The 56,308-nt window shown below is 43.7% G+C and overlaps 3 protein-coding genes and 1 pseudogene across 5 annotated transcripts; 2 read left to right on the top strand and 2 right to left on the bottom strand.

Moving 5' to 3' along the window:
* The first annotated feature begins 12,095 nt into the window (after nt 1-12,095).
* On the top strand, nt 12,096-22,091 carry LOC125527477 (nuclear pore complex protein NUP155). Its single transcript, XM_048691984.1, is given in 15 exon segments — nt 12,096-12,350; nt 13,919-14,088; nt 14,654-14,780; nt 15,855-16,117; nt 16,203-17,446; nt 17,554-17,912; nt 17,985-18,197; nt 18,313-18,560; nt 18,678-18,739; nt 18,742-19,070; nt 19,831-20,015; nt 20,099-20,444; nt 21,122-21,340; nt 21,435-21,763; nt 21,893-22,091. Coding segments are annotated over 15 exon segments (4,362 nt in total). The 5' UTR covers nt 12,096-12,185; the 3' UTR covers nt 21,996-22,091.
* A 550-nt stretch (nt 22,092-22,641) lies between these two features.
* LOC125527474 (kinesin light chain 3-like) lies at nt 22,642-40,388 on the bottom strand. 3 transcript variants are annotated; one of them, XM_048691979.1, is made up of 19 exons: nt 40,193-40,388; nt 39,513-39,599; nt 37,258-37,451; nt 36,490-36,594; nt 34,842-34,942; nt 34,364-34,442; nt 33,556-33,567; nt 32,894-32,959; nt 31,340-31,408; nt 31,211-31,267; nt 27,080-27,157; nt 25,635-25,732; nt 25,511-25,556; nt 24,954-25,081; nt 24,698-24,800; nt 24,036-24,104; nt 23,778-23,945; nt 23,239-23,294; nt 22,642-23,084 (listed from the first exon to the last, which is right to left on the bottom strand). In XM_048691979.1, the coding sequence occupies exons 1-19, from the start codon at nt 40,335-40,337 to the stop codon at nt 23,066-23,068; spliced, it is 1,680 nt and encodes a 559-aa protein (XP_048547936.1). In that variant the 5' UTR covers nt 40,338-40,388; the 3' UTR covers nt 22,642-23,065. The 3 variants fall into 3 exon arrangements, with proteins under 3 accessions (XP_048547936.1, XP_048547939.1, XP_048547937.1); XM_048691982.1 differs by lacking the exon at nt 23,778-23,945; XM_048691980.1 differs by lacking the exons at nt 31,211-31,267; nt 31,340-31,408.
* On the bottom strand, nt 27,125-31,203 carry LOC125527475 (predicted GPI-anchored protein 58). The gene is made up of 3 exons (XM_048691983.1): nt 30,233-31,203; nt 29,689-30,142; nt 27,125-29,608 (listed from the first exon to the last, which is right to left on the bottom strand). The coding sequence occupies exons 1-3, from the start codon at nt 30,634-30,636 to the stop codon at nt 29,555-29,557; spliced, it is 912 nt and encodes a 303-aa protein (XP_048547940.1). The 5' UTR covers nt 30,637-31,203; the 3' UTR covers nt 27,125-29,554.
* Nucleotides 40,389-40,511: 123 nt separating the features above from the next.
* Nucleotides 40,512-46,909, top strand: LOC125527476 (annotated as a pseudogene).
* The last annotated feature ends 9,399 nt before the right edge of the window (nt 46,910-56,308 follow it).

Below are 56,308 nucleotides of genomic sequence, written 5' to 3'. Positions count from 1 at the left end.
ATCTTCGGGGCTCCATGATCATCATCGTCACCGGCATGACACCATGATCTCCATCATCATGATCTCCATCATCGTGTCTTCTTGAAGTTGTCGTCATCTATTACTTCTACTACTATGGCTAACGCTTTAGCAATAAAGTAAAGTAATTACATGACGTTTATGTTGACACGCAGGTCATAAATAAATTAAGACAACTCCTATGGCTCCTGCCGGTTGTCATACTCATCGACATGCAAGTCGTGATTCCTATTACAAGAACATGATCAATCTCATACATCACATATATCATTCATCACATCCTTTTGGCCATATCACATCACATAGCATACCCTGCAAAAACAAGTTAGACGTCCTCTAATTGTTGTTTGCATGTTTTACGTGGCTGCTATGGGTTTCTAGCAAGAACGTTTCTTACCTATGCAAAAACCAAAAGGTGATATGCCAATTGCTATTTACCCTTCATAAGGACCCTTTTCATCGAATCCTATCCGACTAAAGTGGGGGAGACACACACCCGCTAGCCACCTTATGCAACTAGTGCATGTCAGTCGGTGGAACCAGTCTCACGTAAGAGTACGTGTAAGGTCGGTCTGGGCCGCTTCATCCCACGATGCCGCCGAATCAAGATAAGACTAGTAATGGCAAGATAATTGACAATATCGACGCCCACAACTACTTTGTGTTCTACTCGTGCATAGTAACTACGCATAGACCTAGCTCATGATGCCACTGTTGGGGAACGTAGCATAAATTCAAAATTTTCCTACGTGTCACCAAGATCTATCTATGGAGTCATCTAGCAACGAGGGAGGAGTGGATCTACATACCCTTGTAGATCGCGCGCGGAAGCGTTCAAGAGAACGGGGTTGATGGAGTCGTACTCGTCGTGATCCAAATCACCGATGATCCTAGCGCCGAACGGACGGCACCTCCGCGTTCAACACACGTACGGAGCAGCGACGTCTCCTCCTTCTTGATCCAGCAAGGGGGGAGGAGAGGTTGATGGAGATCCAGCAGCACGACGGCGTGGTGGTGGAAGTAGCGGGATTCCAACAGGGCTTCGCCAAGCGCTTGCGGGAGGAGGGAGATGTGTCATGGGAGGGAGAGGGAGGCGCCAGGGCTTAGGTATGGTTTGCCCTCCCTTCCCCCCACTATATATAGGGCCAAGGGAGAGGGGGGCGCAGCCTTGGCCCTTCCTCCAAGGAAGGGTGCGGCCAGGGAGGAGTCCATCCTCCCCAAGGCACCTAGGAGGTGCCTTCCCCCTTTAGGACTCTTTCCTTTCCCTTATCTCTTGGCGCATGGGCCTCTTGGGGCTGGTGCCCTTGGCCCATATAGGCCAAGGCGCACACCCCTACAGCCCATGTGGCCCCCCGGGGTAGGTGGCCCCACCCGGTGGACCCCCGGGACCCTTCCGGTGGTCCCGGTACAATACCGGTGACCCCGAAACTTGTCCCGATGGCCGAAATAGCACTTCCTATATATAATTCTTTACCTCCGGACCATTCCGGAACTCCTCGTGACGTCCGGGATCTCATCCGGGACTCCGAACAACTTTCGGGTTACCGCATACTAATATCTCTATAACCCTAGCGTCACCGAACCTTAAGTGTGTAGACCCTACGGGTTCGGGAGACATGCAGACATGACCGAGATCGCTTCTCCGGTCAATAACCAACAGCGGGATCTGGATACCCATGTTGGCTCCCACATGTTCCACGATGATCTCATCGGATGAACCACGATGTCAAGGACTTAATCAATCCCGTATACAATTCCCTTTGTCTAGCGGTACGATACTTGCCCGAGATTCGATCGTCGGTATCTCGATACCTTGTTCAATCTCGTTACCGGCAAGTCTCTTTACTCGTTCCGTAACACATCATCCCGTGATCAACTCCTTGATCACATTGTGCACATTATGATGATGTCCTACCGAGTGGGCCCAGAGATACCTCTCCGTTTACACGGAGTGACAAATCCCAGTCTCGATTCGTGCCAACCCAAATTATTTTTGATTATTTTTAGATACCTGTTTAGTTACCTTTATAGCCACCCAGTTACGTTGTGACGTTTGACACACCCAAAGCACTCCTACGGTATCCGGGAGTTGCACAATCTCATGGTCTAAGGAAATGATACTTGACATTAGAAAAGCTTTAGCATACGAACTACATGATCTTGTGCTAGGCTTAGGATTGGGTCTTTGTCCATCACATCATTCTCCTAACGATGTGATCCCGTTATCAGTGACATCCAATGTCCATGGTTAGGAAACCGTAACCATCTATTGATTAACGAGCTAGTCAACTAGAGGCTTACTAGGGACATGGTGTTGTCTATGTATCCACACATGTATCCTGAGTTTCCTATCAATACAATTCTAGCATGGATAATAAACGATTATCATGAATAAGGAAATAATAATAACTAATTTTATTATTGCCTCTAGGGCATATTTCCAACATATTCATGTATTGTGTGAAGCGGCGATTGTAAGCCAACTATGTATCTTTGTCCCTTTTGTATTACATGGGTTGTTTGCGAAGATTACCTCACTTGCGACATTGCTTTCAATGCGGTTATGCCTCTAAGTCATGCTTCGACACGTGTGAGATATAGCCGCATCGAGGGCGTTACACATTGTCCCTTCTCTCTTTTTCTTTTTTTATTTGGGTATTTTCTCTATTTTTTATGGCCTCTTTTCTTTCTATTTTTTTCATCCGGAGTCTCATCCCGACTTGTGGGGGAATCATAGTCTCCATCATCCTTTCCTCACTGGGACAATGCTCTAATAATGATGATCATCACACTTTTATTTTCTTACAACTCAACAATTACAACTCGATACTTAGAACAAAATATGACTCTATATGAATGCCTCCGGCGGTGTACCGGGATATGCAATGAATCAAGAGTGACATGTATGAAAGAATTATGAATGGTGGCTTTGCCACAAATACGATGTCAACTACATGATCATGCTAAGCAATATGACAATGATGGAGTGTGTCATAATAAACGGAACGGTGGAAAGTTGCATGGCAATATATCTCGGAATGGCTATGGAAATGCCATAATAGGTAGGTATGGTGGCTGTTTTGAGGAAGGTATATGGTGGGTGTATGATACCGGCGAAAGGTGCGCGGTATTAGAGAGGCTAGCAAAGGTGGAAGGGTGAGAGTGCGTATAATCCATGGACTCAACATTAGTCATAAAGAACTCATATACTTATTGCAAAAATCTACAAGTTATCAAAGCAAAGTATTACGCGCATGCTCCTAGGGGGATAGATTGGTAGGAAAAGACCATCGCTCGTCCCCGACCGCCACTCATAAGGAAGACGAGAGATAAATAAATCATGCTCCGACTTCATCACATAACGGTTCACCATACGTGCATGCTACGGGAATCACAAACTTTAACACAAGTATTTCTCAAATTCACAACTACTCAACTAGCACAACTTTAATATCACCATCTTTATATCTCAAAACAATTATCAAGCATCAAACTTCTCATAGTATTCAACACACTCATAAGAAAGTTTTATTATTAATCTTGTATACCAAGCATATTAGGATTTTAAACAAATTACCATGCTATTTAAGACTCTCAAAATAATCTAAGTGAAGCATGAGAGATCAATAGTTTCTATAAAACAAATCCACCACCGTGCTCTAAAAGATATAAGTGAAGTACTAGAGCAAAACTATATAACTCAAAAGATATAAGCGAAGCACATAGAGTATTCTAACAAATTCCAAATCATGTATGGCTCTCTCAAAAGGTGTGTATAGCAAGGATGATTGTGGTAAACTAAAAAAAGACTCAAATCATACAAGACGCTCCAAGCAAAACACATATCATGTGGTGAATAAAAATATAGCTCCAAGTAAAGTTACCGATAGAAGTAGACGAAAGAGGGGATGCCTTCCGGGGCATCCCCAAGCTTTGGCTTTTAGGTGTCCTTAGATTATCTTGGGGGTGCCATGGGCATCCCCAAGCTTAGGCTCTTGCCACTCCTTGTTCCATAATCCATCAAATCTTTACCCAAAACTTGAAAACTTCACAACACAAAACTTAAAGTAGAAAATCTCGTGAGCTCCGTTAGCGAAAGAAAATAAAAGACCACTTCAAGGTACTGTAATGAACTCATTCTTTATTTATATTGGTGTTAACCTACTGTATTCCAACTTCTCTATGGTTTATAAACTATTTTACTAGCCATAGATTCATCAAAATAAGCAAACATACACGAAAAGAGAATCTGTCAAAAACAGAACAGTCTGTAGTAATCTGTAGCTAGCGCAAGACCTGGAACCCCAAAAATTCTAAAATAAATTTCTGGACGTGAGCAATTTATCTATTAATCATCTGCAAAAAGAATTAACTAAATATCACTCTCCAAATAAAAATGGCAGCAGTTCTCGTGAGCGCTGAAGTTTCTGTTTTTTTTACAGCAAGTGTAATAAGACTTTCCTCAAGTCTTCCCAACGGTTCTACTTGGCACAAACACTAATTAAACACAAAAAACACAACCAAAACAGAGGCTAGGTATAAATTATTTATTACTAAACAGGAGCAAAAATCAAGGAATAAAAATAAAATTGGGTTGCCTCCCAACAAGCGCTATCGTTTAACGCCCCTAGCTAGGCATAAAAGCAAGGATAGATCTAGGTATTGCCATCTTTGGTTGGCAATTCTTCAATGAGGCATCTACCATCTTTAGGAATTTTCCTTTTTATTGATTATCAAATTTTTAGGCACAAGATCGAAAAAATCATTTGTAACAAATGGTTCCTTAATGATAGCAAAAAGATTGGGATGAATACTTATAGATTTGAGATCCAGTTTCCTTACTAGAGGATTCACCCTTATTTTTAGGAACATACATAAGCTTGGCAATTTTAGTGGGAGGACTTGGAGTATTCTTTACGGAAGAAAAAGCGGTTCCCAAGTTGGTAATAATATCCTCAAGTTTATCGATCCTAGTGGAATCGTGATTTATTTTCTCATTAACTATGGGTTCCTTTCTTTAATATTTTTCAAAGTAACCTACTTTAGATCCATATTGAGAGATTCGGCTGTGGATCTTTTTATCCAAATTTTCAATTAACTCTACGGTAGCAACCTTATTTTCAATAATTTCAAGCCTTTGCATTACATGCTCCAAAGTTAATCAGTTCCATTAACCAAAAGAGGGGGTGAGCCAAATAAATCTATCATAGCATTATAAGAATCAAAAGTATGGCTACCCAAGAAGTTCCCTCCGGTAATAGTATCAAGAACATATCTGTGCCAAGGAGTAATGCCTACATAAAAATTGCGAAGAAGAACGGAAGTAGATTGCTTCCTAGTAGATCTATTTTGAGCATTGCAAATTCTATACCAAGCATCTTTTAGATTTTCTCCCTCCCTTTGCTTAAAATTTAGAATTTCACTCTCGGGAGACAACGGAGAAGATAAGGGACTAGCCATAACGACAAGCAAACAAACTAACACACAAGCAAACAAAAAGCAAGCGGACAAAAAGAGGCAAATAGAGAAAGAGAGGGAGGATAGAGAGAGAGAGGGCGAATAAAACGACAAGGGTGAAGTGGGGGAGAGGAAAACGAGAGGCAAATGGCAAATAATGTAATGCGGGAGATAAGGGTATGTGATGGGTACTTGGTATGTTGACTTTTGCGTAGACCTCCCCGGCAACGGCGCCAGAAATCCTTCTTGCTACCTCTTGAGCACTGCGTTGGTTTTCCCCGAAGAGGAAGGGATGATGCAGCAAAGTAGCGTAAGTATTTCCCTCAGTTTTTGAGAACCAAGGTATCAATCCAGTAGGAGGCTACGCGCGAGTCCCTCGTACCTGCACAAAACAAATAAATCCTCGCAACCAACGCGAATAGGGGTTGTCAATCCCTAAACGGCCACTTACGAGAGTGAGATCTGATAGATATGATAAGATAATATTTTTGGTATTTTGTGATAAAGATGCAAAGTAAAATAAAGGCAAAGTAAAGCAAAGGAAATAACTAAGTAGTAGGAGATTAATATGATGAAGATAGACCCGGGGGCCATAGGTTTCACTAGTGGCTTCTCTCGAGAGCATAAGTATTCTACGGTGGGTGAACAAATTACATTGAGCAATTGACAGAATTGAGCATAGTTATGAGAATATCTAGGTATGATCATGTATATAGGTCACGTCCGAGACAAGTAGACCGACTCCTGCCTGCATCTACTACTATTACTCCACTCATCGACCGCTATCCAGCATGCATCTAGAGTATTAAGTTAAACAGAGTAACGCCTTAAGCAAGATGACATGATGTAGAGGGATAGACTCATGCAATATGATGAAAACCCCATCTTGTTATCCTCGATGGCAACAATACAATACGTGCCTTGCTGCCCCTACTGTCACTGGGAAAGGACACAAGATTGAACCCAAAGCTAAGCACTTCTCCCATTGCAAGAAAGATCAATCTAGTAGGCCAAACCAAACTGATAATTCGAAGAGACTTGCAAAGATAACCAATCATACATAAAAGAATTCAGAGAAGATTCAAATATTGTTCATAGATAGACTTGATCATAAACCCACAATTCATCGGTCTCAACAAACACACCGCAAAAAGAAGATTACATCGAATAGTTCTCCACAAGAGAGGGGGAGAACATTGTATTGAGATCCAAAAAGAGAGAAGAAGCCATCTAGCTAATAACTATGGACCCGTAGGTCTGAGGTAAACTACTCACACTTCATCGGAGGGGCTATGGTGTTGATGTAGAAGCCCTCCGTGATCGATGCCCCCTCCGGCGGAGCTCCGGAACAGGCCCCAAGATGGGATCTCGTGGATACAGAAAGTTGTGGCGGTGGAATTAGGGTTTTGGCTCCGTATCTGATCGTTTGGGGGTACGTAGGTATATATAGGAGGAAGGAGTATCGGTGGAGCAATAGGGGGCCCACGAGGGTGGAGGGCGCGCCTGGGGGGGTAGGCGCGCCCCCTACCTCGTGGCCTCCTCTTTTTGTCTTGACGCAGGGTCCAAGTCTCCTGGGTCTTGTTTTGAGAAAATCACGTTCCCGAAGGTTTCATTCCATTGGACTCTGTTTGATATTCCTTTTCTTCGAAACCCTAAAATAGGCAAAAACAACAATTCTGGGTTGGGCCTCCGATTAATAGGTTAGTCCCAAAAATAATATAAACGTGGATAATAAAGCCCAATAATGTCCACAACAGTAGATAATATAGCATGGAGCTATCAAAAATTACAGATACGTTGGAGACGTATCATCACTTCGGGGTTAACGGATCATAACACATAATAGGTGACTATAGACTTGCAAGGTAGGATCAAGAACTCACATATATTCATGAAAACATAATAGGTTCAGATCTGAAATCATGGCACTCGGGCCCTAGTGACAAGCATTAAGCATAGCAAAGTCATAGCAACATCAATCTCAGAACATAGTGGATACTAGGGATCAAACCCTAACAAAACTAACTCGATTACATGATAAATCTCATCCAACCCATCACCGTCCAGCAAGCCTATGATGGAATTACTCACGCACGGCGGTGAGCATCATGAAATTGGTGATGGAGGAAGGTTGATGATGACGATGAGACATATTCCCCTCTCCGGAGCCCCGAACGGACTCCAGATCAGCCCTCCCGAGAGAGTTTAGGGCTTGGCGGGCGGCTCCGTATCGTAAAACGCGATAATCCTTTTCTCTGATTTTTTCTCCCCGAACACGAATATATGGAGTTGGAGTTGAGGTCGGTGGAGCGTCAGGGGGCCCGGGGCAGGGGGCGCCAGGGGGGTAGGCGCGCCCCCACCCTCGTGGACAGGGTGTGGGCCCCTGACGTGGATTCTTCTTCCAGTATTTTTTATATATTCCAAAAATAATCTCCGTTGATTTTCAGGTCATTCCGAGAACTTTTATTTCTGCACAAAAATAACACCATGGCAATTCTGCTGAAAACAACGTCAGTCCGGGTTAGTTCCATTCAAATCATGCAAGTTAGAGTCTAAAATAAGGGCAAAAGTGTTTGGAAAAGTAGATACGACAAAGACGTATCACTGAGCCAGTTTTGAAGCACCCTCCCCCTTGCTCCGCATCCTCCTTTGTGAGATGTTGATGTGTTGATATTCCTAGGTCTCGGTTGGAGACAAGAGACCGGAATATCCTGATATCTGCACTAAGTTTATATCCAAAGCCACATAGGTTGATTTCTGCGTTGAGATCTCTTGTTTGTTGACGACTTCGTTTCCTCACAAGTTATTTCTTGTAGTCTAACATGTGAATATTCTTTCCCCACTGATGAAAACAATAATGTCAATCGTCAATTGATCAACTTGCTATCGGCCCCTGCATAAGTACTATCTTTGATTTTTCTGACTTCTGAATTTTCAAGGAAGATATGAGAAAAAACTTCTAGGGACACAATCATGTTTCCTTCTTTTCTCACGTGCAACTGTGCATTTTATATTACTTATTAGCATATAGTACATTTTTAATAACCGTATGTATTTCTTAGTTGCCAAAAAATGTCTTTTCCTTGTTTCCGACAATTTGTTTGACAATAACATATAGACTATGAGGAAATGATTTGGAAATTTTCCTGAATCCATTATACCACATTGGGTGCAAACACATAAACCTACATGGCAGGTTGATTAACAAGGTTAGTGGATAAACACGCTCTCCTTAAAAGTAAAAAGATTATTGCTCTGGCAATACATATTTATGTATATGATGGCCGATGAATAGCCTGAGTTGTGATGCTTTTGGCGCATGAGGAATTCCGACGGGTGCCTTTCGAGAGCAGTAACACCAAGAGTTTGTTTGTTGTTTGTGTAAGTTCACATTGCACGTCTGTACACGGTTTTGTTGTTTGTATTGTACAATGCATTTTTGCATATATGGTGTTTGATGAATAACTTGAGTAGTTTTTTTCTCGAGGATATGCATGATTATGCATATCATATAATGATAGGAGGAAAGGGGTGGAAGAGCACCCGTCCACAGAGTTACCCTTTGTCCGAACGGACAAAGAAAGATTACAAGAACTTAAATTTCCCCAGCACTCCACCTAGACAACTTCAGCAAACATGATCTCATGTCAACCTGGAGGAAATCTCCCTGTTGATACGTCTTCAACGTATCTATAATTTATAAAGTATTCATGCTATATTTACATGAGTACTGCATGGTTTTGGTGCACTTTTATATTATTTTTATGGACTAACATATTAATTTAGTGCCCAGTGTCAGTTCCTATTTTTTTGCATATTTTATGTTTCATAAAAAACCATACCAATCTATGTCCAAACACGATAAAAATTTACGACGATTTTTGTCAGAAGGAAAGAAACCCAGAAAGCTTCGGGAGGGAGGAGCCAAAAGGTGCCGGGGGGACCACAAGCTCAAGGGACGCCCCCTAGGGCACGCCATGCAAACTTGTGGGGCCCTTGGGACTCCCCCTAATGTGAATCCAATGCTGAAAAATCTCATAAATAGAGAACCCTCTGAAAAGTAACCTAGAACTTTTACTCCATCGCCGCAAGCCTCTTTTTCGAAGCGATCTCATCTAGAGGTCTTTTCCGGTACCCTGCTGGAGGGGGGCCATCGCAGAGGCCATCTTCACCATCCTTGCTGCCTCCATGGCGATGCCTGAGTAGTTCATCCTCGGGGGCCGAGGGTTTGTAGTAGTAGTTATGTGTTTGATCCCTCTCTCGTGTTCTTGATTTGGCATGATCTTCATGTACCATGAGCTTTACCAATATAGTTGGATCTTATGATGTTCTTCCCCTCCATTTCTTTTGTGGTGAATTGAGTCTTGCTCTTCGAAGTTTCTTTGTTATTGGATTAAATAGTCTGGATTTTAGATCACTTGATGCACGTCTCACTCGTGGATTCTCGTGGTGACATTGGGGTAATCTAGGTGACATAATAGTTGACTGATGCATACCACATGATGTTATCATAGTACGATCTCTAGAACTATTCGTAACAATTTGAGGGTCGTTCAATAAATTGATTGGAAAATACAACTTTGAGGTGGTTTACTACCTACGCGATTTCATCCTACTTTCTCCGATAGGAATAGAAACCTTGGAGTTTTTTTTTACCGCACTTTGAGGGATTATCATATGATTTAATTATGTTAGTAACGTTCAGAGATTGCACTAGTAAAAGTATGAACCCTAGACCTAAGCATTGAGATACCGTTTTGCTCGTTTTTATCACATGCTACTTTGCCGCTTTTTATCTATTCAAATTATAAAAAGATATTTCTACTATCTATACCACACATCTATCACCATCTCTTCACCGAACTAGTGCACATATACAACTAACATTTGTATTGGATGTGTTGTGGACACAAGAGACTCTTTATATTTGATTGCAAGGTTGTTTGAGAGAGACCATCTTTATCCTACACCTCTCACAGATTGATAAATCCTAGGTAATTCACTCGAAGGAATTTTGCCATTGTCTTATAAAACTTTGCGCTTGGAGGCCCAACAAAGTGTACAGAAATAAAGTTGCGTGGTAGACATCACCTGCGTCCACTCTCTACTAACCGGCATAATCGGCCGGAGATACACCGTCGAAGACCGCCGCATTACAATGCTTGCACGTTTCCCAGAGAACCAAGGTTGTGAAAGTGTTGTGGTCCTTCTGGCATTGCGGATCAAGAGAGATGGAGGAGCAACAATGCAAGAGCTGATCGTCAGGGCCGAAGGAATTTGTTGTTTGTATCATTACCTGAGTTGTGATACTTGTGTGTTCACATGGCACAAGAGGAATTCCAGTTGGCGCTTTTTGAGCAGTAAGAAAGAACGAGAGTTTTTTCCGTTGATCGAGTAAGTCCACATTGCAAATGTGTACATGAAAATGTTGTTTGTGTTGTACAATGAAAATACCTCTGTTTTTTTCTTTGTTTTACAATGTAATTACTACGGAGTCATTCTCACTCTTGTTCTTGACATATTACTGGTACCTAAAGAACACACTGTAATGTAACATTTTATAGGAATCATTTGTTGTAGGCAAGGAGAATCACTGTACTTAAGAATCAACATTTTTTTCTTTTGTTGATCGGCCTATATGTGCGGGCAAATCAGCACGACTGCCCACTATTCAGGGCTATTTCTTTTGACAACTTTAAAATAAGTTGTAGCCTCCTTAGGGCCTCTTTGTTTCATAGGATTGCAAAAACACAGGAATAGGAAAAACGTAGAATTGAAATGGTATGTTCATTGGATTCTTATAGGATTTGAGTTTATTTGATTATGTCACGAGAAAAACAAATGATTTCTTTCAAGAGATTGGAGTGGATGTTGGAATTCCTGTAAAATGTAGTACAAATGAATTCTTAGGAAAAAATCCTACAAGATTCAATCCTACGAATCAAACAACCAACGTAGAAAAAATTCCTAAGGATTCTAATCTTTTAAAGATACTGTGAAAATCCTTTGAATCAAAGAGACCCTTAGCCTTTTTCTTTAAGCAGCCTTCATTATTCATTGAGGCTTTTAGGTATGAGATAATTAATTTAGAAGTCTTAAAACTTTATCCAAATGATAAGTGCCACACGTATGACACGAAGCACTCCGGTCCTGATATTTTTTACAACTGAAGTTGCTATATGAAAAAAAACCAAACCTAAAAAATAAGCCGAAACTTGCCATCCGAAAAGAAAGTTTTCATGCTTGACAAGTAAAGTTGCCATTCTCGTGCCACTAATTTTGCCATAAAAAAACACTCGGAGTTCTCATGTGTTAGTGCGGCACTGATAGGGTTCAAAATTTAAAAATGGCTTAATTTCTAAGCTGGAAGAGAGGCATTTTTTTTAGCTCCGTCAAACCGAGGCTCCAAAACCGGGCTCAGTTGGAATGGCACAAACAAACAGAAAGCGAACCCCGACCGAGCTCGGCACAAAAAGCTGTGGCCGGGGTCACCGGTGAGTCACGGGAATGGAGAAGGGAAACGGGAAAAATTTCCGAACGCCCACTGCAAAATCCGGACGCCCGCCGCACGAAAACCTCAAACCCGCCAAACAAAGCCGACCGCCGCGCACCGTTCCCCACCGTCTCTCGCCCCCCCTCACTCGCGCTCTAGGGTTTCCCCGCTCTAGCCGTCCCCCGCCCCCTCCTCCCCGCAGAGGCGCGGCGCTCCGATGATGGCGTGGGCGGAGGACGAGGCCATCGGCCCCGACGTCGCCTCGGCGGGGCTGCACGTCTCGGAGCGGATCGGCCGCGACGCCGCCGCGCAGCCCGACCTGGAGGAGGCGCTCGAGGCCTCGCGCTACGCCTCCCACCCCTACTCCTCGCACCCCAAGGAGGTAACCCCCGCGCCACCGCCCGCGTAATGTGTTCTAGGGCCTGCACGCGCTCGAGCCGTTGATCTGTGACAGCGTATATTCCCCTTTTTGGTGTATCCGAGGCTTGCAGCGGAGCTACGCGTAGGTTAAGCAGCATTAGTTCTGGGGGATTCGCAGGCGTTTTTTTAGTCTTTTGCTCTCCCTGTTGGGCTGGAAGCCGTCGAAGTCTGAGGAGAACACGATGGGGTTGAAATTGAACCTGTTTATTTGGAACTTGGTAGAAAATCGAGGTCAAATTTTGACATAGATGCAGCGGTATATCATTTTTCAAGTTTGGCTGCCTATGTGAAACTTCGCGGCAAATCCCGTGAAATTTCATGTAAATTCTGGGAAACAAACGAAAGTTATAACCGTGCACATTTGGCAATTTACACGGGAGACTAAATCAGGGGTGTTCTAGTGTTTTTGGGACCTCCCTGTTTTGGGGTTGTACACAAAACACAAGATGAAAACAGTGTAAGCTTTGCAACATCACCGACCACCGTGCGAAGCAGTGAGCTTCCTTCTTTACTAAGATTCATTCATGTGAGCAGGCCTAAGCATATAAGCGAAACCACAAAGGATGCATCTGAGCTCAAAGGAGAGCTTAATCATGTCTCTCTGCAAGCTCATTGGTGTTGTACAATGCTATTTAACAGTAGTAGACCATCTAACACTAGACCTCCATATTGTAAAATGCACTTGTGTTTCTAGGCGTGTATTAGTATTTACTAGAATGCATGCATATATTCACTTATAATTTATAATTATGCTTAGCTTCAGCTTAAACTCAATAATCTTTTGAGTCTGAGTTTGGGTTGATTTGGTGCTGAGCTCGTATCTTGTTGAGCTGAGCTTGTCTGCAACATTACCTGCAACTTCTCCTTGTTGCCCGTGAATTCTCCAACATCCTTTGCAGAACAGATTGATTAGAGTGTATGCCAGCAAGACACAGTTTAATTTCCTTCGAATCTTTCAACCTCCAGTGGTTAAAGCAACCTCTGTTTTACATTCGAGAGTCTGCAGCACAGTACTACCAGCCCAATGGCATTCTTGTTCTTGCCATGCGGAGGTTATTTAAAATTTGCTTTTCCCACCCACTTTAAAACTCTTTTAGGCAACGAGCATCCTTCATTTCTGGTGACAGATTCTAAGTTCTACCCCCTCCATTCCATAATTCTTGTCATGGTTTTAGTTCAAATTTGAAACAAAATTTTAGGATTTAGGTGCTATTGTTTTTTCTTGCTTGTTTCTGTGGGAAGTTTTTGCCTCAAACGCAGTTGATCCTCGAGTCTTGCTAATCAACAATTTTCATGATACTGGGTAACAATTGTTGATATTAGTGACGGAGATCTTCCCTTACTCCTTGACTGTAAAAGTTTACCTTTTCAATCACTTAAATACATTGGTTTAGTAAGGCCTAGTCTTTTCTACCTTCTGTGTGAGTTGTAAGTTATATTCTGAAGTTATTATGCATTTTGAACACAATTTTTTTATTTTATTCTTGTGAAGTTAATAACTATATAAGATACTTTTATGTTCTACTGCAGTGGCCTCCTCTAGTGGAAGTTGCAGAAACTCGGCAGCTTCCTCCTATGCTGATTGAGAGATATAATGCAGCTGCTGGTGAAGGAACAGCTCTTTGTGGAATATTTTCTGAAATACACCGGGCCTGGGCAACTGTTGACAATTCATTTTATGTCTGGCGCTTTGATAAGTGGTAATTCATTATTTTTGTTTGTTCATCCCCTTTGCTGACACACAACTTAAGCTAAAAAACACCAGCGCTACTTTATGACGCGGCTCTTGTTACTTAGCATCTCAAAGTTTGTGCCATTGTTATGAATAATTTGCCAGGTGCAGCACAGTCCCTCTGTTTTCTTTTCTAGAGAATGCCTTAATACCATTCCTTTTGATATGCATGTGTGTTTGGTCGAAACTGAGTGTGATGAGTCTATGATGTGTTACCTTCTATTAAACCAAGCATCTATTATTGTCTATGAAGTTGTACCTTCTTTTATTGTACACCACATTTAGGCAACATCACTGTATAGTAGTTGTTGAAAATTATCTTCCTGTATTTCTGTGTAATTGCATAGATGGCAAAGATCAGGTCTGATTAGCAAAAGTAACTTCACCTTTATATAGTTAAATCCAGTGATTAGCACAAATGATCTCGCTTCTCAATTCTCATCAAAATTCAAATAGTAATCCCCCTCACTTGTGATAGGCCATGTTTGTCGCTAACCATCTAATAGATGGCATATTTTTTCTCTATTTATCAGGGATGGCCAGTGTCAAGAGTATCATGCAGATGAGCAAGCAATTTGTGCTGTTGGACTTGCTAGAGCAAAGCCTGGGATTTTTGTCGAAGCAATCCAGTACATTTTAGTTTTAGCAACTCCTGTGGAGGTAAGAATGCTTGCGGGTTCTCCTGGGCAAAATTTGAGATTCAACCATTAAATTGAGAACTTGAAATAATTTGTTAACCTGGGAAAATGAAGTTTGGAAAAGAGAGTCAAATTTACTCTTCCCACTAACCTATTTTCTTGCAAATATCGAGGTAGAACAGAAATTTATATTTTACAAAATGATGGACACAACTCTTACATCTATTCTTCAGTTTTTTTTTTGGGTTTGCATGTGACTATTTTGGCGTTCCACAATGCTTGACTAGTGGAGCACTGGATGCCACCCCTATCTGGCTAGTTGCATATAGCTATGTCATACCCTGTAGTTCTGCCAAGGTGATTAGATCACCACTCAGCATATTTAGGGATGTATGTGCAGTGAACTATGAAAAACATCAGCATGGAGCTTACCAACACAATACCAAACTAGCCATTATTTTCTCTCATTCCCATCAACATCTGTATAGGAACCTAACAATGCCCTTGTGTGGCTTGCTTGTTAGATAGAAATAATCTGTAAACAACAATGGTTATACCGGTACGAACGGTTAGTCGGTTACCAGCTGGACCATCTAGAATTGCTGAATTATTGATATGCTCAGAATCCAATTAGACGGATAATTTTTGTTTGCTTGATAGAAAGAACTCATTCAAACAATTATGTTCATTCTTTCATTTAAGCCTCATGCAGTCACGTTACTGAGATCCCATTTTAACTAAGATTTATGGAAATAAAAGTTGCATATTCCTAACAGCTTCATGGCTGCTACTTTCTGTTAGGACAGAGAATGCTGTAGGTAGAATATTAGAATGCTAGAAGTGATTTAAAGCAATCAATTATAGTGAAGTATCATTTATTAGAGGATGATACACATCACAGAAACGTCTTCTGCTGAACTGAGGTTGATATAAATCCTCTGGCTACGCAGCTGTTTTCCTTTTTCTGATTTTCCATTCATTGATTGACATTTACTGTTACGAACCTGCAAATCATGCAAGCTTTTACAAAAGTTACTATCTAGGATACTTATTTTCTAGTCAATAAATATACACTCACCTACATCTGTTGTGTCAGGTGATGCTTGTTGGAGTTTGCTGTTCTGCTAGTGCTGATGGAACAGATCCGTATGCTGAACTTTCATTGCAACCTTTACCTGAGTACATGATTTCTACTGATGGTGTCACAATGACATGCATCACATGTACAGATAAGGGTCAGATTTTCCTGTCAGGACGTGATGGGCATATATATGAATTGCAATACACAACTGGTTCAGGTTGGCGTAAACGCTGCCGTAAACTTTGCCTTACCACGGGTTTAGGCAGTCTTCTTTCCAGGTATCAGCTGTGAAATAATCTGACCCTTTCCTTTGCCTTTTACGTGTTTCTGGTCACCTGCTTATTCAGTTAACTTGATTTTCAGGTGGGTCCTGCCAAGTGCGTTTAATTTCTCAGCTGTTGATCCTATAGTGGACATGGTTATTGATGAGGAGAGGAACACTATCTATGCACGCACAGAAGGCATGAAATTGCAACTATTTGATTTAGGAGCTAGCGGTGATGGTCCCTTGAAAAAAATCACTGAAGAAAAGAACCTTGTTGATCCACGAGATGCACCTTATGGTGGTCGAAGGCCTAATGCATCAAGAGCTGCACGATCCCCGAAACCATCAATAGTATGCATCTCACCTTTGTCCACCATGGAATCGAAATGGCTCCATGCTGTTGCTGTTTTATCAGATGGCAAGAGATTATTCATTTCAACATCAGGTGGAAGCAGTTCTTCAGTTGGACTGAACTCTGGTTTGCAGAGGCCAAGCTGTTTAAAAATTGTTGCTACTAGGCCTTCCCCACCTCTAGGGGTTGGTGGGGGACTCACATTTGGTGCTGTTTCTGCTGCTGGCAGAGCTCAGCCGGAGGATCTGGCGTTAAAAGTGGAGTCTGCTTTCTATTCTGCCGGCGCTCTTATAATGTCAGATTCATCTGCTACAGCTATGTCCTCCCTTCTAGCTGTGCAGAAAGATTCTGCTGCCCAGTTATCACTGCCCAGTACCTTCGCAACAGCTTCTAGAAGCTCTAAGGCTCTCCGAGAAACAGTCTCCGCTTTGCCTGTTGAGGGTCGGATGCTTTGTGCTTCTGATGTCTTCCCACTTCCAGATGCTGCTTTCATCATGCAGTCTTTATACGCTGATGTGGAATGCCTTTCAGCATTCAGAAAACCTTCTGAGAAAGCATCTATAAAGCTGTGGGCCAAAGGCGATCTTCCTACCCAGCATATCTTACCACGGAGAAGGATGGTAGTATTCAATACAATGGGTTTGATGGAATTAGTTTTTAACAGGCCTGTTGACATTCTGAGAAAGTTGTTTGATGGGAACACCTTGAGATCACAAATAGAAGAGTTCTTTAACCGCTTTGGTGCTGGAGAGGCTGCAGCAATGTGCTTAATGCTAGCTGCGAAGTTACTTTACACTGAAGATAGTCTGATAAGCAACGCGGTTTCTGAGAAGGCTGCTGAAGCATTTGAGGACCCTGGGCTTGTTGGAATGCCTCAACTTAATGGCACTACTGCTTTGTCTAACACTCGAACTCAGGCTGGAGGCTTTAGCATGGGACAAGTTGTTCAGGAAGCAGAACCTTTGTTTTCCGGTGCATATGAAGGCTTCCCTTATGCTCATCCCCCCCCCCCCCCCCCCCCCCCCCCCCCCCCCCCCCCCCCCCCCCCCCCCCCCCCCCCCCCCCCCCCCCCCCGCCCCCCCCCCTGACATCTGTATCTGTGTGGGAGCTTCCAGTTATGGTGGTTCGGGGGCTGATAGGTTCCAATGACCACGGGGATGGCGTGGTCGTTTGTAGGCTTTCTACTGGTGCCATGAAAGTTCTTGAGAGTAAGATTCGTTCGTTGGAAACATTTTTGAGGTCCAGAAGAAACAAGAGAAGAGGACTTTATGGGTATGTTGCTGGCCTGGGAGATTCTGGTTCCATACTGTACAAAACAGGGCCTACCATTGGTGCCGGTATCCATAACAATGGAAAGAGCCCCTACCGCATTAGAGACATGGACTCTGCAGATCAATCTGCATCGAATAAGAAGCCACGGTCGCTTTATACATCAGCAGAACTAGCTGCTATGGAGGTAACATTTCTGTAATTTGTCAAGGAAGAGAAAATCTAAATTTGTTTGCTTAATACTTTACTTGTATAACAGGTGAGGGCAATCGAGTGCCTTAGGCGGTTGCTTCGAAGATCTGGTGAAGCACTTGTTCTACTACAACTTATTTGTCAGCATAATGTTGCTCGCTTGGTTCAGACACTAGGCAATGATTTGCGCAAAAAGTTAGTTCAGTTAACGTTTCATCAGTTAGTATGTTCTGAGGATGGTGACCAGCTTGCGATGCGGCTTATTTCTTCACTCATGGAGGTAGCACTCTTCTCCCTCTCTCTCTGCTCTGCCCAAACTACCAACAAAAAGGGAACAGCCTTGGTGATTCATCACTCATTGCATTTTAATCTGTACTTTTATTTGATTTTTGCAGTACTACATTGGCCCAGAGGGCAAAGGAACTGTTGAGGATATCAGCACTAAATTGAGGGAAGGCTGTCCTAGCTACTTCAATGAGTCAGACTACAAGTATTACTCCGCAGTTGAGAGTCTCGAGAAAGCATCTATGACAAACAACCAGGACGAGAGGGATATTCTTGCTAGGGAAGCCTTCAATCTCTTGACCAAAATTCCAGACTCTGCTGATTTGAGTGCTATATGCAAGAGATTTGAGAACCTACGGTTAGTTCCTTACTGAATCATCTTGTATATGATAAAACAAATCTATAAATCCTGAACACTTTGATTTATTTGGTCTGCAAGCTGACATTCTCTGTGTTTTGTTGGATGGGAGTTCAGATTCTATGAGGCAGTAGTGCGGTTGCCACTACAGAAGGCTCAAGCACTTGATTCCAATGCTGATTTATTAATGGGCAAATTGATGCGAGGCATCATGATACTATAACTGCACAGCGTGTACAGTGCTATGAAATAGTTATGAATGCTCTGCGCACACTCAAAGGTGCGGGACGAAGTGGGGCACCTGGTTCAATGACCGCCCTTGATCCAGCTTCTCGAAGCAAATGTATCAAACAGATTATTCAGCTAAGTGTCCAGTGGCCAGACACAGCTTTCCACGAGCATCTATACAGGACACTTATTGAGCTTGGTCTGGATAATGAACTTTTGGAGTACGGAGGCTCTGATTTGGTTGCTTTTCTTCAGAGTGCTGGTCGTAAGCATCAAGAAGAGGTGAATCCTAATAACAACCTGGTATTGTTAGAGATGTACTCCCTCCGTTCCCAAATATTTGTCTTTCTAGTCATTTCAAATGGACACAACATACGGATGCATGTAGACATATTTTAGAGCGTAGATTCACTTATTTTGCTCCGTATGTAGTCACTTGTTGAAATCTCTAAAAAGACAAATATTTGGGAACGAAGGGAGTATTTAGTATGTTAACTCAATTGAAAAATTTGTTAACGTGTTGAATCTGAAGGCCTTGTAGAAGAGTGTAGAAGAATATCTTGCATTTTATGTTGTATTTTGTTGCATTTTTGCTTGAGCTGGCTGCCTTATCGATCCTACAGGCTCCACCACTGCCTCAACTTACCTCATCCGTGTCCATATTGTTCTCATCTTAATAAAATGGAAACTGAAATTATTAACATGAGTTCATTTAGTTTATATCCTGTTTAGTGTTAGCTAAAAGGTACACCATCTGCTAAAGTTTACGTGGAGCCTGCCCATCTCTTGTCTAATACCAGCCAGATTCATCATACTATCATACAATTGTTCCTGCTACTTAGTTTTCTTTTTGCTCTGATAATCTAAAAGTGCCTTCTTCAACTTCTGGATATATGATTCCTTGCATTAGAAATGCTTGTATGTTTGCTAAATCTTTCCAAGTCATCATCATCTTAACTTGTACTGAGTTCAAGACATTACTGTGTTATAAAAGAATATACATGTTGTACTGTCCTGACCGTCTCTTTCTTCCACTTTTAAGGTTCGAGGGGCTCCTAGGTTGGATGATTTAGGCGCACCTATTTCTACCAGCCAAACGAAGTATCTTGAGCTCCTAGCAAGGTACTATGTTCTCAAGGGGGAGCATGTTGCTGCCGCCAGGATGTTATTGATATTGGCAGAAAGGCAGTGCTCCAATGCCGAAGAAGCTCCTGCTCTTGACCAGAGGTCTCCACATTTTGTTCTGCTTCTTTTCTTTACCTCCGTATGTCCATGTGTTGTATCTATTAACACCTAACTTTGGAATCCAGGTATCAATATCTGAGCAATGCTGTGCTACAGGCCAAAAGTGCAGGCATTGCTGCCGATTCGTCGAGAAATCCTATTGACAGTAGTACAGTGGATCTACTTGAAGGCAAACTTGCAGTGCTTCGGTTTCAAATGCAAATTAAACAAGAACTGGAGTCTATGGCTTCACGGCTTGAAACTATCCCAGGCAGTGGTGAATCACCCAGTGACCCCTTTCCTCGTGATAATATTCTAGCTGATGCAGAATCTGCCAAGGAGGCCAAGGACAAGGCGAAAGAGCTTTCACTGAATCTTAAGAGCATTACTCAACTATACAATGACTATGCTGTTCCATTTAATCTTTGGGAGGTACGATTTTCTGTGTTTCATGGAATTCAAGTTGGATCACAACATTGTTACATGATTTCAACTCTTGCCTTTATGGAGCTGAGGTCTTAGCAAATGGACTTCTCAAAACAACCTTTCATGTCCTGTTCGTTAGCATGCTCATGTGCATTCCACTTATTCACCTAAAATTTTGAACCCTAACCAGGATTGAAGTTGCATGAGATGTTTGTTGATGTGCACTGTAAGATCATGCTGGCTTATGTTTACTATGAACTACTCCCTCTGTTCCCTAATATAAGACCTTTTTAGCTATTTCAAAATATTGGCTACATACATACTGAAATGAGTGAACATACACACTAAAATGTGTTTAGATACGTACGAATCAAGAAAAAGCTAAAAGGTCTTATATTAGGGATTGAGGGAGTATGAAGTGTGCACTACTGGGAAATCTTGCTGCTAGTATCATTATGTTTCTTTTCTCAAAAATAAATCATGGTGCTCAATAAGTTTGCCTAGTTCCAAAACAAAAGAACCTCAAGGCAAACTGATGTTCTGGCTTTGGTGTTCTTGCCTTTCTGTTGTTGGGTCATGCATTTGTACTTAGGAGTGCCTTTTACTTCGTAAGGCTTACATCTGTTTTGGGTAATTACTCAAAAAGTTGACTGCTTAAAGCTGCTTGTTGTTGTTGTTGTTAGGTTTGCCTGGAAATGCTCAACTTTGCAAATTACTCTGGAGATGCTGATAGCAAAATTGTCCGGGAAATTTGGGCCAGACTCCTTGACCAAACACTGACAAGAGGTGGTTTAGCAGAAGCATGTTCTGTGGTGAAAAGAGTTGGCTCAAAACTAGATCCTGCAGATGGAGCTTGTTTACCTTTGGATATAATATGCCTTCATCTTGAGAAGGCTGCATTGGTATGTGTACATGGCATCTATATATGTATTTTTCATACTTAGCAGCAGTGCACTTCACAGGGAGACTTATATCATCAAATGCTCCTATCTACAGGATAGGTTAAGTTCAGGACAAGAATTAGTTGGTGATGAGGATGTTGCAAGAGCCCTTCTCGGAGCCTGTAAAGGTCTAGCCGAGCCTGTGCTTGCTGTGTATGATCAACTGTTATCGAATGGCGCAATCGTGCCCTCACTTAATCTGAAGCTGCGGCTTCTGAGATCAGTTCTCGCAATCCTTCGTGAATGGGGAATGTCGGTCATTGCCCATAAGCTAGGCACCACAACTGCTGGGGCTTCGTTCTTTTTGGATGGAACATTTTCGCTCAATCAAACAGGGTCTTTGCAGAAAGGTGTTCGAGATAAAATAATTAGTTTGGCAAATAGGTAAGCAACATAATCCCCGTGAGTCAAATCACCAATCCTTTTTGTTCATACTTGCTATTTTAATGTTACCTCCTGCAAATCACATAAGCTCCGCAATTCTACATGCTCACATTGTGTTTGCATCTTCAGGTATATGACTGAGGTGAGGCGATTAAATCTCCCACAGAACCAAACAGATAATGTGTACCGAGGTTTCCGTGACCTAGAGGAGAAATTGTTATCACCTTACTAGCCATTCTTTATTTGTCCTCTCAACATTGTAAAGTGTGGGATGCGCATTTGTTGTTGTACCAAGTATGGGAATAAAGCCAAGACAATCTTGATTCAACTGGACATTGATCTCTCATACGCTGTTTATCCATGTAGTGGAATTTTGTGCAAGAACCCAGGAGGGGGCTCATCACGGATCAAATTGTTTGCGCGTCTCGAAGATATTGGAAACAGGGCAGGCAACCTCATTTCTTTGCGCGTCTCGAAGATATTGGATTGTTACTGCATTGTTTCCGTAGTGATGAGGTTGTACAGTTCTGTAGTTAAATGATTCTTCAAGCTAGTTGTTTCCGTAGTGTTGTTAGTTCCTAGTCTTGTTGGTCCTTTTTGCAATGTTAGTTGTTTCCGTAGTGTTGTCAGTTGCTGCATACAGGTTAGTGTTTGCAGAGGCTACACGTGGAACCCCTATTCCTTTTGCAAATCCACGCAACTGTTTTGTGAGGGATGCAAATTTGGAACCTAAAGGGACTTGAAGAGATGCAAATTTATTAAAAAAAACACTATTTTTTCAAATGAGGTGAATTCGGTATACCCTGGAGGTTCCAAATTTGCATGCCTATGTATTGGGTTACAGACGCATTTTAAACCCATTTAAAAATTGATGCTTGTTTGAAACTGAACGCAAGTTGTTGTACTGTCAACACACACAACAACAAAAAAGTCGTTAGCATTTGGATACTCTACTAATTAATCTTTTGATATTCTACCCAAAAGATTTGTTGTGAAAAATATGACAAAAGGAGTGCAAACACTCATTTTGCACAGGAAATCTTAGATAGACTTTGTATAACTACATGTATCAGTCAACGTCTTGTCCACTTGCCCACAATGACCGAGTCTGACAAGGTTATTCCTCTGCATCACCAAAATCCACACTGCCTGTCATACTGTTCTCTCCTCCCAATTCCTTCATTATTTGTTGTGACTCAGCCAGCTCTTGGATATGTGGTGCATTCATGTAAGGAGTGCGCCGAGTACCACCGACGAGGGTCCTCCAGCATTTCATGTAGTGCGCCCTGAGGGCGTTGGACACTATGTTTCGTGTACGAGGCTGCAACAGTAAATATCATGTTAAAATGGTTATTTAGTTCTGTAGTCCGTGCTGACTGCAGATCATATTAAGCAGAAAGGCTGGAGGACCGACCCTCTCCTGCATGGTTCAAAAAATAAACAAATGAAATTCACTCCAAGGACCCAACACATACCTCATTGTAAAGTGAAACCCACTTGCGCAGAGCTTGTTCAAAATTTTCATAATCAACTGAAACAGAGAGATCCAAGTCAGCTAAGACACCAAAGGTAAATTAGGTATGAATACCGTAACACAGAAGGAAATTGGTCAAGTATGCAGAAGCAGCTGTATCCTTGTTATTTGACACAGTTTTAAGTGTGGGATTTGTAACTTAGAACAATAAAACAAAATTTTGCCATGCATATACCATAAAATAATAAACTGAACGAGACCATTACAATTAATGACCGAATTTTAAAATAAAACGCAATCACTTTATAAATTCTAGAGCAATAAGTCTCATCCCTTTTTTGAGAGAACAAATTCTAGAGAATCATCATTTCTGTTGAGACCCACCGAGAACGAAGTGGGAATTACGGAGTATATAAATAAAGCAACATGCATTACTACAACAAAAGCTAAATGAAGAAACTGTATATAAGCAGTCAAGTTGATAAAACATAATTATTACATGATTAAGTAAATTCAACATGCAACAGTGGTGTATCGGACCTTTTCAAATTTATTAAAATGGATTCGTAGCGTGGTATATCGAAGACTTATGCGATATTTTGCTGGCCATATGAATAGCCAGCATTTGTCTGGTATGCGCACAACATCAATTTTGAAGTATCCATGCTTCATATGTTCCCGAGGAAGCCTTAGCAAGAGTACCGAGTTCTAGAGTGAACATTGTTTTGTTAGAAGCAAACAAAAAAGATTATGTATCCAATAATTGCCAAATGCATAAATGAAGCACAGGAAAAGTACCGCTGGTGCCCATTCTTGTATTGCCATGTTTAAACAGTCAAGAAGTCCAACAATTTCAAGTGCTTCCAACTACAATAACAGTATCATCAATAGAAAAAACATGGCATCACACATCTACCTGGCTGAGAAGACACTAACAACACTTTAAGTAAACAAAATTCCAACGTTTCACAATCCTAGCTACAACTCTGCCGCATCAGGTTACAAATGGATTCAAGGATGCCGGGAGATAATTCCTATGTAAACAATTTCGGATATAATGCTAGTGTTTGTGTTATGTCTTCATTGGAAAATGGGGTTGAAAAGTATTTGGGTGCATGCTTGTCTATGCTGACATGACTCAAGAGAAACCTAAATAGAAAGGGAATATGATAAGTCACATTGCGGCATGCAAAAATAGGAGAAATGTGAAGGCATGGTGATGTTAAAAGGAAGCTTTATGGTAACCATGACAAACATGAAATTTAATGCACCAATTGTTTATGTAAAAACACAATCCATGGAATCCTGAGAGTTGCAAATCTATTGGATTCTTAATCAGTGGAGAGAAAACTAAATAACCACAAAAGCAGGGGAAGAAAAATGTAAAAATGGACAAGGGTTGGACATCATGAACATATAAGTGGAAGATAAATCCCTTTGTGGGTGGGTGGGAAACATACAAGTATTCCTGTTGCTGCAATCCGCCGCTCCAATTCGATACCAAAGGCATTCTTCGGTTTTTTCTGATCTTCCCTCGAAGGATTCAGTATTTTTTCCGCTATCCTACCATGACGAAACATAGATTCACAAAGATTCAAACAATTTACTACACTACTGCACTTAGTATCTAGGCATCTTTTTAGTTTTGATGTGCCGAATGGAACTATGGAGATTAGGAACCCAAAACGTGTAAAAATATGGAGCTAAAAGGAATACCTTATCGAATCATTGACAAGTCTTTTTCCCCTCACAAGGTGAGATCTACATAGGTCATTGTTCACTTTGATATCACTAATAATTCTAAGCAAACTTAGCTTTGCCAAGTGTACCAATATACTTGCTACCTGTAACAATGAGACAGGTTATTAACCACTAATAGTATGTGACTGTTTAACAAATTTGTGTTAATGTTTCAGAAGCCAGTCCCAGACTGGCTCCAGCAAGGTGGCTGGTATTACCATCAGGTTCTATGCTTCTAACAACAGCAGAGAGAGTATTAGGCCACATGAGCCAAGTCATCCCATATACAAATATCAGGTGTAACAAAGGATTCAAACACCTGTTTACATGTTCTTAAAAAACTTCACAAAGGTATTGTAAGATAAACAATTTTAAGAAGGCGGAGGTTCCAAGTAACGGAGGTTGTGATATACTACCAACTATGACCATTTGAGACAACTGGCCACAATGCTTTCATCTGGTAACACAAGATGACTTTCTACCATAAATTGAAAATCAGCTCAAAAGCCAAATATTATAAGGCAATGGCAAACCTGAATATGGTCTTCAGATAAAATCTTTTTTCTGACTGCAAGGCATCTAAACATCGTAAATCATTGAACCTGTAAGTAAGAAAACTTTAAAACTGGCCAAAGAACCTAAAAGTAACCTTTTTACCTTTGCAATAATTCTTCTGATTCCCTCAGCTTCCCTAGGGTTACAAGAGTGACACTTAATTGTACGGCTGCGACTGTAGTACCAAACGAATCCCATCCCTAGCAAACAGTTCCACAGATAATTTTCAGTAGTTTACGTAGGGATGATGTGACAGGCTCTGGTCAAGAGTGCCTGTCACCTTTCTCCTTTTCTGTTTTCAATCAGCTTTTATTTTGTTTCCTATATGCTTTATCAGAAAATAGTATGGACTGCCAATTGGACTAGAGTTTCACAAAATATGCCACATCAAAACTATTTCAGACTTTCTACTACTTGAGATGTTGTCAAACAGTCAAGAATCATTGTATGCTATTTTCTGGTAGAATTTCAACCCATTGAAATGTCAAGGATCACTGTGAATGCACTGGTATTTCCCCCCTAGCCATGTTGGCATGTTAAATCCACTGTTATACATAACGAGTAGGACAAAGCTGAAGCTCTTGATATTTCATAAATTTGCACATTTAGGATCACCGTGATGCTATTTCGCTAAATTTGCACATCTGGTCTACGTACTACCTCCATTCCAAAGTAATTGAAGTTCTGGGTTTGTCCTAAGTCAAACTTGTTTAAGTCTGACCAAGTCTATAGAAAAATATATTGACATCTAGAGCACCTAATTAGAACCACGAGATTCTTTATGAACTATATTTTCGCATGTGTATTTGGTTATGTAGATCCTAGCACATTTTACTATATAAGTTGGTCAAACTTAAGCTAGTTTGACTTAGGACAAACCTATAACTTTAATTATTTTGGATGGATGGGAGTAAGATGAGGCAAACAATATGATCTGTGCTTCAACGCACTTGAATGCGCACTAGTGGTTGGGGCGCCACAGGGCTTAAGAGAAAGCTGTGCGCACATTTTCATTTAAAAAATACATAGAGTCATCGCCTCCGTCTAAAAAAACATCTCAGAAAAAAAATCATCACCTTCATCTAAAAACAGAAGTAAAAAGAAATTTTTTTTACCACCGCAGCCTACCAATAGGTGCCACTTTGCATAACCGTCTATTTAAAAAATACCGAAGGTCCTCACCTCCATCTAAAAAGAAAAAAACGCATTTAAAAAATAATCCACACCTTCATCTAAAAAAAATTCAAAAAATTTCTCACCGCGGCCAACCAGCTTGCGCCACGTGGCATAGCTGGTTGGCCGCCCTTTGCGCATAGCTTAATGTGTTTAATGTAGTGATACATTATCCTTCCTTGCCACCCCACTCAACCTTGAATAAACAAACAACTAAACACGACTTGTGTTTCAGGCAAAGTTAATGCAGAACTTCACAAAAAATCAGTGTCACCAACTAAAGCACCAATTTAAGGCCCACATTATGTTCATGCCTGATTTCGTACGACAGACTACTGAAGAAACATTGTAGGATTACAGCTACATGTGCATACCTTCGAAAGCTCCATAATATGTAATATCTTCCTTCGCAAATTTTCAGCTTCATCCAGTTGTTTCAGATTCATCAACTCCTGGAAAAACTGGTAACATGAGTACGAAGCCACAAAAAATGCACTCAAGAACAAAGTAAAATCACAAATTACGATCATAAAATCACAAACTGGTAACACTTGGTTGGGGGAGTGGATGTACAATCCTACCACCTGGGTTCAAGTCCTCACGATGCAAACTTACGTTCCTATTCATACTGTAGGGCTCTCCCCTACAGTTCTACTAAAAAAAGCAGTGTAGGGCATAGAATAAGAGAAAAAAGAGATGCAATCATTGCTAGGAACTTAAAAGGACTGATCAGCAACCTAGACCACGATGAAGTACGAATGATCTATGGCACAACTTCAAGTTACAACCATTCTTAGCATTTTACCTAGAAAATGCTTCTGATGTAACAATTTAATAATCTGTGTAAATTTGATGCCAATTGTCAATCAGCGCTGAAAATGATGAAATTGATTTTCAAGGGAGTATGTTAGATCCGTAACTTTATTTCACTGTCTCCTTAACACTAAAAAACAGACACAGTGTGCAAGACCTGACGTGTTAACTTTCATGTTAGGAACAGACTCCTGCGATTTTTGTCTAATTAGTATTCAACTCAGAATGGATTATACACACCACAATTTCTACATACACTATATGGTTTGTGTCTAAACTAATTTCCTGTAAGAAGTATGCAGAAATGGAACAAACCGTTGAATACAATTGCTGCAGTCCAATGTTTGCCCTATTATATTTTTCTTTTTCGAGAAAAATGCAGAAGTCTTGCACGATAGAGAACAAGCTCTGTACAAGCCCTAAAAGGGGCAACACCCTAAATTACAATGCCACACTTCTAAGTGCTAGGCATCGCTGGGAGAAGCTCTAACAAGGGCAACCGACTACGTGCCTTTCCGCACCGCTGATGGGGTGGAGAGGATGACCTGATGCCACCATATCACAACAACTGGAGGTCGTGCCGTGGATCCACAAGAGCACCTCATGCCCTAAGGTGCAGGAGAAAGGGCAACCTATCAGTAGGTGGGTCATGCTCTCCTCAGATTGGCGACAAAGACATGCCGATGTAACCTGCAGCCCCCTGCCAAGCCTAGCGTATTTTAAACAAATAATTAGGGATCTGAACAAAATTTAGCATATAAAATTTTGGGGATACTTTTACGCGTCATCTAGTCTTTCCATTCTCTGTCCTCAACCCTATAATATCCGTCAAAGAGCATCTCTAGCAGACCCCGCAAACGGCCGGGCCGTAAAAGTCGTTTGAGGGCTCCCGCAAAAATTATTTACGGGACGGCGAGCGCTCCGGCGGAACAGTTCCCGTAAACCCGTCCCGCAAATGTTTTGCGGGACGCGTTTGCGGGATCTATTCCGCGCCGGAGGGCTTGCCGTCCCGCAAATACAATAATAAGCAAATATTTAGCAAGTTCATCATCATATATATACATCACTAGTTGATCATCATACTAGTTCATCACATCCAAAATCATGTGCAACAAACGAGGTATCAAGTTTAGGTTCATGAATGCGCGATAAAACAAGACAAAAGATGCTCAAACGACATTGATCAATCAAGCAACATTCTCATTGTTGCGAAGAACGTTGCCACCAACACTGCCCCTAGCACCTCCATCGCCACCATCCACATTGACCGAAGAGCTCGCACCACCATCTTCACGAACTTGAACCGGAGAGTGAGCACCTCCATCTTCACGAACTTGAACCAGAGAGTGAGCACCACCATCACCACCATTCACTTGGACCGGAGATTGAGCACGACCACCATCACCACCATTCACTTGGCTTGCCGAAGCACCACCAACCATGCCGAAGCCACCTCCTCCACCCATGTCGAGGCCACCACCACCATTGCCGAAAGAAAAGCCCCCTCCAAACCCAACACCACCACCGGTCATAAGATTTTGGAGCTCCATCTTCCTCCGGAGCATGATCTCCATTCTTTTCATCTCCCAAAATTCTCTTGCCATTGCATCGATGCTCTCTAGATTCATCATCATGAACCGGTCCTCCTCGGCGGTCCTCTCGTCCTTCCTCCTTTGCTCCTCTAGGATGAGCTTGCGCTCCTCGAAGGCACACCTCTTTTCCCATTTCTCCTCTTCGTGCTTCTCTTTCTTTCGGCCATGGCAACTTTTGCATCCCAATGCTTGGCTAGCATATCCTCCATCTTCGCTATCTCACCAATTTGATCCCTCAAAGTGATTGCCTCGGAATTCCTCTTGACTCTTGCTTTCTCCTTGTTTCCATCTGGCTTACCCTTGTTTCTTCCTCCTCTTGGTGCATCATCACTATCATCATCATCTTCAACCTCCATTTTGATGCCTCTTTTAAGGGGATCCCTTGTCCCTCACCCTCCACTTCTCATTATACCGGAGCCATTTCCAACAATGTTGACGATTGAATTACCGGACATTGGAGGCTGGGATTTGGTTGTAGTACTCGTTGGCGATGCGATCCTAAACACAAACATTGAGACAAGTATGAGCTCATAATCGTCCTATGCACAGCGCTGGGGACTTGATGAAGAAATGCTCACATAATCATCAATAGTGACGCCACTTGGTGGTGCATTCCACACTTGCTCCAAGCATCCGAACCAACGGGAGCAAGCTTTGTTGATGGTGTTCCAACGGCCTTGAAGGCCTTTCAAGCTCCGACCGGATGGGAATGGTATCATTTGATGAAATTTGTCTTCAATTCTTTGCCAATAGTTGCCACATGTTTGATCCTTGCCGGTGATGGAGTCAAGAGGGATGCTTTCCCATGCTTTAACTAAGCATGCATCCTTCGTCTCCATGTAGTTGCCGGTCCTCCCCAACCTAGCATCATAGTCGGCCTCTAGGATCTCTTGCACATCATCATCATCTTCATTCTCATCGTGCACCTCCACGTCGACCTCAACATATGATGCATCGAAATCGCCAAGAGGGGCACTCAAATTCACCATGCTCTCGGCCAACATCTCCGTATATGTGTAGGGCACATTTTGGCTACAAAAATCAAGAGAGAGATAGTCAAGCAATTGTTCCGGAAGGCCGAAAAATGATGACAGGAGCAAAGCAAGCAAAATATTTTTTTACCTCCCGGCCGCTTCATTGAACACGTCGTAGGCGTGGCCGGCGGCTTTGTCATCAATGTGGATGCCGCGGTCGGCCGGAGGCGGAGGAGGAGCCCGACCGCTTGGCGCGATTGCCTTCTTCCTCGGAGGCTTCGCCCGCGCATTGGCGGGGCCGGTCGAGGCGGTCTTCTTCCTCTTGGGCGGGGCGCGTGGAACCGGAGCAGGGGCGGCGCTCGGTGGTGCCGCGCCGTCTGCGCCGCTTTGAACGAGATGGCTCCCTTGGCACTTCCTCTTGAGGGCGGCGGCGGCAGAAGTTGGAGCCGTGAGAGGCCGGGGCGGCCGGCCCGGCGTGGGTGGCCCCATCCGGCTGAATTCCGGCGCTGCGAGGCCGAATGGCGAGGTCAGAGGATGGATGGGCGGTGGCATTGGGGCGGGAGGCAAGAAACGGAAGCCGGCGGAAGTGCTTCGCGCCAACCGAAAGGGGATCCGGCAAAATCGGGTGGATTCCTGCACATATGGAGGAAATGGGCTCGCGGATGCGGGATCCCACAAAAAAAAATCCGGGACGGCCCGATTTGGCTGATATGCTCGGGCCGGGGATACGGGATGGATCCCACAAACCGGCGGTTATTTTAGCGGATGGCCCGGTTTGCGGGATCTGCTAGAGATGCTCTAACTGATTGTACAGAACCATGCTGGATACTGTATTAAAGGAATCCATGAACCTTGAAAGGATGCCTCGCTAAATGAGTGAACTAAATTTTAGAGACACTGGTCTAATGCTTGGGAGTACAAGGGTTTAATCACCATGTTGTTGCATGGTTGTCAAATGTATTTTATGTTTTCAATATGCAACTTTGTGGCATACATGCCATGTGTTTGAACACTAAAAGCATCACTGCATATTCCATTTGTGAACATGAACACAGTTGAAACCCCTATGCACAAGTTCAGAAAGTGCAGTGGTTATTGAGAGGCAGGAAATAAGAGAGGTGCTTACTGTAGAGTGAAACATCATTCTTTGTAAGCAAGCAGGGGATTCGCCAAGTCCAGCTTCCTATTTTAATCCTCATTAAGCCCCCTTTCATGCCAAAAAAAGATTAAATCTACTCTGAAATGGTAAGCATACCTCAAGTATCCTAATAGATTCCCGGACAAGAGCTTCTGCATCTTTTCTTTTTCTTTGTTGACTTAGCACCTAAGAATAGACAAAACAATAGGTTTAGCTTTTGTGACATACACAATAGGAATATGTTTTAGAAGGCATTTCCCTGGTAAATCCATCTATTTAGGTTAAGGGAACCAACGAAAAGGAGGGAAATCTCAAGAAAACACAGTTTAGAGTGAGCTCAAGAAGAGTATATATATGAAAACACTTCATGCAAGAATAAAATACAGTTCTATGCAGCAGAGCACACACAACCATATGAGCTTCATGGTGATAGAACAGTTAGATTCTCAGAGAGAGAAACACATCACTACTGCCTTGCAGGAAATCGACAAATGCTCCTGCTATTTTCATATGGTAGGATGCCCTGTGTTAGGCTACACTTCTCGACTCCTGACACACGAACTGTAATAACGGAGGTTTGAAAGCAAGGAGGCACAACTGTGGAGGCAGCTGCAAGCTCCTAACTGTTCCAGAACCAGTAACTGTATGAGGCAATTAATTAATATTGCAAAAGGAAATGTTGCACGGTAGGATAGTAGCATGAATCACAAGAGGCGGGAGGGAGCCTTGATGGCAGCCGGACCTGAAGGGCATGAGAGACTAGAGGAAGTAGGAGACTGAGATAAGACTGATTTATTTTTGCTTAATTAGTTCCTCATAGAGGGTCCTCTTTGTTATGAGCAAAGCAACTTGATCTACTGCTAAACTTGATATATATTTTTCTTGATTATGTCTTACCGGCTGATTTATCAGGTGAATCTCTTGAATTAACATCTTTACTCATTAATCAAGTAACATGTTTCTAGGCCAGATGCAGTTTTCAATTAGCATGACCATTAGATAATAATTAATATCCATGAACTTTACATAGTTTCCACCAAACAATGTCAGTGTCAGATATGCTTAATCGATACATATTTCCTTTCCTCTTCCCTCAGTGAAAAAGGCCTGAGCATCATTAGAGCCATGTTCTGTGAGATCAATTCCATTCTTCGCTTAACTTTATATTGATTTCATGTAGTTATTGTTCCAGAGACTGTAATAAAGCTGCACATTCCACGGCAACATTTGGTGCTAAGCTGGTCCTAGAACCCTCCCTAGATGCGGCCAGGTCAGGCTCCAGACATCCCATGAGGTGGCCAACGATTTGATTGGACCACATGGTTAACTGAATCAGCAAGGTTCCAGGTAAAAGAAAAAACTTGTGAGGCTCAGGGCCTAGTTTAGCTTGGTGTGTGCGTGTTGTATCTGGCCCAGTGCCTAGAAAGGAAATAAATATCTTCTAGCAAACAATATACGTCGTTTTGTTGGCCTGTGGGGTTCAGGACCTAGGTTAGCATAGACGTGTACTCGTTCTCGCTGTATCTGATTTTCCCTTAATTAATTGTGCAATTCTATTCTTATTAATGAAAGGCAGAGATCCTGCCCTTTGAGAGAGATGTCTCTAGAAAACAATAAGAGAATACAGTACATAACAGTACTTATACAGCAACAGAGCAGTTGTACTTGTACCCTGGCTAGAAGGTACATTGTATTTGCATAATCTGGGTGACCAGGCCCCACAACACTTCCTTGTATCTACACCGGAGTTAAACCAATGAGCGTTAGAACTACAAAAAAATATCCGAAAAATTAGTCAATAATATTATTTCTGTACAAAAGTGAGCACACATATAGTGATACGTAACTGATATGCACCACTCACAAATATTTGATGATTAAAAGAAAACAAATAAAACAGTCAGCAGAATACTATGACTAAAGCTGTTTACTCATAAACACGATCTACTAATACTTGCTCATGCTGGCTTCAACAGTGAGTTGCAAGAGTTGTTCATGTTATTCTCCATTGATTAACATGCATACATTTTTTAGTGCTTTGTCCAACGGGTCATGACTCAAATAATGATATGTTTTCCTGATGGCCTATCATTTAGTCTGCTTACGTGCCAACAGCAGAACGATGTGCATGCCAGATAAACTAGTGTGTACTGCTTAACTTGGATGTTGTTAATATGAAGTATCTCAGTGGCATAGAGAAAGGAGGTTCAAGAATTACCTTCAAACATGCAAAGAGAAAGGAGGTTCAAGAATTTAGTATTACCTTCAAAGCACGCTGAAAATAATAATTTCAAACATGCATAGAGAAAGGAGGTTCAAGAATTTAGTATTACCTTCAAAGCACGCTGAAAAAAAGAAACAATAGAAATAGAAAATGATATAAGAAGCAAGTTTGAGCTGAAGAAAACATGCATAAATCATAGAAAACTGATTCAATAATTGTATGAAAATCACAATGGCAAAATTTTCTTTTTTTTTCCTTTCAAAGTTTCTATTCCACAAGCAGCCTCTTTAATATTTTTGTTGCGCATGAGCAGACGACGAGCAACTCAAATAAGCAGAGATGCTTAAATTAATGAATCACATTAACAGCAAGATAGAAAATGGCCGCCGTGCTAATGCTTTCATACAACACAAATGAGTATTCACATGAGAATTTCTGCACTGTTGTGGATGCTATGTAAGAACTCTATGGTATATAATGATGGTATGTTTCTTTAAGGGGACATTTGATTCCTATGTTCGATTTTGCAGGCTCTAGGAAACGTTCATAAAATATGCAAGTTAGAATCAGATTGTGCAAATTATTCAGGTTTGCAAAGATAAATGAGTAAACGGCTCCACGATTGATCTCATCAAGATAAATGAACTACATATTAAGGGTAAGCAACAGAAAGTGGTTCTGTTCTGATATATTCAAGCCGTACAAACTATTGCCTGCTAGCTGTTACATTTTCCCCCCAGAACAGTAGGGGAGAGTTCTATTGAGCTATTATATGACATTTCACTCAAACACTTCTTTTAGGCCAACCATCTGACTTTAGTAATCACTTCAACACTTTTCAAACTGTATAGCATAACACAATTACAAAAAAAATTGAAAATTGAACTCGAAAAGATTCATGAGGTAACAACAGGTACCTCATAACATGTCTGAGCTTGATCAAACCTGTTCTGAAGATGATAGTGTTGTCCAAGATTACGCAAAGCTGTTCCAACCCTACAAGAGGTATGTATAACATGTTTTATGCAGAACAAGGTAATTCACCAAAGTAGGGAATTTAGATGGAACTTCATAAGCATCGACAAGTGTGATCAATCATGCAAACACAGAGTGATCAGGATATAATATTAAGTTCTCTGCTATTACAAAGGCGGAAGTGTACACCATTCTGCCGCTCATCAACAACAGTACACACCAAGCAGGCAGGGATGCATAACATGCACCATGTAATGGAAACAAATATCATGTCACCTATGCATCCCTTTCTATCCGCTCCAATTTAACCCTAAAAACTAGCCTTTTGCCCTTGAGATATAACCTTACGTTCACTCCTTTTACAAAATGAACCGAATCATAAGTTACTGAACAAAAATCTTAATCTAAAACTTACAGTACCGTATATCATCAGGTCCAAATGATTGCTCCAAGATTTCAATTGCTTCCAGAAATAACGGTTCAGCTTTCTCAAACTCTTTTCTTAACACATAAAACTCCGCCTGCAATATTGAAAACAGAGAACAAGAGGAATGTCTGTTCAGGCAAGAGCAGTACTGAGAGGTTTATGAAAGCCACCACAAGACAGGACGTAGCCTGGCCTTTTAAATTCTTACATGGAAACCATCGAGTGCTGGTGTGTTAAATGCAACCTGTACAACTTAACATACTGGGAGAACGTAGTGATACATAATGAATTCAGTACATGATGCACTGATGCCAAGAATTCGGGTCATTTAAAGTTGTTTGGTTGAGGGATCTTGGCTGGTTACTGGTGCAATGGATATTCACTTGGTAGAAAGATTGGACCCTAAAAATAAGTGCATGCAATCTAATATTGATACACCCAAGTATTTTAATTCTAAAGCATAAAAACTAGTTGATTCAATCGTGGCCACATCCTACATAGTGTTAAGTTGTCAGTACCCCACCTCCAGAGGGCTTATGTGGTATACAGCCTTATATGCAGTTTAAAAAAAGTGATACCTACGACGAACTAGGCATCAATTTCAATTTCAATTAAGGTAGAAGCAAAGGTTCGAACCCAGGCTGGCTAGCCCACCATCCATGGTGCTAGCTAGTAAGCCGATTGGCGCCTTCTCTTGTGCAATTTAGAATTAAAAATAGACAAGGACTAGAAAAGTTGGGCGTGCTTCGCTGTGCTGTTGGTGTTGGTGGGATTTCATTTTTTTATTTGGTTTGGCGCATGTGGAGATGATGGGGTGTTTTTTTTATATAATATAATGCGGTGTTTTGGTGAGCCCTTCCTGATGGCGTGACTCTGTTATGTGCTAATCAATGTGGGGAAGTTTCCTGCGCTGGTGGCCGCATGTACTGTATAGGTGCTACAGTGTCGCATGCTGGCGCTTCTTTTTTGCCAGGTGGTGAGAGGTGCGCTGGATTGATGTGTTTTTATAGGCTGGTGTTGCCAATTGATTTGAGAAATCGTTGGCCCAGTCAAAACCGTAAACCAAATACAAAATTGAATACCTCATCAAATGAGAGAGCTCCTTAAGAAATCGTTTACCTCAAAATCGTAAACCAAATCCAAAATTGAACACCTCAACCGAATGAGAGACCTCCAAAATTAGGGATCATAGTGAATTTAAAGATGTGTTAAATGCGCACGAATTTACCAGGTAAGTGAACAAGGATATGTAAGAGATTGTTTGGTTCAACGTCTAACCTTGCCAAACTTTGCCACATACTTCTTGCCAAACTCACGTTAAGTTAGGTCAATAAAATCTGAGTGCACTTTAGCATCACTAAGAGAATCTTGCCACACCTTTTTAGTCCATGACACACAAGACCCATCTGTCAGAAAATTAATCTTTCCTAACGCGTGACAACAAACTAAATCCCATACCTAAATCGGTCAAACTTGCCCACCTTAGAGTGTGACAAAGTGTGGTTATGTTTGGCATTTTGGCTATGAACTCAAACAGGTCATAAAACTCATAAAGCTTATGGAGTGCAAGAGTTCCGTTCATTAGAGAGGAAAACAGAATGTTACTTCAGTCTCCAGTTCATAGTCAGAGGTGACAATTACCAAGTTTTTTAGTGCCGATGCAGCATGTGGATCTCTCAGTCCAAATCCTTCTTTAGCTTGATGTAGGGCTGCCTTGAAGAACCTTTCAGCTTCATCTAGTTTTCCCTAAAAAAGGAGATAAATACATATAATAGGATAACAATAACTGTATTTCAAAGGTCAAACGCAGAGTAGGAGTAACTAAAGATGGACCCCTCCTTTCCTCCTTACGTACAGTCATACTCCAAGGAACATTATGGTATTAGAAACTTGTGATGCACATGGCATATGGTCCAAATGATCATAATTAATGCAAATGTTCAGCAGTCCCATGGTTTATTGACTCAAGCAAGTTTTAGAATATGTACTTATGGAAGTTGCTACACTCAAGCGTTCAAGCAATAGCAATCCAAAATATCATGACAAATTACTATTAAGTTTCAGCATATGAACATAAAAACAGAGCGTAGTTTAATGACAAGCTAAACCTTCCAGTTTCACAAGGTTTAATTAGGAAACTAAAGGGCTTTTGCCCATAGAAAGAGTTGTAGCAGGTGGCCAAACTGTGTGGACCAAACAGTTAGCATCATGTGGCAACACACCAAAGTTATCCTCTCTAGGTTATGATATATCAAGATGATCGTGATCGAGTTTTGCATCAAATTTAGATAACACATTAAAAAAGGGATCATGCTGGAACAAAGTGTGGAACTATAGGTAGTAATTTTTTTATAAGAAAGATAATGCCAAAAGGTGGGCTAGATGAAGCTAAGGACAAGAGGTACTTGCTTTTATGAAAAAAGCTTTTGCTTTATCCGTGAAGATTCTCCATTTGATCGTGTGTTCATTTGAGATCATTGAACCATCTTCAATCCGACGTAGACCAGTAACAATAGCATCAGCTTGCTTACTCATTGTAGCTGCTGGAGCAACTGAGTCATCCTGAGCCAATACAGAGCCGTCGCTCAGGCTAAGAAAAAAAGCTGTAACAAGAGCGAGGTTAGGATCACACGATATCAAATATGAGTTTTCCTTCATTAAATTTTGAAAAGTAAAATCATAATAGAGCTTCAAAGCTTTAGAGTGGGAATTCTATTAAGTTGCTGTGGATCAACTCTGGAGTATTGAAGACTGAAGTTGGGAAAATAATGGGAGGACTTGTGAGGCTTTTGGAAGTTCCCCACATTGGTTATTTTGAACGTAGCCACGTTGGTTGCTGAAAGGCAGCAAACCTAATTGAACATATTTGCTATAAATATAATTAAATTAGAAGTGGGGCAGTCCCCTATGTTAGCAAGGTAGCTTTTGGGAATGTGGATGCCTTTACAATCCTACATTCCTACAGTTGGTACTAGAGCCTGGTTCTGAGTTCTGACATCTCTGGCTTAATTGGACACTAGTGTGTGACTGACCGATGGACGAAGGTCCCTACGGGACTGTCGGTTGTACACTGAAGGAGCCAGTGAGTTTGAGGGGCCGTTAGTGTATGGTGAAGTGCTGACAGACACCGACTGTAAAGGGGAGGATTTTCCAACTAAGTAAAACATGAACTGAAAACAGTAACTACTAATTTTTTTCTGGGTTTTTCAACACCAATATCTGAAGAGGGAATTGCTGGAACAGTGGAGGTCAATGGACCTTAATTACAAGTTTTCAGCAAAGCAAAACAGGAACTAAACACGCTAACTATTGATCTCCCCCACGGGGTTTTCAACACCAATATGTGGAAGAGAGATTGCTGTAATAGTGGAAGGGCAATGAACCTAGTTGCATTAATTTAATAGTTTTTCTTGCTTGTTCCGGATCCTGTTTTAGGCTCAGTCTGCGGTTGCTGAACTTTGCAGTGCTGCACTTATATTTTATAATCTGCTGTGGAAAATTAGCCATAAAAGTAACGCTAGAATTAGGGAAAAGCGGGTGGGCCAAACAGGATTATGAGAATCCACCGCAATGCCAAACGCAGAATTAATTATAGTACTTTCAGTTTTAGCTTTCTAGTGTTTGCTTTAGCTCTTGTTAGTTCTTCTTTTGATCTGGAAGCTTGCAACTAGTTGAGGAAGAATAGTTATGAATTTCCACTTTCACCGCTTGCTGGCTTTGTGAGATATCAGCTGTGGAACAAAACAAAATCAATCAACACTTCCTTATGGATTCGGCATTCTTCCTCATCGAATAAGCAATACCAACAACACATGTACACATGAAAGTTTTTTTTGGCACCGTTACTGGGGAAGCAACCGCTGGAGCTTCTAATTTCTTGCTTTTGGTAGCTTAGTATATTTAGCTAGTTTAGTTATTTTTTTCTTAGTTTAAAAAACCAAAAATATTAGTGGAAGGGCAAGGGATCTAATTTGTAAGTGCGGGAGCCCCTTACCTCATAACTGCATTGGGAATGAGAAGGCTTTTTTTATCCAACAACCAATGTTGGCATCCACTTATTCTGATAAAAGTGAAGGTTCTATTGCTACTTGGTGCCGTATCCTCTACGTTTTCACTCATAGGACTGTGATGTTCGTATTTATCAGAAATAAACTGTAGTAAGCAGTAAGTAATTGTTTCGTCATGTGTGAAATGTGCAGGTCATTGCGTTTGTAACTTAGCTTGTAAACATGGGTGAGAGAATGCCTGAAATCATCAAAAGAAACAAGCTGTCCAGTCCATTGTTTCCTAAACTCGTGTCTAAGAACCTAGAAAATTATCGGTTGTTGCATGTGTGTTGGAAGAGAGTGGGCTCCAGAAATGCATTTTTTAGAAACATTAGCATGTTTGTTGTGCATGTCCAGAAGTTTATTGCTATACCATTTGCTTGTTTGTCGGCATGCACAGTTAGCGTGTTTCTCAATCTGGTGACAAGATAACCCTCCCTCAACTTTTCTCTTCCACCTCACCCAAATGCTGAAATTGCATGCACCCCACTTGGTAGCAAGTGATATAATAATACTTTTAGTCCAACTATTGTCTTGTACTAAAATTTATGAATTCAGCAACAGCTAAGCAGTCTGCAATGCATGAAAAGGGGATGGTGCATATGCATGAGACCAGACCTGCTTGTCCAATCAGTATAGCGCCAAACTTGAAACCCAGCCGTCGATTGGAAAAGTAACCAAAGTTACCATCATTAGATTCAGAACCTGGGGGAGAAAATCATGCGTTTTGTCAAAATGACCATGAAAGCAGACACGAGCAATGTCACTCTTGGCTGCACTAGAAACAATAGAAGAAGGTAAAACTATAATTTAAAACTCAATTTAATTGAAATAAATCAATCCAGAACAGTTCACTAACAAAGTACACAGCTACTATCATGGATCAACCAAGCTTTGGCGTTGCATATTTCGTGACAGCTGAACAGCTCCCCAGAGACTCAGATTCACCCACAGGTTGTAGCTTGCACATTCCAATTCCAGTCTGATCCCATGACATCACCGGCCTTGGGGGACATCATCAATTCTCCCTAATCTACTCTTAGTCCGTCGTGCTCCTCACCTATCTCTTCTCTCCATGGAAACAATCGAAGGCACGCAACACCATCCCCCAATATTTTGCCACTAAATCAACTCAATTTTACAACCCCAGAGCGCATCGCACGATCCAACCGCTCAAACCCGCTGAAATCACACTACTCCGCCTCGCTACAGCCATTTCCCTGCTAAACACGGCCCAGGGATCCTCCTGCGGGGGGTTAACGCGAGACCACGGAACAGGGTCACAGGGGGAAGCTCACCTGAGGAGGAGGCGGCAGCGGCCGCGGCAGCGGGTAGGTGGAGGCCCCTTGAAGGGGGCGCGCCGGCGAGACGACCTGCCGGGGCGGGGGCGGGGGCGAGGCGGCCGCTCCGCAGGAGCGAGAGCAGCCGCAGCCGCGAGGACATGGTTTATTCGAGAGCAGCCCTGGGCCTCCTGGTCTCTGGCCCGGGGGTTATGCGGTGCGGGGCTCTGGGACTGGGAGAGAGGAGAAACCTTTTGGGCCCCACGCGCGGGCCACACTTCTCGCTAGTCAAAGTGTGATCCCTCGCTCCCCCGCCACCACCGCCGCTGCCGCTGCCATGTCCGCCGCCGCCGCCGCCGCCGGCGGCCGAGGTCTCAAATCCGTCCCGCGCCGCCTTCTCCTGGAAGCCGGTGAGTGGGAGTCAGCGGAGGAGCCTGTCTCTAAACCCTGGAGCGCTGACTGGCTGTTTGACTAACCCCTTTTGCCCCCCTCCCACCAGACGGGCCGGGCGCAGCAGACGCTCGCGGCGGCGGTGAGCAGGTCGGGCGTGGGGCTCCACTCGGGCGCGCGCGCCACCGCCACGCTGCTCCCTGCGCGCGCCGGCGAGGGGAGGTACTTCGTCGTGGAGGAGGCGAGGGTGGCGGCGGAGGCGGGGAATGCCGAGCCACAGTCTCCGCTCTGCACCACGCTGCGGAGCGGGAGCGGGAGCGGCGGCGCGCGGGTGCGCACGGTCGAAGCACCTGCTCTCGGCCATGGAGGCGCCCGGCGTCGACAACTGCCGCGTCGAGGTCAGCGGCGGCGATGAGGTGCGTGCCAGTCTCGCCTGATGCTGCTAACAGAGTAGTTGGGTAGACGTTCATGTCTGATTCCTAGTATCCACGATGTATTTCCGATTCATGTGAATTTATTTTCAAGCGATGACAGATCCCTTTGCTTGATGGATCAGCGCAAGAGTGGGTGGAGGCCATCCGGGGTGCAGGTCTGTGTGCGGCCGAGGATATCAGTGGACAAAAGTTGGAGAAACTGGCACCCAAAATCGACGAGCCTGTTTACCTGCGGAAGGACGATTGCTTTGTAGCTGCATTCCCTTCCTCGCAAATCCACATCACCAATGGAATTGATTTTCCAAAGGTATGTATGTCTCATGCCCTCCCCCTTTTTTTAAGTTCACGAAATGTGATTATTGTAGGGGGTTAACCATGTGGTTGATATGCAATTTGGTTTGTAGTACGATGTATCACTTCTCAAATTGAAAATTCTAAGTAACACTGGTGCATGACCGGGAATAGAAGGGTATTTTGTTGCTATGAAATCGATGTCAGGTCAGCACTGCCTGAAGCTAGCCTTTGACTTCCTTTTTCTATCACATATCTAGTGATTTGGTAGAGGCCATTAGATTGTTTTTATTTGGGCTTAGTTTGGCGGACTTTGCACATGTTTTAATCATGGTGGAAGCAAAGTTGGGAGAGCTCGAAGCCTGCCACATCCTGATGCATAGAACAGTAGTTGTTCGTACGGATAATGTGTGCCAGGACATCGACTGTGAGGTTTAATGTTTTTTGTGCATAAGGCTGAAATTATCCTTGTGTTTTTATAATCATTGATTTGATGATCATCATAGGAGTAGACATTTACGATAAAGTGTAAGCACAGTACCTTCATTTTTTATATGCATTAATAAAATGCTTGCCCAAATGCCTGCTGTTGGCAAGGACATGAACAAAAGGAATGTTGCCTAATTTTTATTACTGTTTTTAAGTAAAAGCTTTGATAGTGTGCAAAAAATGTTTCAAGGGACTTGAGCAAACTATGCATCCTATTATAGGCGCCAGCGATTGGTTGTCAATGGTTCAATACATTCCTGGATGCTGATATATACTCAAGCAAGATAGCTCCTGCAAGAACTTTCTGTATTTTTGAAGAGGTTTGCTCACACATGAACTGATGTTGATCTATAATCTATTATTACTCTTTTTACTGTATACTGGCAATATCATTCATTCTCTGGTACTAACAGGGGGAAAATCAATGTCTTTCACATATGGAATATATGATACTCACTCCATCCGGGTTTGTAAGGTCGGCACGCCTTTTATGTCTCCAATTTGACCAACGAAATGTGTCTAATATGCCACCAAAAGTATATTTTTGGAAACTTCATTCGAGGACGAATCCAATGATATATTTTTAGTGGCATATAACACACACTTTGCTAATTGAAGACCTAAAAAACCCATGCTCGCCTTAAAAAAACCCGGATAGAGGGAGTATCATAAAAATTTCTCCAATAATAATGGCATTGCAACTTGCCTAGCACATGGTTTGGTTCTCATGTATTTTATCATGATTTCATGGTGCATAACTTTTAAAAGTTTATATTCGTTTTCACCTTCCTGACTAATGAGTAATGTCATGAATCTTGCATAACTAAGGACTTCAAGTATTTCTTTCATTTCCCATATAGCTCTGTAGTACAATCTGCGTTTTATCCTTTCTGTTGGGGATTTTGCAGAATTACTGTCTATGTCTTACATCCCCCAGCAATTTTCTGGCCTCGTTCTTATGAATTACTCCCTCCTTTACGGTTTATAGGGCTTATTTCAACTTTTTTGTTTTTCCAATTTAAAGGGCTCATCTCCATCTCATTTTTAGTTTTCGAGGCGCATTAAATCTTTGCATGCAAGAATTAAAAACGAACACACCAATGCATGTAATGTTCCTACTCATCTAGTGACCAAGCATGCATGCACTGCAATTAATCCAAATTAATGCATGAGTTTAATTTGAGTAGTTTTGTAAAGTACGAGATACATTCCTCCACTCACAAAATGCCTTGGTTGATGAGATTTCTGATTTGAGCCCTATAATCCGGAAAGGAGGGAGTACATGTGAGTGCAGACACTCACTTCTTTGTTCTGCAATTCTGACTTCTTCAGGTTGAAAAAATGCGTGGTGCTGGGCTTATAAAAGGAGGATCACTGGAAAATGCTATGGTTTGCAGGTGAATAATAATATGATGAAATATTTGTCTTCTAATTATAGTTCATTTTAGCTTTCTGTCGAACTGTGGATTGGTGGTTTCATTGTTGACATAGTTTTAATAAATATATCTGATGATGCCTACATGAATGAATAAATGATCTGGTTTTAATAAAAAATATTTTTTTCACCCATAACTCAATTGCAGTACTAACAACTCTTTTGTCAAATCTAATTGAGGAATAACTGAATGATTAAGTAATCAACATGGTTAGTCGCCAGAGCTTTCTAAGAATATGCATGCTCAATGGTTTTGTAGAAGAGTAGTTAAGTACTCCCTCTGTAATGAAATATAAGAGCGTTTAGATCAGTAGAGGGAGTATAAGCTTAATTTAGTTGGTGCTTAACTGATTATGTAGTTCATACTTCACATGATATAGCTTTACAATAACACTAGAAGTGCCCGTCTTTTTTTAATCCGGTCAAATAACATCAGAAGTACTACTGTGTATGCATTATATTGGTATTGTAGTAATTGGCCATCCCCATGTCAATTTAGTCAGATAATGTGGTATGCTTGTTTGGCAATTGACAGTATGTCTGGTGGTTGGCTTAATCCACCACTTCGTTTTGATGATGAACCTTGCCGCCACAAGATTTTAGATCTTATAGGTGATTTCTCACTTCTTGCACGGAATGGCAGCCAGGGTTTTCCAATTGCTCATATAGTTGCCTACAAGGTACGTTCTTTAACTTCATTTGACTACAGCATTCTTATTGTATAATGTAGCGACTGCATCTTATAAGTTCGTAGCGCATCACTTTTGTCACTGGTACTATAATTGTCTTATTCGTGGCCCATGATCATTTGGAGTATGCTTGTTTAGCACTGGTTAGATTTCCATCCAGTCCATCTGTGGGCTTGATTTACTCCAGCTCACCTTTCAAATTTATCGTGTAATTAAGAAGACCTTGAACATTTATCAAATCTCCTGGCTACTTCAAGAATATACTTGAGATTCTTTTGTTGTTAGGTGAATTTAAATAATATTTTCATGTGATTCAGTTCAGCTTGTTTTTGGAGGGCTTGATTTTGTAAGTTCATGTGTCATTTTTCATGAGATTTTTTGTAAGTTCATGTGTCATTTTTTTGGAGGGCTTGATTTTGTGATCATCACGTTCACTTGCCTATTTTTCTTGAACACACACCCATATGTGTCATTTGTATTAGAAGAGTGTCAAAATGGCGCAAAACGTGACCAATGTAAGGAGTATTAGTATTGGTCTAGGAGTCCTTATTAGTCTATGTTTAGTTTCCTTGCACCTCAAGTCTTGTGTAATATATATATGCCCCTTGGGCTTCAATAAAGATAAGTTGCTTTCCTAACATGGTATTAGAGCCTAGGTTTAGGTCTCCAGACGCCGCAACTCGTCCTTACGATCCACTAGTTTTTTTTTTCTCGGTCGATCTATTCTTCTCTGGGTCGATCTCGTCTTCCGCTGTCGTTCGCGGGGCACCTGCCGCCCAGCTGCTTCGCTGGATCCAAACTGGTGACGAGTGCGCCCATGACGTGCGCCTGCACAGCCGTGATCGCCTGCATGGATCAAAGCCCGCCTTGCCTGGTTGGCTACTGTGCTGCGTTCGCACCTGTGCGCCAGATCGGGTTACCTCGTCCAGCTCCAGATCGATGTGCGTGCTGCTGCGTTCAGGCTGCTGTGCTATAGCTGCTGCTTTGCTGCTGAGTTCGCTCCTGCATACTAGCTGCTGTCTTTCCGTTCCCATCTTGATTTCAACAACAAAAAAAAGGAGTCCAATGTCTTCTGCATACACGATGGATTTTGCATCTTTGTGTCGTGTATGCTTCCTAGATTTTACCTTCCTTGTTTTCTGCTGTGTCCACCAGATCCGTTGATATTTTGTGTTTCTCATGTCATGCGAGTCCACCAAACTTTTGTCCGTCAGCCTTTTTCTGGTCATTGTCCTCTCTATAGGATTTCTGTGGCCTCTCTTTGCATTGTTGATCTAAGCTCATTCTCTTGCCGCCGAGTTTCTTTCGCCGTCGGTTTTCATGGGCCATGATTCTTTAAGCAATGCTTCTTCTCTTGATGGCCATCTTCTTTTGACAACCCATCTTCTCTTGATACTTCTATTGTATCTTCTATTGGTGCGGTGTCTTCCTCTGATGTGCCATCTCTTCGTTATCCCCTTTGGCGACTCGACAGGTTTTGAAGACTCTTCATGCTACAACGACACTCTCAAGACGCGGATTTGGATTATCATTTTTTTTAGTATTACACTTCTTCAAATGCAATGCTATTGCATACGCTTTGCATTTGAGGGGGGGTGTTAAGGAGTATTAGTATTGGTCTAGGAGTCCTTATTAGTCTATGTTTAGTTTCCTTGCACCTCAAGTCTTGGTAATATATATATGCCCCTTGGGCCTTCAATAAAGATAAGTTGCTTTCCTAACAACCAAATCGCAGTCAAAAAGAAAAGCAAGAAAATGAAAGCTAACAAAAGGAACAGAAAAAGTAAAAAACAGGACCACCACCACAACTGTACAAGCCTGTTGCTGCTCAAGCACACATTAGCTTGGCTTCTCTAGCTTTGTGAGAAGTTCTCCCTTTATGAAGTAAACATCCAATGCCATTTGTAGTGGTAGGCAATAAGAACTATGTAGTTCATGACAATGAAAACTATGAATAATGACCCCTGGCCAGTGGTAGATCAGGGATCTAGTCAAAGTTAGGCAAAAAGTTACAGTTGATCCGAAAGGAAGCATCAGTTACCGTGTAAAAAGTATGATTATTCCGTTATTGCGACATTCTGAACTAAAGGTTTTGCAAGTTGCAATGACACTCATTGTCCTGATTGTGACCTTAAACTACAGACCACCTTTTTGTTTCTCGTGGCACATCACAACCTCTTTGCTTTCACGTGTTGTGCCGAACATGTCGTCCTGAGACGATAGGGTTTATCTTAGGACATGGCATATTCCCTGCTAGAATTTTTTTCCTTTTTTGTACAAGAATAACCTATCTGATAGAATGAGTTGTAGAGTATTGTCCTCGTTTGGTACTCCTATGTTATCCTATTTATTATGCCGCCCTTAAAGTTCTGTAAATAAACTACTCCTCCGTTCCAAAATAAGTGTCGCTGATTTAGTACAATACTTTGTACTAGATCAGCGACACTTATTTTGGGACGGAGGGAGCAGTTTGTGACATCTGAACTTGATATTTCTCCATTGACGTGACATAGGCTGGTCATTCCCTGCACACCAGTTTCCTACATCATTTATCGGGGAAGACTAGTGTGGACCAAGCAACGCTTGCTTAGCGATTTTGGAGCGCATGGTGGCGGGTATTGTTCATATGTTGGTGATAGTGATGCTCAACAAGAAGATGGCAGATTTCAGCATACGGTACTAACAATCATGTGATGGCCCTCATCCTGACAGTCGGACTGGTGTCAGCTCATAGTTAGATTAAAATCCTACCATATCTCTGAGTACTCATATATCTCCATCTCTGGCAAGTGATTTCTTTTGTTTCATGAACCGACACCAGAAAGGATGGCATTTGCGAACATTTTTCATGGCAGTTTAAGTTATGGGGGATGCCATTTTCTTAAGAAGAGCATGACAAAAAAAAACTGTCAGTTAACATTACAGCAGTATTTCTCATGCTTTCTGAAGATTGATCTGAAGAATTATGTTTGTACTCCATGTTTGTTATGGTTGTAATAACTGGACATGACTCGGCGTGAACTCGTTTCAGTTATCCAAAAAAAAATCAATTCTGGAAGCAGAAAGAAAGCTGCCTCGCTCGTGTGGTCCTACAGCCCGTGCTGGCCACGCCGGAGGTTCCTTGGGTTCTCCTGGCCTGGATAACTACGAAGGCGCCGTGACGCCAAGCCGCGAAAGCGACGGCGATGGGGCCGTGCCTTTACGGAGGTGGCAGCCGACTCGCTGTCTCGCGGCGGTGGTGGTGGTGGTCGGCTGATGGAGTGATGGAGATCTACCCGACCGACAGCGCGGCGTTCCCCCTCGGGAGGTGGCGGCGGCGGCTCCAGGCGATGTGGCGTCGTCTCGTCTCGTCAGCCTGTGCAAGAGCCCGAGTCGCACTTGCCTTCCTCGACGAGGCGGCCGGGCTGGCGCCCCGGATCCACGCAAGATGGAGCAAAACGTGTGGAGCTGATGAAATGTTGCTTTTGTGATGAAAGTTAGGTTTCTGTTGCCAGGTGGTTTGGTTTGGCCAGAGTTGGAGGAAGGCATGCTAGAAATGGCCAATGGCTGCGTCTCTATTTGCGATCCCATGCAGAAACACCTGTAGCTTTTTCTTCCGGTATTCGACCAAGTTCTATATAAAACCCAAATGTTTTATACAAATCGATATCGACCACAGTGACTTGCACCACGTGCGTGGTACAAGTGGTTAAGGGCATCTCCAGCCGCGCCTCAGGAAGGCCTTCCCAAGCGTTTTTTTTGCGCCGGCGCTGAAAAAACGGCCTAGTCGCGTTCCCAAGAGCCCAATTTTCGCCGGTCTGGGCCGAAAACAGCGCCGGTGGATCCAGGCCGAACCCGGCGCGCTGGGGGCGCCCGGGACGCCGGGGCGAACTGTTTTGGCGCGAAAAAGCCGCGGGCCAGCCGCGTTAGGGACACGGCGGCTCGTCTTCCCCCCAGCTGCCTCGGTTCCCGCGGGGAATCAATGGCAAGGCTGCCGCCGGTCAGCCTTGCCATTGATTCCTCACAGGCGGCGCGTCTCGGGACGGCGCGCCGACGCCTCCCCTCCCTCGCACGCGTACACACGCGCGGAGCGGCTATAAAAGCCGGCGGTTCTCGCCTGGTGCCCACACCAGACTCGCCCCTCGCCGCCGCCCAGCTCTCTCTCCGTCTCCGTCTTCCTCTCCCGAGCGCCACCGGCAGCCCCCCCTCTCTCCCTCTCTACCACCGCCGAGCCCGTCGCCATGGCAGAGCGCTTCCCCGGAGACGAGGCGGCGGCGAACGGCTTCGGCCGCCGTTCGCTCCGCGAACAGGAGTCCTGGCTCCTGTTCCAGGCGAACATCCCGGCGCCGCCGGACATGCGCGCCGGGCCGACGGGGTGGCGGCTCAGCGACGGGGGAGTGCCCGTTCCCCCGTTACCCGACGCCGTGGCGAAGCCCACGTACTTCGCCGAGGAGGTCGAGGTCGCGCGCGCCTCCCTGACCGACGACGAGCGCTCCCTCCCCCAGTACGCCGCCGGCAATCACGCGGCTTGGGCGGCGTACTTCCAGCGCCGCCAGCAGCAGCGCCTGGCCTCCACCAACGACGCGCCGGTGGTCGGCGGCGTGAAGAACAGCGTGGGGCGCACCTGTGGTGGGGCGTCCCGGGCCGCACGCTGGAGGGCGTGCTGACGCTACCTCGACGGCGGCAACAACCCGCCGTTGACCTATCCTGCGACGGGGGCCGCCCTGTCGCAACACCAACGCGCATGGGCGCCAAGGAGGTTCGCCTCCTCCTCGTCTTCCTCCTCTTGCTCATCTTCCCACTCCTCCGGTTCTTCGGCGCTTCTCGGCGTCAAGGCCGAGCCCGCGGCGGAGACGCCAATCGGTCGGCGCACTCGCAGCGTCGGCATCGTCATCAACGAGGGCGGCCGGCGCGCCCCTCCTCGTCGGCTCCTCCGCGCTTCGTCAAGCCAAAGATGGAGCCGGGGCTGGCGCCGTGAAGACGGAGCCGGGGCTGGCGCCGGTGGAGGCGGAGTTCGACGACGACGACGCGGCCTAGAATGGGCGCGCCAGGACTCCATTGCGATGGAGAAGGCGCACCGGGAGAAGGAGAAGGAGCGCCAGCGCGCCGCCCTGCGCCACTTCGAGGAGCGCCGACGTGGCCGCGTTCAAGACGGGGTCGTCGTCTTATGCGACAGCAACGACGACGACGACGTGCCGCCGCTAGTCCGCCATGGTGACGCCGGGCAGGGGTCCAGCAGGGGCGCCCGCGTCAAGGAGGAGAAGGCCGACGATGACGATGGCGGCGACGGCGGCGATGACTTCAGCCCTTTTCTTTTTTAGATTAGGTTAATGTAATGAAAATGCGCGAATTCACGAAATTTGCCATGTTTGGCCGAAATTTAACTAGTTTTTATCATAACTTCGCCGAACGGTCTTTTTTTGTTAAATACGCGCCTGGGGACGGCCCTGGGGCCGACGGCTGGGGACCGACTCGTCCCCGAGCCATTTTTTGCGCTGGCTCATCCTCAGGCGGCGCTTTTAGACGCCCCCTGAGAAGCCAACGGCTGGAGATGCCCTAACAACCAAACCTTCATAGGCCTGGCACCGCCACTACGATGCAATTATACTACACTATACTACGTCTAAAGCCAATCATGCACGTACCAGGATCTAGCGAAATTTGTGCGCTGCAAACGGCGCTAGAGATGACAGTTGCAAATTGTTTTCTACTACCACTGGAGCTACTTGCAAGAATGAAAAGGGGCGGCACACCTGTTCGTGCGTCCACCTGACTAAATGGTTCAGAAAAGAAATCCACTTGACCAGTAGCATTTTCAATACTACGTACTATAGACCGTGCCTGCCATGCACAAAAGATTCGCCGTCAGGTCAGATGGGTTTAGTTAATCATCATCATCTGCTACCGGCTAACGGAAACAGGCATGGCCACATATCCTCTCTCGGGGGAATCAAAGGAAAAATAGATAGTAGATTGACAGACGAGGAAAAGAACTCCGGAGAAAGATTCCCCACAGCATCTCTCGTCAGACACGCGCACCGCCAGATCTTCCCCCCGCCATGTGATGCTCTTCCATTTTTACCACGGCCGATCTACCCCGTCAGCTGATCGCTTCAACTGAAGCAGGGGACGCCCAAATGAGATGAGCGGCAGGAAGGCACTGGTGGTAGCAACTCTGACGCACTAAAATACTACTACTACTAGAGAGCGGCTTAGATCCCTGATGATGACAGGGGGCCCCCTCGGCGGTTCGTAAGCGCTGTTTGGTGGCCTCTTTTGCGTTGGCGGCCGCCCGCTTGCTGTGTCGCTGTGCTGCTTGTGTCATTGGTCCATAAACCTAGATAGATCATGCCCTTGGCGGCCCAAGTGGCGAGTGACTTGTCCAGCTCTGATTGGAGCCAGCCGGGATGCGGTTTCCCGTCGGTATATGCCTGCGTGCCGTTTCTGTCATGGGAACGCATGCCATGTTTCACAAAAGGACAATATGGGATTCAAGCGGCGGCTGGCGAAGGCAGGAATAATTTTCGGGTGTGGCAGAGTTTACGATGAAGAAAAATCTTGTATAATACAATTATGCAAAATTTTACTAAAATGCTAAATATATACTAGTATTATCTTGTGCTCGCAACTAGAAGCAAAATCCTAAACTAATTGGTTGGTTTCTACAACAGGAGGTCACTATAATAGTGGAGCTTATTTCAGTCGACGGCAACAACATTTGCTTCAAAATTCAAAGTTCAGTTTCAGTTCTGGATTAGTTTCCATCATTTACTTGCTCTGTTCGCAATTTACTAAAATATGAAATATATATTATTCCGTGCTCGCAGATTTGATGTTTATTAGAGAACGCGCCGAGACCAAAGGTAGAGTCTGGTATGTGAAGGGTGAAGGGGGCACGATCGGCTCTACTAAATATATCCAAGCAACATCCTGCTTATTTCTTGAATTAACCCGATCTGGACATTCATTGGCAAGATATGAATTTCGTCGAGGAGTTAATCGTTTACATTTGTCCATTCATACACCTTTTTTGCAGCCCATTCTCAGATGAGCTTGCTGAGGTGGCATTAGTATAGGTGATGATGGCAATAAATAAATTGGATTCTCTACCTTTTTTTTTTTGCGGATTGGATTCTCTAGCTTATGTGGTTCAATCGGAATGGATTTACTCCCAGTCTAATCTTGGAGTGAGCAGCTACTAGGCTACTAATGGTTTTGTTTCCACGAAATTTAGTAAGTGTTTGACAAAACCTGTTACCCATGTACCTCCCTCTTCTTCACCAACATCTAACGACACATCTAGTTATTTATTTTTCTAAATAGAAAGAATAATGTATATACTACTCCGTACGTACTACGCATGGTGCATGGATATCATATGAATCCTAACTACTACTATATGAGTATCTCAAACTGCATTTCCGGCGAGGAAATATACTACCTCAAATTGCATTATATCTATGTAACATGCTACCTCGTAGTGGATTTAGTAAATAGCCTACACCAGTTTGTTCATTTGTTTATTACGCCAAATTGATCATCTTGATTAATCAAAGAGCGAAGTAGCTTATCAAGTGCCACGAGAAGGGCACATTTGATTCGCCCCATCAAGCCCTTCCCTGGTTGATGTGCTAGCCTGGTGCATTTGGATCTTTGCAATTGCCCGTGTATTAATTAAAGGCCAAGTCCAATCACATGCAGCGCATATATATGGCGTCACCTCGCAGGCTCTGGGAAATCATGTATCCCCAACCACTAGTATACTACCTAGACCAATCATAGGATCATACAGCAGTCATGATATATTATTATTATGCGCCTTTCTGCGGCGTGGCAACTTTGCAGCCGTGCTATATGCCAGAGTGGTGAAACGGCGATATGTGATGGCTAATGAGAACCTTTGTGTTCATCCGTGCAATAATTTGATGAATTTCAGAAATTCATAAGCATAAACTTGAATCATCTCGCCGAGAAGATCATAAACCGCAATGCCAGTTTGATGCCCAGAATTTCTAGAGGATTGTAACCCTTGGGAATTTCTTCTATGCTGGTAGTTTGATTTGTATGATTGCAATGATTTTTCCATGTAAATATATTTTCACCACATTTCACATATTTTTATTTTCATAGACTTCAACCCCTATGAAAGGTTCATAGAAATTTCATGCAACCAAACATCCTTTTAATCACATACAATTTAAGATGGCATGATATTGCAATCTTACGTTTGTGAGATTCTTGCATTCTAGGGATCTTATGGATCAAAGAGACCTTATGTTGAAATAGGATGGGCCTTGGGCCCATCTAACAATTTCAGAAAATCTACAAGGGCCCATGTGGGTTTTATGGCAGCGGGTGTGGTGAGAAGTTTAGTCTCACATTGATAGTTGAGAGGAGTTGGACCCCCTTATAAGGGATTCCCTTCCACATGCTATTGGAACTTGAGAAGAAAAGTGGTTCCCGCACGCTCCTCCACTGCCGCGGGAACGAGCCAAGCCTAGCTCACAACTATGCGCTTATTTTTGCTAGTCGTGGGCCCAACCCACGTCTAGCCCCCACGAGACAAATCGCGTGTACAGCATCCGCGCCCACTGTCGTTCCTTTTGTTGTTGCTGCCGCCGGTGATCCTGTCACGTCCACCGCGTACACGGTTGATAGGAGAGCAGGCCTCTGAAACCCCGCCTCTCTAGATCATGTACGGGAGAGGGGCGATTAGGTTATTTTGGAAGCATCTCCTATGCGACTGCTCTCCACCGTTCGTGTGCATCTACTAGGTCTGCGTCGCCTTCGTCATCATCATGTCCACCGACGCCAAGAGAATCGCCGCCGAGAAGGCTGCCACTGGCAAGAAGGCGGCCGAGGAGGCCGCCGCCGCTGCTATGGCCAACTAGCCTACTGTAGGGTATAATACGCTTATGCCGCTCCTGTTTTTTTCCTGTCTTAGTAGTACTAGAAATGTACGCAGATGTTTCGGCTATATGCATATGCGCAGTACGTGCTTATCTAGATCTTAATCAGTATGTTATTAGTTCTTTCAATGCAATGTTCATGATTATTTGTGGATTAAATTAATCAAAAAATGCTAATATACTCAACAATCCAAAAACTTAATGTGTGTAGGCAATTTTCAGCCCATGGCTTTACCATTGCACTGAAATCGGATAAGTTTACTGGTACATACTTTAAGCGTTGGCAGACCAAAGCCACCTTATGGCTCACAACTATGAACGTGTTCCGGGTCACCGGTGTTACTCCCACGAGAACGATTGCTCATGATTAGGAGAAGGTGTTCAGGGAGGCCACCGCCGTCTTTCTTGGAGCAGTTCTAAGTGTGATCGGAGATAAGTTGGTTGACGCATATTTACATATGCAGGTTGCCAAGGACTTGTGGGAGGCGCTCAAATCTAAATTTGGCACAACCGATGCTGGTAGCGAGATGTATGCATCGAGCAGTTCCACGGTTACAAAATGGTCGAGAACCGTTCTTTATTTGAACAGGCTCATGAGATACAATGCATCGTTAAGGAGGTTGAGCTTCTTAAGTGTAACTTACCGGGAAAATTTGTCACGGGATGCATAATTGCTAAGCTCCCTAATTCGTGGAGGAACTTTGCTACTACTCTGAAACATCACATATGAGAATTCTCAGTTGAGGATGTCTTCGGTCATCTAAGTGTTGAGCAGAACTTGAGAGCAAAGGACTCGAACGAAAAAGGAAATGAAGGAACTTCTGTAGCCAATATGGTACATCAGAGGAACTTCAAGTCCCACAAGCCCAAGGGAAAGAATTCCGTCCAACAAAATACCGACTTTAAGAAGAAGGGTAAGAAGACCCTCAAGAACAAGAAGGGAGATGTGTCATGGGTGTAAGTCTGACAATAGTGTATAGGGGTATGAATTAGAGGGCAGAGCCTAGCTACGACGCAGTTGTTACACTCGGATTCACGAGTTCAGGCCCCTCATGGTGGAGGTAAAAGGCCTACGTCTCGGTGCTCTGGAGCTGTTGACTGAGTGTATGGTTTACAAAGGATGCGAACCCTTGCCATGAGGCTGAGGGTGGTTTATATAGAGTCCGTTGGCCCCTCATGAATGCCGCGATAACCAAGGGTTAAAGGGAAAGTTTAAGGGTGCCAGTTACTGGTAACGGACGTATTGATTACACTTGATGAGGGTGGACGCACGTCCTGACCGTTGCGGTTCTGGAAGGACTCCTGGTCTTTGTCATTCGAGTGTTGGCAGGTTTCGTCGAGTGAAGGAGTTCGGTCGAGTGAGACTCTGTCCTCCGAGTGATGAGTATCTTCCGAGTGGATCGTCTGGTTACAGAGCTTCGAAATGCCGGCCTGGCCCTGTGGCCCAGTATAAGGTATACAATTTCTTAGGGTAGGCTCTGTAGGTCAGGCCTGTTACCCTACCCTTAGTACATGTCCCCATCATTAGCCCCCGAATCGGTCGAGGTTAATCAGGTCATGTCGAAACGAATTCTCAAGCGAGCTGAGTGCTACAGAGGCATTCGAGCTCCCATTGGTCGTTCGACGATCTCGTCTCCGCGCGACACCTTGGCGGATTCCGGATCATGCGACTTCTGAGTAAGAGTTGCATTGCAGGTCCCAGCTAGATAAGGGGTGTTTCCATCCGAGTGAAACGGCTTCTTACACGTTGGGTGGCAGACCAGACCCGAGCATTTTTTGAAAGACTTTCAAAGGAGAGAAATCAGATTGCTGGATCCTGGATTTTGCGGGATTTGAAACTGGAGATGTGCGCGCGCGAACGGTTGCGACGCGATGAGTGGGGGAAGTGGGGTGTGACACCTCGATTTTCGCCCCACTTTTCGCCATGTATCGCTGGATCTCCGCCAATGAGATTCGAGGAGATTTGCGGTCCAGCAATTCATTGGAGAGGATCGGCGGGCAGAGAGCTGGCGGTATAAAATGGCTACTGTATCAGGAAGGGGGGGGGGGCAGATCCCCTTCCCCCCTTGTCTTCGACCCTTCATTCTTCCCCTCCGCCTCCACTCCGTGTGAATCCGCTCGGCATCAGAGCGCTCTGCCATGATGGCGAAGGACAAGGAGACGAAACTGGAGAAGGCGAAGAAGGCGTCGAGCTCCAAGGTTGCGCCCCCGCAGGGATGGATCTAGGGCGTTTGGCCCCCGCCGACCACCACGATAGAGGACATCGGCAGGCTTGTCATCGACGGCTTGGTGCGGGAAGGGATCTGGAGACTGCCGGGGGAAGGGGAGATCGAGCCTGCGCCGCGGCCGAGGGATCGTGTGCTCCTCGTCACTCATGTGGAGCGAGCTTTTTCTATGCCGCCCCATCCTTTCCTCTGTGGTTTCTTGAACTTTTTTGTTGCCCAGCTTCACCACCTCCGTTCGAATGCTATAGCATACCTTGCTGCATTCATTTCCATGTGCAAACTTTTTAGGCTGCCAGCCGCACTGGGGGCTATTCAAACACATTTTCACATGTCGTTCTCAATCGGTCAAAAAGGCCGACCCCGAGGGGGAGAAAACCCATGTCGTGCGGCGGCCTAGGTTCCCTACGATGACCTTCCCCGAGTCGGTTAGGGGTTGGCAGTCAACTTGGTTTTACTGCAATGACATTCCTTATGCCGGTTCATCGACTGGCCTCCCTTCCTACATGCCTGAGAGGGTTAATGCACCTCCATCGCTGACGGTGGACAAGGAGGAAAAGATGGAAGTGTGGATTTTGGTAGCTTCTATAGTTGGCCTGATTCAGGGTGGAGTGATAGGATTGATTTGCTGGAGGTCTTCATCAGTCGGCGGATCCAGCTGCTACAGGAGCGGGCTCACCCCATGTGGCAGTACGCCGGGGCAAATGACCCAACTCGAGTACACCTGGAAGACATCGGCAAGGAGACTGTAGAGCAGTGGATCAGAAGTATCACTGGCGCTTGCAACAACCCCCTGGGATCGAGGCAGATCCCGCCCTTCGATGATGCGCACCCGCCAACGGAGGTGTGATATGCATTTTCGAGTGAATCATTTCAGAGAGACGATTATCCCGACTGAACTTACTAATCCAATTGTCTTCATTCTTTGCGCTTTGTAGGAGTTCTAGAGGATGTTCTCGCATGTGCCAAACGGAGGCCACCTCATCGAGAATGTGGTGAGCGACCACGGTAGCGTTGAGGACAGCTATGCGGAAGACAACGAGGAGGAAAGCGATGACTCGGAGGTGAGTGACGAGGCTGAGTCTTCTCCGTCTGCAGAGGTGCGTGCGGAATGTCGTTCCAAGAAGACCCAAGATCCAAGTGCCTGCCAGAGCAAGACCGCGGCCTCAAGTGCTAGGAATCCAAAACGCACTCGGACATTGATGCCGGAGCCGACGGAGAAGACTGCCAACCAGCTCAAGGTCACCTCACCCAAACCTCAGAAGGCTCTGCCCAAGATCAAGGTCGCCGTGCCCG

Source organism: Triticum urartu, unplaced genomic scaffold (genome assembly GCF_003073215.2).
Source record: "Triticum urartu cultivar G1812 unplaced genomic scaffold, Tu2.1 TuUngrouped_contig_402, whole genome shotgun sequence".
NCBI lineage: Eukaryota > Viridiplantae > Streptophyta > Magnoliopsida > Poales > Poaceae > Triticum > Triticum urartu.
This window is presented reverse-complemented; position numbering and strand designations above follow the sequence as displayed.

What these genes read in the sequence shown, in the direction of transcription:
- LOC125527475 (XM_048691983.1), bottom strand. Translation starts at nt 30,636, where the DNA reads ATGCCACCGCCCATCCATCCTCTGACCTCGCCATTCGGCCTCGCAGCG. An exon ending in TTCAATGAAGCGGCCGGGAG is followed by an intron (nt 30,143 to 30,232) that starts GTAAAAAAATAT and finishes TGATTTTTGTAG; the next exon opens with CCAAAATGTGCCCTACACAT. An exon ending in GCGTCACTATTGATGATTAT is followed by an intron (nt 29,609 to 29,688) that starts GTGAGCATTTCT and finishes GTTTGTGTTTAG; the next exon opens with GATCGCATCGCCAACGAGTA.
- LOC125527474 (XM_048691979.1), bottom strand. Translation starts at nt 40,337, where the DNA reads ATGTCCTCGCGGCTGCGGCTGCTCTCGCTCCTGCGGAGCGGCCGCCTC. An exon ending in GAATGATGTTTCACTCTACA is followed by an intron (nt 27,158 to 31,210) that starts GTAAGCACCTCT and finishes CAGTTTTTCCAG; the next exon opens with GAGTTGATGAATCTGAAACA. An exon ending in ATTTTAATAAATTTGAAAAG is followed by an intron (nt 23,295 to 23,777) that starts GTCCGATACACC and finishes TCTCTGTTTCAG; the next exon opens with TTGATTATGAAAATTTTGAA.